General features: G+C 35.6%; 2 protein-coding genes across 5 annotated transcripts; both read right to left on the minus strand.

Annotated features, from left to right (window-relative positions):
* Positions 1-289: 289 nt before the first annotated feature.
* LOC109809279 (disease resistance protein RPM1) lies at positions 290-15,803 on the minus strand. 3 transcript variants are annotated; one of them, XM_029273120.2, is made up of 3 exons: positions 15,267-15,803; positions 11,493-13,937; positions 290-4,858 (listed from the first exon to the last, which is right to left on the minus strand). In XM_029273120.2, the coding sequence occupies exons 1-2, from the start codon at positions 15,671-15,673 to the stop codon at positions 11,495-11,497; spliced, it is 2,850 nt and encodes a 949-aa protein (XP_029128953.1). In that variant the 5' UTR covers positions 15,674-15,803; the 3' UTR covers positions 290-4,858; positions 11,493-11,494. The 3 variants fall into 3 exon arrangements, with proteins under 3 accessions (XP_029128953.1, XP_082921363.1, XP_020228124.1); XM_083065237.1 differs by having other exon boundaries at positions 290-4,886; XM_020372535.3 differs by lacking the exon at positions 290-4,858 and adding an exon at positions 10,173-10,439 and having other exon boundaries at positions 15,267-15,798.
* Positions 15,804-25,447: 9,644 nt separating this feature from the next.
* On the minus strand, positions 25,448-31,660 carry LOC109808035 (uncharacterized). 2 transcript variants are annotated; one of them, XM_083065240.1, is made up of 7 exons: positions 31,244-31,660; positions 29,957-30,156; positions 29,122-29,766; positions 28,360-28,510; positions 27,736-27,885; positions 26,800-26,972; positions 25,448-26,064 (listed from the first exon to the last, which is right to left on the minus strand). In XM_083065240.1, exons 1-7 carry the CDS (start codon positions 31,542-31,544, stop codon positions 26,059-26,061), a joined length of 1,626 nt encoding a protein of 541 aa, XP_082921366.1. In that variant the 5' UTR covers positions 31,545-31,660; the 3' UTR covers positions 25,448-26,058. The 2 variants fall into 2 exon arrangements, with proteins under 2 accessions (XP_082921366.1, XP_020226429.2); XM_020370840.3 differs by having other exon boundaries at positions 25,448-26,052; positions 31,244-31,654.
* Positions 31,661-72,089: the final 40,429 nt, after the last annotated feature.

The following is a 72,089-nucleotide window of genomic DNA, read 5'->3' on the forward strand; positions in this document are numbered from 1 at the left end:
TGCTTAGTCAACCCAATAGTTTACTCAAACCTAATCCCTTAGAGAAAGAGCCTAGGTGCGGATATTGAATATCAATCCCTTGAGTACCCAATACCTACACCCGCATTACGGGCTAGGGTTTAAGACTACTAATGGGTCAAGCTCTATCCCTAGATATAATCTCCACTAGGCATATGTTCCAGAACTAATTTCAAAGGTATTTCCCAATACTCAATGGAACCTTAAATCATGCAAAGGGTGATCAATCCAAAGCAAGCATTAAGTAAAGAAACAAACACAGCAATGAATGAAACAGCAAATATATATATCATTGAAAACGTAAGGATTACAATAGAGTATGTTGGCTACATCTAACCCCACAAAATGGGTGAAACCACTCAACAAAGAGGGCAAATACAAAATAGAGATGAAAGGAGGATGAAGAACCGAAGGAAAGATCCGCACACGGACGATCCCAAGCCCTGGGAATCCCTTCCGCAGCTCCTGGAGGCGCCCAATGTGAGAATGAGGGAGAAACCCTCGAAAATGGCTTCAAATACGAGCCTGGGAGGTCAGATTAGGGTTTCGCGCCCGACGCATAAGTCTTCGCGCCTGGCGCAGCGTCTTCTGAGCACTTTCTGCCTCATTATAAGCCCGGCGCAATTACTTTTTATGCCCGGCGCAGTGTCTTCCAGAGGCTTTCAAGCATTCTCTGCCTTAGATCAAGCCCGGCGCAATTCTCTATTAAGCCCGGCGCCATTCGTTCCAGAGAGTTTTGAGGTACTCTCTGCCTCGATCACGCCCGGCGTGGTGGAGTCTCGCGCCCGGCGCATGTATGACTTCCAGAAGTTCACTGCTCTGTTCTTCTCAAGCCCGGCGCGGCGTCATCTTGCGCCCTGCGCAGCCACTCTACTCTGCTCCTTATATTTCCAATCCCAAAGATCTTCAATCCTCAAATCTCTAGCTCAATACCAGCACAAAAATTGAGGTGTATTAAGGTATTGTTAGCTGAATTTGGGTTAGTTATATCTGCACGCAAAATGAACCAAAAAGAAAACAATTATATTGCAATGGTTCAAAGGATGAGTGGAATTTGTTCAATAAGTCTCATCCAAAAAGAGGTAAAATTGAGACTTAACAGATGCCTTAGCCTACTTTTATTGTTTTTGTTGCAGTTTAATTTTCTATCTTTCATTTGTAGTGTTTAACTATTTTTGTCCCAAAACTCTATTATTATTATATTTAGTTTCTTTTTGGTGATTACTCTGGTTGGTTCAATTTTTTGTGAATATTCTGCTTTAGCACGGTTTTGAATCTTATTGATACTTGCTTTGCTTATGGTCGATTCTGGATTGTGGTTTGCATGATGTTCACAAACACGCACCACAAACATCAAGCAAACCACAATCCAGAGAAGTTGAGCACTATCTGCCTCAGGATACGCCCGGCGCAATTTCCTTTTGCGCCCGGCGCAATGTCTTCGAGAGAGTTTGAGCTACTTTCTACCTCGATCACGCCCAACGGGTGTAGTCTCGCGCCTGGCGCAGGTGTCACTTGCAGGGGTAAGACACTCTGTTCTGCTCAAGCCCGGCGCGGGTCATCTTGCGCCCGGCGCAGCCACTCTGCTCTGCTCCTTAGCTCCTTAGATTTCCAATCCTAAGGTCTTCAATCCTCATTTCTCTAGCTCAATACCTGCACAAAAAATGAGGTGTATTAAGGTATTGTTAGCTAAATATGGGTTAGCTATATCTGCACAAAAAATGAATCAAAAAGGGAACAATTGTCTTGCAATGGTGCAAAGGATGAGTGGAATTGTTCAATAAGTCTCATCCAAAAAGAAGTATAATTGAGACTTAACAGTAGGCTAGCCCCAGGCACCAAATCAATTTGATGTTCTATTCCTCTTGAAGGAGGAAGGCCCATTGGACCCTCGGGAGGAAATAGATCATCAAACTCTTTTAAAAGAACTTTGACCCCCTTAGGTAAAGTCTCAAGTCCACTAGATGTGGCAGTGCAAGAAAGAGTTCCTTTACAGAGAAGGATATAAGAGGGTTGTTGAATCAAGAGGGTTTGTTTAGAAATGTTCTTCTCTTGAGTAACAACCTCTAGGGAGGGAACTCCTTTCTCCCTAGATTCCTCTTTATCCTTAGGTTTCACAGACTTTTTTTTCTTCTCTTTTTTCCTCTTTTTTTTGAAATCTTTTCTCACTTTCTCTTTTGAGTTTCATTTGTGCTTGATCCTCAGTCACCTGTTGAGGAGAAAGAGGATGAAGCACAAATTTATTTTCTTTATGAGTAAAGGTAATCTCGTTAGTAAGGCCATTATGCATGGTTTTCTTATCAAATTGTCATGACCTTCCTAATAAAATATGACAAGCTTCCATTGGTACTACATCACATAGCACCTCATCTTCATAATTCCCAATGGAAAGCTTGACCTTTACTTGTTGGTCAACTGCTAAGTCACCATCCTCATTAATCCAATGGAGTTGATAAGGTTTAGGATGGGGACTAGTAGTTAAGCCCAACTTCTCAACCAGCCTAGTGCTACAACAGTTGCACCATGAACCACTATCAACAATGAGAGAACATGCACTATTTAAAACTTTGCATCTAGTATGAAAAATGTTCTCTCTTTGTGATAGAGTATCACTAGGTTCGTTGTTGAGGAGTCTCCTAAGCATTAAGAGCTCCCCTTCATAAGGAAAAGTAGACTCTACACCTTCCTCTTGTTCACTTGCTTCTTCCTCACTATTACTAGAGGAAGTAGTAGCCTCATCTTGGCTACTATAAATGTCATGCCCTCTCATGATCATGACTTTCTTTGTGGGGCATTGGGAGGCAATGTGGCCTCTCCCTAAACATTTAAAGCATTTAATATCACTAGTCCTAGAACTAGTGTGTGCAGTGTCTTTCCCCTTTCCCTTATCTTTTTCTGTTGCTAGACTCTTGGAGGGTTCAAAAGTTCTCTTTTTCTCAAAAGTTTTTCCCTCCTTCTTGGAATCTTTCTTTAGAAACGAAGAGTGGGAGCTATCTTTTTTATAAAATTTTCTCATTCTTTGTTGTTCTACCCTTACACAAAGTTGGACCAAGTCATTTAGGTCCCTGTAGGGTAGTAGCTCCACTTGGTCTCTTATTTCTAAATTAAGACCACTTAAGAATCTAGCTACAATTGTAGCTTCCTCTTCCCTTATGCATGCCCTCATCATTAAAAGCTTCATTTGTTGCCTGTAGTTTTCTACAAACATATCCCTTTGTTGGAGCCTTTGGAGCTTATTCATAAGCTCCCTCCCATAGTAGGTGGGAATGTGCCTCCTTCTCATAGCACTTTTAAGATCATTCCAATATTGAATTGGAGGATCATTGTGGAGGCGTCTCTCTCTCTCTAGAGCTGTCCACCAATACATGGCATTCTCTTGGAAGCTAAGGGTAGCCAGAGGGACTTTTCTCTCTTCACTCACCCTGTGGCAAGCAAAGAGTTGCTCAACCTTCATTTCCCAATCTAAGTATAACTCCACATCATCTTTGCCAAAGAATTGTGGGAGGTCAACTTTGACTTCCCTTGGCCTTGTGGTCCTCCTAGGAGTATGTTGGTAGTGATCCCCTTGATTCATGCTTTCATTAGGAGATGTATATTGGGAATGTGAGCTCCTACTCTTTTTCCTATGTTTTCTCATATCTTCTTTCAATTTTTCTTCCTCTTGTCTTAAAATTCTCAATTCTTCCTCAAGGTAAGCAAGTTGTCCTTCTCTTTCAATTTTTTCTCTTTCTCTTTCTCTTTGAATGGACTCTTGCTTTTTCCATAGTTTAAGTGACTTGAGCTCTTTAGTAATATATGAAAGACTTTTTGGAGAGCCATCACTTTCACTATTGGAGGAATTTTGAGACATTTTAACACAAAAAGATTTTTTCACACAAAAATAGTTTTTATGAAAATAAGATTTTTGAAGTGCTTTAGACTTGGTACTTGGAGGTCTAAGAGTACAAATTGAACTTTGGAGGGAGGTGAGCTACTAAAGAGCCACTTAATAACCAAGCCTCTTCAAGTAAAAATCTCTAAACTCCCTTGTACGTTTGCCTTGCACAAATCAATTTTCACAAAGATCTTTTTCAAAAGAAAAATAACAAGCAAGTGCCTAAAGTGTACAATTATACTATGCTTGAAAACATAAATGACAAGAAAACATAAATTGCTTGAAAACTTAAATTGCTGAAAACATAAATTGCTTAAAGACAAGAAAACATAAACTAGGCGTTGAAAGCAATTAACCCTATGTGAGAGCTTGAAAGGCACCAAAGACCTTCAAGGACCCTCTCACAAGTACTAAACGAAATTACTATGAGAACACTTAAGGAGAGATGGAGATACACCAAAGGCACTCCAAGACACTCCTTAATAAAGGCCTTGTACAAAAAATTGAAAATTAAAAGATTACAAGAAAAAATGAAATGCAAATTTTCTTCAATTGAAATGCAAATTTACACTCCAAATAAAATTAAATTCACAATCAAATGAAATTAGTGGCTGCACTAAGAGTTTTAGAAACAAAATTCAGCCACTAATTTAGTGACAATTTTAGTGACGGATTTGGTATTGAAAATTTTTGAAGACAAATTTCCGTCACTAAATTTGTTACTAATTCCTTCACAAAATTTTCACAAACAATTTTGCTCCTTCTTGCTCCAATTCAGCCACCTAACTTGCAACCTCTCAATGTGTTTCACTCCTCTTTAGAAGCAACCTTGATGATGGTCACTTCTTAGGTGTTTTCAAGAGTCTTGCCACCAAGAGAAAACAAGCTCCCTAAGCAACCACCAAAGCCTTCAAGTTGACTTTCCTTGACTTGGCCTCCTACACCTTTTAAGAAGCACTCAACCACCTTCAAGACTGGAGTATTAGTGTAAAAACTGAAAAGGCACAATTTAGAATGGCTACACCAAATGGTAGAGTAAGATGAGACAAACTAGAAGGAATTCCACAAAAATGACAAGCAACAATTAAGGAAAATTTAGAAAGCTAGCACACAAAAGATAACCTATCAAAGGCACTAGAGTGGATTACAAAAACAAATCTAAGATTAGAAACAAAAATAAGACACAAATTATGTGGCTGGACTGAAAATTTGAGTACGAACACACACCAAAAACCGAGAGCTAGTAAACTAGTTTTTCGCTCCTTTTGGCTTTTTCTTTTGCTATTTTCTTTCTTTTTTTTTGCAATATATTTTTCACTTCTTTTTCTTTTAATGATCAGGATTTCAAATGCCTTTTTAACACATATAAGTCTCGGATTTAGGCTACTAAAAAATGCAGCAAAAATTTCACACAAAACAAGAGGTGTTCACATGCATTTTATAACTAGTGCTTGACAATTTTGTATTGTTTTTAGGTCAAATTTTTAAGCACTCATTCTTTTGTTTTTCTCATGCATTTAGAACACTTACACCTCTGTTTTGTCTCTGTTTTAATGTTTCAAAAATTGCAATAGGTTTCAGCCACACAAAAGACTCAAGGAAAACCTAATAGGAAATAATGTTTATGAATTTTTTTGACAAAACTTTTAACTAGACATAATAGAAACCTAACTCTAGGAAATTTGCTAGAACTAATAGCAAATTATGAACTCAAATATGTAAAACAAAAGCACATATAGGTAAGGTTCAGATTCAATAAGAAAATACATAAAAATTTCGGACACAATCAATCACAAAAAAATTTAGGTTAAATAAGCTAGTCTAGGAAGTTTCAACAAGCAAAAGGACTACACATGAATTCTATGACAAAACAAGTGATTCAAAAATAAAATCTATGCTCAATGAATGTTGTCCAATCACAGACACATGTTATAGAATGGAGAGACTCAAACAAAAAACAAAAACGCACAAGTGTAGGAACCTAAAGCACAACAAAACCGGTTTGATTCAAGAATTAGAAGAACAAGCAAATATGAATCAAACAATTATTATGTGACATTTTGGATCCATCAAAGTGTGTATAAAATCTAGATCCATTCAGCAAACATAAGAAGACATGTAATAGAAGGAAGATACAACACGAATTCACTAAAAAAAAGTTAGAACACAAAACCTCAAGAACACTAGGCTCTAGATACCAAAAATGATGGAACTACTTGGAGGAGAATGATGTTCTTCCAAGCTCTCCATGCTTAGGACCGTGAACTCTTGAGGTAGACCTTAGAGGAAGCTTGAAACTCCACGAAGAAGTCTTCAATGGAGAAGAAGCCTTGAGGTGATTCGGTTACTCCTAGCTTGTTGTAGAAGCTTAAGGAACCAAGGTAAAGGTTGAAGAACCTTTGGTAGGAACCTAGAGAGAAAATTCTCTACGATTTTGGAGAGACTCTTGAGAGAGAAATCTGAAGTTTATTTCTCAAATTTGTCAAAAGTGAGTACAAGTGAAGGATTTACAAATATATAGGGAGAGGTAGCTTCTAGGAGAAGCTAACCTTAACCATGGTTCACTAGGAACTATGGTAAGGTGTAGCTAACCATCCATGGTTTCTAAAACTTGTAGGAGAAGCTAACATTGACCATGGTTCACTTAAGAACCATGGTAAGGTCAGCCAACCCTACCAAGGTTTATAAACTTGGAGGAGAAGCTTCAAAACCCAAGAGTGTAGCATGGAAATTTCGGCCAAGGAGGAGTGAAGGAGCTAGGCGGCCATGGCTTCATTTTCTCCTTTGAATTGTTTCAAAAATTATTGATTTGGTTTAGTTAGGTTCATCAAATGATGATGAGACCTAGCTAAATCAAATCTATGAAAAATTAGGAGAAAAATGAGTCCAATATGCAAAATTTTGCCTAGGCCCAACTCAGACCCAATTTCTAAGCACACTCCCTAGCTTTGCTAAATGTCACCCCTTTTTCCCTACTGAAAAAATACAAAATGAATACATCAACTAGGGAGGTTAAATGGAGTTAAACTCTCCAAGTAGCCTACCTTAAAATCAATATATAAACACTAGAAAAGGCAAGTAAAGTGCCTTACAAATACAAAGGCAAAAATACACTAAAACAAGAGAACTATGTACAAACTTTATACAAATAGAACTAGGCCTTCTCTTAATGATAGACTTGTCCAAGTGAAGAATACCTTGGACTTAAGAAGCCCACTAGTCTTCAAGAGGTCCAACTCTTCTTGTATTCTTCTAGTCATAGCTCTGGTAACTAGGCCCTTGGCCCATGGTCTATCACCGATAGCTTATGGACCTCCCATTTTTTGCTTCTAGTAATAAAAGCCGCTATACACCTCCAATCAGATGCAATGTTAACACACAATGCAATAATTAATGTTGGTGACGATATCTCCACCATGTAATACAAACGTTTCTTTATATGGTGTGCATTTAAAACATGTTGGACTTCTTCCTTTGTGTTGAAAGTCATGCCTTGAAATAGGGTGTCAAGATTGTACTCGACATTAACATGGTCAAGTGCATGTCTATACTCTAGGTCGGTGAAATCTATTTGTAAATCAACATTATGCATGTGGGAAAAGTGCTTACGTGCTGAGATTGTTGTAGAAGAAGATCTCGTTCGTCTTGTTCATCGTCTTGTTGGAGTCTTGCATCGTCTTCGCCCTCACTGAAAGGACCAACTTCTTCTTCAGGAACTCCAACTTCAAGGACTCCTTCTTCTTCTTCTTCTTGTGGGATTCCAAATGTAAGGAGATTGGTAAAGGATCCATGTGGTAATGGATCGTTGTTTAGGTGGGTGAATGAACTTGTGTGTGGATGAAATTTGTCTAACGAAGGATGGTTTTGATAATAAAAGGGTTGGTTTTCATATGAATAAGGTTGATTTTCATAGGAAGAAAGGTTGGTTTTCATAGGAAGAATTTATTGGTATGAGATCCGCATATAGTTGAGCAGAAGTAAGAAGTTTAAGGCCACGAACCATTTGAATCATACCATGAATTTCTTCATCATCGGTAAGTTTGACATCTCAGAAATTAAGCATTCCTCCACCTACCATTGGTGGATATAGAAAGTAAGGTTGATCAACTGAATGTGGGAAGTTGAGTTTTCTTTGGATCTTAGCTTTCAACGCATCAAGTGTGATACGTGAACTAACTTATAAAAACATAGGGTTAGAGGATACAAAAGTATCCCCTTCTTTTGTTTGAGTGATTTCACCATTGAAGAAGACTAACACATGAAAAGAAGAGAAAGCCATTGTGATGGAAATCTAATCCCCAAGGACCCCTTTGGAAGAGGTAAGACCAAGAAAGGTGAAAAGTTGATCCAAGGAGACTCACACTTGAAGACCATTGGGCCTTTAACTAGGTCCATGGTTAGGAGGCTAGAGGAGGTTTCTACAGAGGAGGTGCTTCTTAGACCTTTGCTCTTCATGAGCATTGAGTATGATTCCTCTTATTAGTCTCTTGAGTTTCCATTGTACATACATTGTATAGTTTGATTTCTTGTACCGTGTATATAGTAGATACTTATATAGGTGTATTTTTCCTTTATATTTGTGAGGCACTTTATTTCCTTTTATTAGCTATTGTATATTGTTTCTAGGGTAGGTTACTTGGGCACTTTGACTCCATTTAACCTAATCTAGAAATACACTCTTTTCTTATTTTTCTAGTAGTAGGATTGGGAGTGGCATTAGCAAGCTAGAGAGTGTTACTAGCAATTGGGCCAGAGATGGATCTAGGAAAAATTTTACATATTAGACTCATTTTGCTCTTAATTTTTCATAGATTTGATTTAGCTAAGTTCCATTCACATTGGATGAACTTAACTAAACCAAATAAACTATTTTTCAAAACCGGTTGGAACAAAATTAAGTCCATGAACCGCCCACCTTGCCTAGGTGTCACTTGGCCGGATTGCTTGTTCTTTCTCAAGCTTAGAAGTTTTTGACCAAGACTTCTTAATTTAAAAGGGTATTTCCATGTTACTAATAAATATAATATTTTTGTAATTTTTTTTTTGTTGTAATATTTTTTTTATTTTGTTGCTATTATTTATTACGTTGTTAGAATAAACAGTTGCTTACAAACTGTTTGTCTATGACCTTTTTTTTCATTTTTATCATAAATTAAGTCAATTATATATATACATATATTTATTTTTTTATTTAAATTTACTTTATTTAATAACTTATATTCTATATAAAATTTTAATAAGTAAATTATTAAATTTAAAATTTTTAATACATAAATTAAGTTAATAAATTTTTAAGAAGTTTGAAAATTATTTAAATTTTATTAATTCAAATTAATATATAAAATAATTTTATGATTATCCATCCATTTAAATTAATGAAATAAAATATCAAATAATTTTTAATATTTTAAAATTTTGTAAACTTGATCTATATATTAAAATTTTTAAATTTATAAATAGATTATTAAAATTTAATATAAAATATAATCTAAAAATAAATAATTTTTCTTCATATTATATATATATATATATATATATATATATATATATATATATATATTAATGGAGATGAACTCTCGGTGTAAATAAATTTACATAGTCAAACTAATGTAATTTTGTATGATTTTTAAAATATTTTTTTTTAAAATAAATTTTTTTATTATTTATGGTAAAATGTAATTGAAATATCGTGTAAAAAATTTTACGCTAATCATTACCATTCATCCCATATATAAACTTATTTTATCCATCGAAATCAAACTCAATATTTAATTATATTAACGCATGTTATCGATTCAACTAACCGAGTTAAAGTTTTTTGATAAAATATATATAAACCTAAAAATATTTAAGTTTTGTCCATATCTAAATTATGATGGAGTTTAATTACTTTTTATCAATTTTACGTGCTCGTACACTAAAAAATGGAAACAACTTCAAATTAATTTTATTATTTTCACTGTTTATACAAAACTTTGTAACTAAAAATAAAATAAAAGAAACAATATTTTTATAATTATTTATGAAAAATGGAAATGAAAATAATAATAAAAAAAATCCTTCAATCAAGCCGATCTTTAGATTAATTATAAGTGTGTGGTTAAAATCTAAATCTTCAATTTTTTAATAAATGATTATCTATAGGGAAATTATTCTATCTAGTTGTCACTCTAGATATTAAAAGAACGATATTGATGCAGAATTCTCATAATTTATGGTTAACGCCAATTTGAGGAATGCAAAATTTTAGAATTCTGTTTTTCACAATAACAACAAAATTGCATCAAACTTCGAAAGAAGATCAAAACACCATTCGAATTAATGAAGTTGTCTCATTTAGAAAGGTTCCACTAAAAGCTCATACAATCAATTGAAAATATCATAAATGACCAAGAAATAGAAAATTAGAAATGTACTCATTCCTTAGATGAAGTAGGATAAGTTCAAAGAAATATGAATAATATATTTGGGATTCAAGCTTCATGACGGATTGATGGGAATAAACAGACAAATTGCATCATTTTGCGAGTATAGAAATTTTGAATTTCTGTCCACAAAGTCAAAAGAAATAGTCAAGATGAGGTTAAAAGTATCCAAGAAGATCGATTTTAATATAAGTTTTGAATGCTAAATAAAAGTTCTTCTAAGTTGTTAAAGAGTTAATTCAATTATTAGAAAGCAAACTTTAATACAAATAGATAACGAATTATTCAATGGAGGAAGCGGGTGAAATACTCAAATTAGTAAATTGGTGAAATATATATATATATATATATATATATATATATATATTCATTACATTTTTTTATTTATTAGAATATATTTTCTTCTTACTAGAATGTTTATTAATATATTTAATTAAAAATTCAAAATGACTTGTTAATATACAAAATAAATCTAAAAAGATTAAAAAATCCATAAAATGAGCTACTTTTGATTTTAGCTCTTATAAAAAAATTTCTTTATTTTTCATTCCTCTAACATTGAAACTATTGTTTTTAGTTCTTAGTATTATGTAATTATTGCTAATTAATTTGATTTTTATAATAGGATCATGTGACCATTCTATGTAACACCGACAACTATATTTAATACTGTGTTAATATGTTGTATCTCTAAAATAAATTCTAAATCCTCAAAAAATGTTATTTACTTTAAAATAAACATTAAAGACTAAAAATAATAATTTTAATTTAGAGAAATAAAAATTAAAGAAAAATATCTTATTGGAATCAAAACTAAAATTTACTAATTTTTTTAAAATGAAAAACAACAATTTAAAATTTTAAATAAATAAAAAATAATTTATAGTGATTAAAATCAAGATAAACTTATTTTACGGAAACTAAAAACATATTTAAATCATTTAAAAATATTTGTTTTCAACAAATTACAATGGTACTATTAATTTCTTAAAGTAGCTAATTGTGTATGCATGCATAACGTACGCATTCTGCTTGAACCATATGAGAGAATCCACGTTGAGGGAAGATTAATATGCACCAAATGAAAAAAAAAATCCAAAATAGAGAAGAAGAAAAACAAAACATTATTGTTGAGGAGGTAGCATTATATTATAACTTAAAGCATTTAAAGTTACCTTTAGACTCTTGGCGATGTAGTGGGAATAGGGCGCAAGTCATAGTCACGAAATCCTGGACCCACATTCTGGCGAATAAGCACAACGGGAACATGCTTGATAATTGAATAATGTTGCCCACCTTTTTCTGGATCAATGCTTTCTACTAATTCACTTGGCATATCAGCAAAACCCAGAAAGTTAAGGTTTTCCAAGTGTTTGAGATCACATGGTACCACCTTCATTTCAGGGTTATCTTTAAATCTAAAGTGTTCAAGACCAAGCAAAGCCCCTTGCTCAATGGACACAGAATTTAATCTGCTTAATCGAGTAAGATCCAGCTCCTTCAACTTTGGAAATCCTCCTATTTGAAAATGCAATCTTTCACCAACATAAGCATTGTCCCACATGTTCAGCCGCAACAGATTTGGCAAGTCTTTTAGTGAGTCTAGTGGATCTTGTTCCAAGTTTGATAAACCAAGCCTCAACTTCACAAGATACTCAAGTTTTGGAATCCACTCAGGCAACTTTGTGACTCTAGATTTTAAGTTCAACACACGAAGATGGGGTGGTGGCGATGCAAAATCCAAGTCAATGATTTCATCCTCAGCTATAGCACCAACATTGAGAGATTCAAGATGGTTCATCTCTCCTATTGCAGTTGATATGGCAGTTGCATATTCTGCTTTTACACGTCTTATGCCTAACTTCCTTAACTGTTTCAACATTTTGAGCTCTTGTATGAGGTCCAATCCACCATGATCAGCCTCCAAAAAGTAAAGCTTTTGTAAGGATTTCAAGCATCCAATACCCCTTTGCATTTTCACCCCAATTGTGAAATTCAACATAAAGTATTGCTCTTCATATTTTCTGTAGTAGACTGGAAGAAGTCTTAACTTTGTGAGGTTGTTTATCTCTCTCGGTAGCACATGCACATGGGTTTGTCTTAGATCCAAGGTTTCTAAGTTCAACAAGTTACCAATGGATCTAGGAAGAACCTCTACTTTTGTATGACTCAAGTTTAAGTACCTTAGGTGAAAAAGATTCCCCAAGTTGTTGGGAACATGATTCAACAAAGTACTTTCAAAATCAAGTACTTTCAAAAGCTTGAACTTGGCAGATAATTCACCCACAAAACTCTTGGGAAATATTTCACTTTTGTTAAAAACAAAAACAGCCCGAATGCCTGAGTTACTAGTCCTTCTTAATACATTGTTGGAACAAGTAGCTATAGAAAAGCGTCTAGTTATTCCAACAGTGTCTAGCTCATCATCTTCATGCATTAAGTGGCAAAAACTTAAATCCTTCATTTTTCTTATGATGACTTCACGTAATAAATCATGGACTTGACAACTTTTAACTTTACCATCAAAGCCAACTCTAGTGACTTGAACCAAGCTTCTGTGTATTAACTGTGTTAAGTACTCTTCAGCAACCTCCTCCATAGGCCTTCTCTCTTCATTTTTTATGAACCCTTCAGCCATCCATTGCCTTGTCAATCTCTTACGTTTGATGGTGTAGTCCTCCGGATACAAACCAAAATACAACATGCATGACTTCAAATTGTGAGGAAGATCATCATAACTAAGAGACAGAATCCTTGTTAAACTAGTCAAGTGTGCATTCCTCTCTAACTCCATTCTCAGATTCTGACACACCTTTCTCCACTCAAACATGGTTTTTACTTTTGTTGACAAAAGACCACCAATGGCAACAATTGCTAGTGGTAGCCCTCCACATTTTTTGACAATTTCCCTTGACATATTCTCAAGCTCACTTGGACATCGCTCACTAGTCTCAAATCTGAATGCCTTCTTGCAGAAAAGTTCCCATGCTTTTTCTTGAGGTAAATGTTTTAGTTGATGAACATGAACAAGAACTGATTTCTTAAAATACTCAGCAACGTGCAACATTCTAGTGGTGATTATGATTCTACCACCTTTGTCGTTATTAGGCAAGGCATGCTCAATCTCATCCCAAAAGTTTTCTTTCCACACATCATCAAACAATACCAAATACCTCTTTGACAGAAGGTATCGCCTCACTTCTGCAACTAAAGTGTTGTCATCCATCTTGTGTAGCCCTTTTGGAAGTGGCTCGTTGGCATCCTTGCATAATTTTTTTATCATATCTATTAGTAACTCCCTCACAGTGTATGATTGAGAAACTGTGACGAAAGAACGACAATGGAAGTGTCCTTTCACTTGTTGATTGTCAAAGACATGTTTGGCAAGAGTGGTTTTTCCGAGTCCTCCCATGCCTACCACGGAAATCAATGAGCGTTGGTTGGTTCCTTTTATTAAGCAATCAATCAATTCATCACATGGGGATTCGAATCCCACAACTTCAGTTTCTTCAATGAAATGGGAAGCCATTCGTGGGTCACCCCATTTGATCATATATTTTGCCCCTCTAGAGTTGCTTGAGGATGATGACCCGTCTTCAAGTGAAGATTGAAACTTGTACCTTGATACAAACACTTCTTGTAATTAGAAAATAAAATCTTAAAAGTTACAAAGATGATCAAGGATTGTGAAGTATCATACATTAAGGAGTACTATTATTCTTGTTTAAAGGATAATTTCTTCTTATGTATCCACTTTAGTGTGTTTATATATATTATTTTAATAATTGGGTATTTGTAATGGTCAGGGATTACTATATTACATTATAAACAGGGGATCAACACATTATTATTAAGAAAGCATTATTATTTAATAAGAAAGTGCACATATTCATGAACAAAGCATATATATAAATACAAAGTATTATTGGAGAATGTGTTGTTAAAAAAGAGGTAGAACTTTTTATGTGAACACACTAAATATCAAGTTATAAATATTTTTTTACCAAAATCTTGAAATTTCAAAATTTTAAAATCAAATTGTGTTCGTAAAATGATAACAAGACTTAGTGCACTTTTTTTATATATAAAAAAATTTAATTAAGAAAGATGTTAGAAATAATACCGATATTAAGAAGAGCAAGGAATAAATGTATCAGAACTTAAATTTAATTTTTATTATCGTCAATTTAATTTTTTCTATTTTTTTTTGTATAAATAAAAATCAAACTTGATATTAAGAAGTTATTACAATTCTTATATATATACTCTCCTCAACCAATTGAACTAAATCTTTTTGATAAGCTTTCCTACTCAAAAAAAAAAAAAAAACACATAATACCGGTAACTAAAAATAAAATCTTAGAGTTACAAAGATGAAAAATGATAAATTACTATATACTCATTCAGGAGTATGATGCTTACTTAAAGAATATTAATTATTTCTTTTTATGAAACCAATAAATATTAGCCTTTCGAATTATGTTTATTTAATGTTTTAATTGAGCATTTATATAATAGTTATAAGTTAAAATAGACAACTAGCTCATAACATTAAGAATTGAATATATTTATTTTCTTAAATTTAAGGTAAATTTATTTTTGTTCTTTCAAATTTAAAATCAATTTTTTAATTATAAAATTTTAAAAATTCTTATTTTAATTTTTTGGGTCACCATAATATAATTGAAAGTGACAAATTATCATAATAGTTATGTAACATTAATATTAACTAAGTTTAACTAGATAATTTCTATTACACAAGAAATCTAGAAGATAAATTTTATGTGACATAACTAATAATCAAAAAAATTTATTGACAAATTTACTAACGATATTGAATATAAGAATTAAAATAAAAAAATTTAAAATTTAAATAAAAAAAATTGATTTTAAATTTAAAAGATTAAAACTAAATATTAATGTTAGAGTAATATGGTTCTTTAACATACCTTTCACTCCTTTCCTTGATTCCTCGAACTGATGACTTGATATCTTGAATCTCAGATGCAATCCGATGACGTGACTTGAAGGTTTTGATTGGGTGAGCAATCTTTAGGAGTGAGGCTTTGAATGGTGGATGAGGGTGTACATGTGCCACATCCATGATATATTTATCAATTACATCTTCGATACAAAAGGATACTTCTCTCAACTTCTTCACCCATGTTTTTACTCCTTCATTGGTGTCTCCTTCATCTCCAGCTCTTCTATCTGCATCCTTTAGGAAGGCTTTGATGCTCTCTAATTCATCTTTGATGTCTGCAAAATCATTTCTCAGCCCTTTCAACAATCTTCCTTCTTCTTTTACATGTTCGTACAGCTGTTGCAAAACAAATGAAACTGCACTTTCTGCCATTTCATTTCATTGTGTTGCCTTGCAATTTCTACAAATGTTTTGGTGTGTTTTGGGTACTATAGCTTTGTTCCATTTTTTTTTGGGGTATCATGTGCTGCTCTACTAATTTCAACTACTTAGAGTCTATGCTAAATTATTATTTTAATATGTATGAAGATCAAGTTGGAGTAAAAGAATATTAATTCATTGCTTGTTTATTTCAGAGTGCTTAGGTTTTCGTATTGTTTCACCAACCCACTTCATATAATGACATGATTCATTCATTAATTTAGACAGCCGCGACAACAAAGTCGTTATAACTATTAAACTTTAATGTTTTTGCATTTAAAATGCCAAATCCACGCCACCTAACACCTTGACTTCATTTATATGTTGTGACTTGTGAATGTAATTTGGGTAGTAAAAGATTAGGAACAGTGACAAAGGAAGGGGTGTGACCAGATTTTGAAGTTTAGTTAAATTATTATAAATGTTATACAGGAAGGCATTCGGAATGGCCGAAGACCTCCAAAGCACGTACGTGAAGGCCTTCGACTCTCGGCGCTAAGGCCATAACTTAGTGTTAATCTTTGACTCTCGGTATCTGAAAGTACAACCTAGTGTTAACCTTCAAGCTTCAATGCCTAGAGGTTCAAGCTAACTTGGCCTCTGACGGCTTTTTGACCCCACTAAATAAAAAAAATTAAAAATACACGAAATAAAAAAAAATTATTTATTAAAGTAGGTAATTTTTGCCACGTAAGAAGGCACGTGGCACACAAAGCGTATGGGGGTGGGCGTTTTTTAGAAAAAGCCTCCCCAGGCGCCTTATGTGGGTGATGTGGCAACTGAGTCACGTGGAAAAAAGAAAGAGCAGGAGGGGCAGGCGTTTTTCGGAAAGAGCCTCCCACCCGCCATCTTTTGTAAATGTTCTTATGTTGCAGGACCACGTTTGTAAAGAAAGAGCATGGGAGGAGGCTTCTTCTGTTACAACCAAGTTTGTGAAGAGAGAGCATGGGGGGAGGCTTCTTCTTTTGCAGCCAAGTTTATAACTTATGCATTTAGTATTTAAAATAAAAGGGATGATTATGTAATATACATATATAATAAAGTAAAAACAATAACAATAAATAAATATGATAATAATAAAATAATTTATATTTAAAGAAAAGTTATTTATGAATATTATATTATTTATTTTTTAGATAATGTATCTATAATAAATAAACGTACTAAAAATATTTATTATGTTCAAATTAAATTATGGACCTAATTAAGTGAGTATTATGAAAATATATGGTTAAGGGACATGTTACCTAATGGATAATCTAGCATGAAGCCCATGAGATTGGAGACCCATAATGGTTAGTATAAATAATGATGCATATCGAGGTAAAACTATTGTTCATAATATATTTGCATTTATTATACCAAGTGAGTCACTAGAGCATTAGAGTGTCTTTTGTAGATATTCTCCTCGATATTATAAGGCGAGACCGGCTCTAGGAGGTGGATATCAAAGGTACTTAGAGAAGACGACAAAGGTATCTAAGACACATATATTTTGGCACCCACTGTGGGATCGATATTTAAGTCTTGAAGACCCCATCTTTGTGTTCCCAATGCCAAGTTCGAAGACAACATGGTTTCAACAAGAAAGAACGTCATCTTAACCCAACAACTTGTCGTGGACTATTAAGAGAAGAAATGGTTGCAATGCACCAAATATATGAGAGAGACACATAGGAATTCTCAGTCCTTAGACGAGGGAATGTGACATTAAAAAGCCAAGACCCAACTTGGCATCCCTCAAGGTAGACTCACCTTGAGGCCTCCTCTCATTATACCCAAGCACCCTCCAAAACACCCTAGCCGAGTTCCTTACCTTTTGTGGCACCAAACTGACCCAACCCTATTGATTATACTATGTTGTTAGGCCACTTCACTAAAAGCTACAATTGAATCCTATCGGCATTTGTTCACACAAAGAATCATGGACACTCCCCTATTAGAAAATTGGAAAAGCCTCCCCTTGAAAAAGTATGATGGAACCATAAATCTGGAAGAGCACTTCGACATATATCTTACCCAAGTAACACTATCCACCCAAGAAAACACGGTGCTTTACTATATTTTCCCTACTTTTCTCAAAGGTAGAGCACTCAATTGGTTTACACTGCTAGTCGTTAGGTTGGTTGACTCATTATTTAACGACATGGCCTCCATTTTCACTATTTAGCTTGCCACGACCAAACCTTATCAAATAACTTCTATTGCTCTCACTAGCATCCAATAGGGAAAAAGAATCACTTCGATCCTTGATGGGCCGATTCAACAAAATTGCTATGGAGATCAAGAATCGAAACCCAGTATTTGCAATGGATCAATTGGTCACGATGTTGAGGGAATGACCATTTGTTGACAACTTATGCAAGAGGCCCCCTCATGATATAAACAAGCTAAGAACAAGAGAAGAAAAATATATGCAAATGGAAGAGCTAGTTGAAAACCATAGTAGAGTGAAGACTGAGGTGTACCAACAACCAAAGGAGTTGCCTGGCAAGGAAAAAGTCGTTAAACCTCCAAGTGTACCCCTTCGCAATCGTCACCTTCGCAACCTTAAGTATACAAATTATACCCCCTAAACATCAATAAAGCAAGAGCATTGGAGCAAGCCCTAACTTTGGAAGTACTAACAATGTTGAAATGAGCCAACACCCCACCTCAAGCAAAATCCTCAAAGTCATGCTAGTATCATAGAGACTAAGGGCATATGACAAAAGAATGGACAACACTCTGGGATAATATTGAAGACCTCATTAAGCAAGGTCACTTGAGAAATTGGGTTGGTCATTACCTTCCTGGCCATGCCCTAAAGTGATGCCAAGAAACTCGAGACTTTACTCGTTTGACCGAAGGCAGAGTCTAGTAAAGCTAAGGTGAGATGGTCGCATGACAGAAGTAGATCTCAGGAACATTGAGAACAATCTTAGGAATCTGCCCGAAATCACCCAAGAAGATTCATAAACATGACCTCCAGGGGAGAGGAGTATCCACGACCTCAGCTCATAAAAGATACCTTTATGCCATTAGATCAGTCAAAGTTGTAGAAGCGAGACAACTCCTTCAAATGCTTGCCATCACCTTTACTGATAGAAGCTTTAAGGGAATAGACCTAGTGCAAGATAATCTGATGATAATTAGTATGGAGATCAACAATATCTTCATCAAAAGAACCCTTATTGACTAGGGAAGCTTAGCTAATATTTTGTACCAAAAGACCTTCAAACAAATGGAAATCCTAAAACAAGAACTCATGTCGTATGATGAGCCCCTCGTCAATTTCTCTAGGGAGAGGGTAACTAGTCAAAGATGTATCGACCTATACACTCATTTCAACTATGATTAGGATGAGCGTAAAACGATCAAGGTCAGGTACACAGTGATCCATGCCAACACATCCTATAATATACATCTCGGACGGTCGTCCATCAATGCTCTAAGAGCAATTGTTTCAACACCTCACTCTGCAATGAAGTTCCCTTTAGGAATCAGAAACATCATAACGATCCATGCCGAACAAAAAACAACGAGGGAACATTACTTATCGGTTTGAAATTGAAACCCCTTGAAGAAAAGGAAGTGCCTATAGATGTTAATATGATCATACCCCTTTTGGATTCCTTTACTGGTTTACCTGACTTAAACCCAAGCTTGGAAAAAAAAAAAAAAAAAGAAAGGATGGAGTCAAACAAGAAGACCTTTCTGCTTCAGCTCAAAGACACAACATCACAAATAACCTTTCTTGGATCTTAGTTGAATCCTTCTAAACAAACTCTTGTAAGAAGTGTTGTCTAAAAAAATTGTGATTTGTTTGAATGGTCTGCAATTGACATGCTAGGTATTGTTCCCAGGTTCCATTGCCATCGGGTTGTCATATATTGAGTAGCAAAATTGATAGGAAAAAAAAGGGGAAAATGGGAGACGTAAGAAGGAAAATGATTGAGGCAAGGGTCAACAAGTTACTAAATGCCCACTTCACTCGTGAAATAATGTATACAACATGGCTAGTCAATGTGGTCATGGTGAAAAGGCCGAGTGGGAAGTGGAAAATGTGTATAAACTACATGGATTTAAACAAAGCATGTTTGAAGGATGTTGATGCTTATGCTCTCCCAAGGATTGATTGACTCATGGATGGGGCGACTGAACACCAATTGTTCAAATTTTTGGATGCCAATTCCAAGTTCAATCAAATAAAAATATATGCAAAAGATGAAAAGAAGACTACCTTCATAAATAATTCAACCAACTTTTTGTTACCAAGTCAAGCCATTCAGATTAAAGAAAAACAGGTGCCATATATTAATGCCTTATGGACAAGGTGTTCAAGAAACAAATTGGCTAAAGTATAGAGGTTTACATTGATGATATGGCCATTAAGTCGAGTAACATGGCCAAACATGTTGAAGACTTGGCCAAGAATTTTGTAGAGTTATGCAAGCACAATGTGTTTGAACCCAAAAAGTGCATCTTCGGTATTCGAGATTCATGCTCACCTTGAGGGGCATTCAAGCTAATCTAGACAAGTGTCAAGAAGTGACCAAGATGCATAGCCTAAGAATAGTCAAGGAGGTCTAGCATCTAGCGAGGCGGCTAGCCTTTTTAGCTTGTTTCCTCCATCAACTAATCGAGCGAATCAAGCAAACGATGGGCCTACTCAAAAAGGAAAAATATATTTTTAAAAGATATTAAATTATCATATTATCCTTAATTTAAATTTAATAAAAAAAAAGTGTTAAGCCAAAAGACAATCTTAAATCCATCAAACTTTCACATTTTAATGATAACAAACAGAAAGTTTTTCTAAGAGAAAATGTTTTCGTTAAATGTTCATCAAACAAAACATAAGATGGAATTCATTAGCAAAATGATGTTTCATTAGGCAAAACATACAATCTATCTTTATAAAGTCTTATATGCCTATCATTTATGATGACTAACGACAATTTTTTGTATGTTTGAATGATTCCTTAACAAATCAAACTAAGAAAGCTCTTTGGAACTCCGAATCTTCTAAAGATAATGGAGACATGCTTTGCACCAGAACCAAGGACAAACGAATCCCTAAAATCATGGAGAAAGTCAGCAAAAGTTGATGCAGAACCTAATTCTCGTAGACACACGCTATAGATAGTTTGTTTGGTATCCTAAAGATGATAAGTAACATTTTTGATCAGATAAGAAGTGACAATTTGATAAAATGCATTTAATGAAAATATTCAATGCATCAATGCATACTTCTTACCTCAAAGAACTTGTAACGAAGACAGACAAAGAAAGTTTGTGAGGAACACTCAAGATTTTGTAATGGTCATCTTCATTCGGGTTACTATATAAGAAGTTTCACGATCAAAAAGAAACAAGAACCTTTTTGTAAGAGATTGCACAAAACATATTAAAATTCTTTCATTCTTTTTATAAAGCTCCTTGTGCTTAAATTCATTGTATCACGTCTTGCTTGCAAGATAAAACAACTTTTATAACCTTATCATTATATAGTGTTGTTATAGGGTCGAGCTTGAAGAGGCATATCTGAAAAAGAATACTTGTTGTTTGAGTCTGCAAAGACTCGTTCGTAAAAGAGTATTCAATGTTGAAGCCTAGAGAGACTTTGTGTGAAAAGAATATTTGAGTAGTTTCTTGAAGAAGCAAGTCAAAAAACACTTAGGTTTAAACCAAAAATGACTTGTTGAAAGAATACTTGTATCTTGATTAAGATAGTAGAACTCAATTGGATTGGATTGAGAATTGGATGTTTCGATGGTTGAGACGAACCAATATAACAATATCGTGTGTTACATCTATCTTCTCTTCAACACTCTTTATTGTTAGCATACTCCAACTAAAAAATTAGTGAGTATGTTAGCAGAAGGGATCAAATGACATCAGTATAATTTTCATCAATTATTACATCATTCAATAACTTTTAATTAAATAATTATTTTACAAAACTTACCTTAAGATTGAAAGTTCCTTACTCCTAGATTAAATATACAAAAATTTATAATTCAAGATGATTTGATATCTCATTTATATAGATCAAAGTTGTTGTAATATATATATTTCAAAATATACTAAAATATGAACACTTCGATTATCTTAAAAAAAATTAATAAAATTTCGCGTAAACATACAAGATAAATTTGAAATTATCATTTAATAATTAAATCAATAAAATTTACATATAATTAATCTAAATCATTAAACGGTATAATAATCGACAAAATTTACATTTAATTCGCCCTTATGTAATGATATTTTGGAATTTGTTTTTTCCGTTCAGGTCCTAGTTATGATGTTGTCGAGGAAAACTAAGCTTCAAAAGTAAAAGAACAGGAACGTGCCCACATCAGTGGTTCATATGACTTCTATTTTTCTTGGTCATTTTTTAAAATTATTTCTTTAATCAAGCCCGTGATTTTAGAGTGCTTCTAACATGAAGTAGTTGAGCACATGCCTCATATATGAGGCAGTAAAATGACCAACAATAGCAAGTTTTTGAACTTGTTTATATTTGCAAAATAATCCTTATATTATATGCGGAGACACAGTGGATGCGCGGTGGTGGCGGAGGCACGGTGGCAGCGGAGGTGCCGTCTCCTTCCATGGGGGTGGTAGTAGAGGTGTGACCTCCTTCGCGCGGTGGCAGCCGAGGCGCAGCCTCCTTCGGGCGATGGCAGCAAAAGCGCGACTTCGTTCGTGTAGTGGCAGCGGAGGTGCCGTCTCCTTCCACGGTGGTGGCAGTGAAGGCGTGACCTTCTTCGCGCCTGGCTCGCCCTTGATGGCCTTGCCGTCTCACTCGCCGTCGTCGTTTTCCTTGTCTTCACCACTAACGCCGTCTTCACTCCTCTCTACAACATCGCCATCGGCTTCCTCTTCGGCCTCCCCATGCCCGTCCAGCCCATGAAGTCCATCGCCGCTGTTGCCATCTCCGCCTCTCACCATCCCCCAAATCTCCACCACAGGCCTCTTCGTCGCCGCCGTCCTCCTCCTCCTCGGCACCACCCGCCTCATCGCTACCTCCCCTTCCCCGTTGTCCGCGGCGTTCAACTCTCCCAAGGCTTCTCCTTCGCCTTCTCCGTCGTCAACTACATCCGCTACGACCAAAACGTCGCCACCTCCAAATCTGGCCCTCCTCGTCCCTAGCTCACCCACGACAGCCTCGATGTCGCGCTCGCTGCCGTCGTCTTCCACGTCCTCACCACCAGTGCTGATGACCACCCCCCACCCTCACCACCACAAGAAAACCAAAACAGGGACTAATATGCAAAATACAAAAGTTTTCTTTTCTAAATTACAAGTAACAAATTTGAACCGTCGATTATTATATTATTAAATTTAATAGTTAAAAATAGTGCTTCATCCATGTACCACATTTTTATACTGCTTCCTGTTAGAATTTTCAATGATTTTAGGTAGATTTTACGCATTTGACAAGTAAACAAATCATTGTAATTAGTAAATTGTATAAAGTTTGAATTCACATAAGTTTATGCAACAATTGTTTAATTTAATTTTAATATTAAAAATTAATTTAAAGAATAGTTACTTTTTGTGTGTAGATTCACTCAAAACGACCAATTAATTGCTTTAAGTGACTTTTAAAGAAAAGATTAGCACAAAGTATTCAGTTGACTGACTTTGAGCAATGGTGAGTTGATTTTTGAGACTTTTATAGCTTTAAGTTTTCTTATCCATATGTCGCATCTTAAAAGAAATTATTAAAACTGTCTAGTATTATACAATTTCATTTTATAAGATAAAATAAACTTTAACTACTTATTTATAATAAAACATAATGAAGATAAGATATATTTAATAATTTTCTAATTAAATTAAAAAATATTTATATATTTAACAATATTAGTAAACATTATTTTTTTTTATTAAAGATGTTTCTTATTCTATAAGTCAAGAACTTTACATGATTCGAGTCAAAAAGTTATTTTGTAATGTGAATTTGATTTTGTATATATTGTTGCTGCAGTTTTTTGTTTTTTGTTTTTTTGCTGAATGTATATTGTTTCTGCTAACTCGTTGAAATATGACAGACATGAATAATAAAGAAAATAAAAAACACCAAGGCAATTAATATTTATAGTTTTGTATAGAACATTATATTTGTTATAAAGTATTTGTTTATAACAAGAGTTAATCTACTGGATACGGTCCCAGTAGTTAAAGAATTTGCTCATAATTTTTTAATCATTTAGAAATATTAATACAAAAACTAAAATCTTACGAAACTATGTTTTTTTTCTTTTAAGGAATGATAAAAAAAGGAGTCAAAGTTTGTATGCAAAATCCTTTATCATGTTAACATAATTTAATTGTCAAAGTTTTATTTCAATAATATATCAATTAATATTTTATTTAGAATATAAAAGATTAATTTCTTATAATATAATTAGTAATATTTGTTTACCATTAAAATAAGGACATTTTTTTAAAAAAAACATAATGAAGTATTGGAACAAGTAAAAATATATTAAAGTATTTTTAGTTTATACTGTGTACTTTTATAAATTCCTTATATAGGAATATGTAAAATACTACGCGAAAAACATTTATAATAATACATAGTGTGGTACACAATACAATTTGCCTGTTACATTTTTTTAATTTTATAATATCAATTATTAATTTTATTATGTATCATAATTTTTATTACATAATTAGTACAATTATAATATGCTTTTTACATATAGTATGACACTCAAATATAACACACACACACATTTATTATATATATATATATTATCATAATAATTTCTATTTAAAATATATATCATGATAGTAGAAAATGTTATATATAATATATTCTTTTTTACTGTTAAAAGGTAATTACACCGCAGAGATAAAAATAACCCTTAAAATGCTAAGACTAATATCTCTAATATGGGCTATACTTGTCTTATAATCGGCTACTGAATTTGCCGCACGAATAACCTGAGTAATATTAACGATCCAAGGTTTTTGCAAAAACATTTTACCATAACCGATCAAAGCAGAATAAGGTTGATCCATAGGAGTTCCTTTATTTAACAATGAAATTACTTTTAACGAAGCAGATTCAATCCAAATAAGTCCAACATCCAAACTCCAAGCTTGCTCCAAAGTTCTGATAATACCCCAAATCTCTATGACCATAATGTGCAAGCACCCAGCTTCTTGTAGAAACCAGAAATCCATATGCCACTATCATCTCTAAGAACACTTCAACAACTTGCTTGCATGCCCCCAACTCACACCAAACAATCAACATTAAATTTAGTCCAACTCGAAAGAGGAAAATGCCAAAATAACCCTCAAATCTCCACCGTCCGGGTTCTATGACAATCAATTCCCATTGCAGATCCAACCTCTAAATAGGTGAACTTAGCTTTATCCACCACATGGTCATGATGCCTAATCCATAAAAAATTATCTCATTTCTAACATTCCAAATGGCCCAAAGCATGATCCCAAACAGGGAACTCCAGGATGAGGATTTATAACTAATGTTTCTAATGCTCTACATAGAATATCTTCTATCATCTTTGTATGATAATATCAGTAACAATATTATTTAACAGTTCCCCAAAAGTAATTTGCAATTTGCTTTATTTTAGGTTCTTAAAATTCCATAGAACAATAGCATAACAATAAATTTCAGTATGTTACTCTAATATGTTAAAAAAAAAAAAATTATGCAAGGCATTGCACGTACACAAAAAAGCACAAACCCCACGATACCTAAATACATAATATAAAATTTATCCTCCAATGTCAGTATATAAAGCATATATAACAGATGATCCACATAAGTTTCGATAGTTAAGAGATACTAAATATCCAAGTATATTTTATTCTAACAACATCATGGTGGTACAAGAACAAACTTCCTTCAGAAGTGAAAAAGTTGGTAGCATCAGAAAAGAAAGCTTCACATCCAAAGAAGGGGAAGGAAAACCCAAGGCTCCAAAAGCAACAATTGACCCAAAGTGCTTAAAACACCAACAAAAAGATGTGTCAGGGCCTGAAGCCAACACTAGGGCAAATGTTGAAAAACTGGGAGAAAAAAAACTTGAGCTAAGGAACTCAGGTTACATCCTCCCAGATGATCATAATGAGCCAAGGGAGAGCTTCCCCAGTCATTTTGGAAAAAGTGAAAAGGTCCACATTTATCGGTGTCACCGACTTAGATTACAACACCAACTTTATCTACATAGTATGCTTGTGTTTCTCCTTCACTGATCCCTTCTCACAAATAATATATGTGAATTGAGATGATGCCGAAGAAGATTATTCTTCAAGGTTGTGTTTGAGTCATTATCTGATTCTGTGTTAAGCCGTATCTGTATTCAAAACTAAACATCAGTTGTCACACGACAAGTATGCATTGTATATATCAAGTACACCATGCACTATATTCTGATCGCAAAAAACTAATGGTGTAACATCCATGGGATCAAAACTTGAAGAAAATACTTGTAATATAGACCAGTCATCATTCTTTTAGTTCAGCCTATTAAACTCCATTCACTTTGCTGCATGGTCCCTACTCCCTAGACCCTACCAATGCTTGCCATTTACCTAGGAACACCATCATTGTTTGATTGTGCTTTTGTCCTTTTAGTTTTTAAAACTATTTTGTAGAAAAAATTTCAAAAACTAATTTTTAGATAATATGAGTAGAGGAAAAAGTTGAAACAGTGCAATGAAAAACATAAGCAACAGAAAACTGAAAATAGAAAACCAAAACAATTTAAAAACTGAAAAAGACTACTTTTGAAAAGTTTTCAAAAACTATTCTTATCAAACGAGTTTTTTTTTTTCTTCTTATTTTTAAAAACAGAACAATTTTCAGGAATAGGAAACGCAAAGGACATTAGAAGTTCCAAGCCACTCTTTGCCAATAGTTACTAGACATTTATTTTTGCTAACTACATGATGTACACTCATTATTTTCTTTTATTTTTCTTCTTGGAATTGACAAGTGTTTAATATTTGATGTTATACAAATTTTATGATTTGGATTGTGTTCATGTCTTTTTCTCATAAAATAGGTAGCAAAAGCAAAAATACAGTTTCACAGGACAAACCTTATATTTTTTTAGTAATGATGCCAACAATGAGGCAACAAGTTGGATGATATATTTCTGTCCAATGCAAGCACGTGTACCAGATCCAAAAGGAAGAAATGCAGCATTTTCATTTGGATCATTCAGTACAAAACCTGCACTGGAGAAGTCTTCAAGTTCTTCTTCAGCAGAACCTGTGAGAGTTCAATATCAAGATCAGTAATAGATGAGCAACAGAATCTTCTCCCCTACCACCTACAGAAAACATAACAGAATATCTCTGATGATGAAGACATACTAGCCCCACTAGTCAATTGTCATCCACATTAGACAAATCTTTTTGTTCTTCTCAACATGACCTACAGAAAATATATCAGGGGCCTCCACCCATATGATCCAGGGGTGAATGCTTTCAAAATAACACTGATTTTGTCCAAGATCCTCAACTAAAAATGATCTATTTCAGGTGCATTACAATTGATACCTTAACAAGGCCTGAAGTCTGGTACAGTACCAACAACGTGGTTTGGTTTTGTTCCAATCCCTTGAGGAGCATTGGAAAGTGGTCAAAAAAATACTAAAGTATCTCAAAGGGACAACTTATCATCGTCTATTGCTCCAGCCTACAGCCAACTTTTCAAAACTTTCTTTACGGGTCTTTGTGATGCAGGTTGAGCCACAGACCCTAAAGATATTGATAGACAACGACAATCAACCCCTAGATCCAGTATCTATTATGGACCTAATCTCATCATAGCTTCTAACAACTATATGTACCAGATCCTAAGAAGGTTTAGTCAATTTTCATTGTTTTTTTTGTTACAGCATATTTAGGAAAATCCAATTTTCTCATTCTCTCTGTATTTTTGTTTCTCTTTTCATTTTTTTCCTTTGTTTTATCCCTGATTCTTGACTATTCATATACAAAACCAATTTTTGAAGTATCAAGACTCATACCTGATCCCTTTGTACCAGTGGAGAGAAATCGGTAAGGATTAAAATCACTTGCATCACTCCCCCAACTGGAGTCATCCTTCTGTATCAATTCGACGGGTGCAACGAGTACAGCTCCAGCAGGTATGGTTACACCAGTTGCAAAGCTCAAGTCTGACGTAAGGATGAATATTAATGAATACAAATAATAGCAGGAGTATAGATAGAAATTTTTGAAGGCAATCCTAAATTAGATTTTAAGCCATTAAGAATAACTATAAAAAATAATTATTCCAAATCATGATGTACATCACACTGGTATTGCGTTAAATTACTACAACCCTCGTCTTATACTAGCCCTATTAGATGAATTGTAAGAACTAGAATATTCAAATTTAATATTCGTATTTTAAAATCATGCATAAAACTACCAAGTATAAAACCTATTATGCTATTGTAGAGATGGGATACTAGCTCCTAACTGTTACCACAATGTTAATGCTTAACCGATCAATGAAAAAAAAAATCATGTGTATATAATGCACACGACACAACTAAACAGAACTTGCAAAGGTTCCAAATCAGTTAGCTTTTTTCTACACAAGAAACCCTTCCTTAAGTCGCTATGCTTGCTTAAGAATATCTCACCATGTTTCAAAGAACACCTCTGCAGCATGGGACCAGTGGGAAGAAGGCGTGCTGACTCGTAAATTGTAGCCAATAACAAAGGCATCCTATAAACATCTTCATGCTCATATTTTGACGGGTTTCTTCCTACCATGCTAATCTCCGAATAAACCTGCAAAAGCATACAAAATAAGCAACCAGCTGCCTTGTAAACATCAAGCAGTCAGTCTATTAGAAAAAATAATAAACTATTTGGTATTGAAAATCATAGAGTGTAAACCCATGATTGAGCATACAAATGAAATCCTATACTAACAAATATGGTTTTTCTTCGAAAGATACTAGAATAACAGTTTGTTATTGTGTTGACAATAAATTTCAACTCATAAACGGAAGTGAGAAAATGTAACTTATGCCATGGCAAAAGCAGACACATATAGCAGGCAGAGCTACTGACAAATATTGAATAAGAGGTAAAGTACAACACACATTCCCTAACAAAGAATGTCCATGTCCATTCTAAAGGGTCGGAAAATTTCAAATTATTTAAACAAAATCACCTTAACTAGTACTTCTCTCATCAGGCAGATTGTAAAACCAAGGTGTACTCCTGGTTTTAACTTTGTACAAAACCAGATTCATCAAATATAGGGAATCATTTAAGAAGATTTGTTATAGGAATTACACTCTTGGTTTTGACTTTTGAGCATTGGAAAACAAACTAAAATAAAAGGATGCAAATAAAATGCAATTACAAATTGGACACAATAAATAGATTTAAACCTTATCCTGTATTTCCAGATGAATGACAAGCCTAGTCAATACATTGGTGATTAAAGCAGATGTAGTTTGACATCCATGAAACACCATACGCAAGACGTTTCCACTAGGTTCTTCTTTACCATTTTGATGATCCTTAAGGTCACGAAAGAAATAGTAATCTTGAAACCCATCATCAGAACAACATTGTGCACCATGTGCTGACTTCATTTCTTTGTTGGAACTTTCATTATGTACATCTTGGTCAGTATGGCCAAATAATTTGCAACCTTTTCTGCAATGTTGAAGGATATCTTCAGTTAAGCATTTTAATTTTCTGCATAAGCTTTGATACCTCCAAAATCCAAGTCTCCAAAAAGGAGTAACATTAAAGGAGGCCCAAAAGCAAGCATCTTTAGCAATCATCATAAACAGTTCCTCATATATTGCAGCCTTTGGTGAGGCTAAGAAACCATCTCCAAAGAACGTAGCTCCCATTATTGTGAAAGCCAAATGCTGAGAAACCAATCTAGAATCAATACCTCCTTTGGTTCTGATGTTTTCTATTTTATCTGTGATGAAGTCTGCAACTTTCATAGGAATCAGATCATCATTCTTCAACAATCTTTCATTTAATTCATTTGCCAATAACTCCCTTCTCTTTTGCACCTAAAGACAATTTAAATTAAATTCCAAGCTGCTGTAGTCAGAATGAGAACATGATACATAAAAACAACAGGACCTGTAATTTCTGCAGACAGTACTTGAGATGCGTAATAAAAATACATAAACAAAAGAGTAGTTTGATCAGTACTAAGAATGTCTCAAAAGTCAAAAAGAAAGAACCTAAGCATGTCACCTTTTCAAAGGACGGGGCAAAGAGACTTGATTGCCCAAAGGCAAGATGAAACACTTTTCCAGTAAAAGGCAACTTATCCTCAGCCTTTATAAGCATCTGTTGAATTAGTGCTGGATCCCTAACTGAGACCAAAAGCTTAGTAGGACCTAACCAAAGCTTAACAATAGGTCCATACTTTTGATGAGATTCTGACAACACATCTGGAAATCAAAAGGCCAAGTATATAATTAGTTTAAAATTTTACAACCAGCCAGCCATAATATTATTCATTACTCAGAACCAAAAAAAAAAAAAAAAAACACTACGACACATGCAAAACAGTGAAAGAACCTAGCTTTGACATTACTGCAAAATTCCTTTAATAGCCATTCTAGAATAATACCCCACCTTGTGCAAAAAGAAAGAAACCAATATTAACACCATTCTTTGTACCCTCATCTCACATTTTTACTTCATCAATGGCCTCCTATTAACAAATGGTGATCTGATATCGAAGGAACATAAAGCAAGTTTTCTCTTTCCGTGTACAACTCCAAAACAGCCCATCCACTCAACCAATCAGAAACCAAAAAGGCACGAATTTCACCAAACCCTTTTAATCCACAACAAATTCCCAATAGAAGATAACAGCAAACTGACATCCACACTCAAACAAATCATAAACCACTATGACACATGACCTCAAATCACGATAATAAGACCCAATAACACACAAACTCCATATTAACACACTAAACCCAAAATTCACATCACTAGAACTCAAAAAACTTATTCTTTCCGATAACAACTGAAAAACAGATCACAGACCAGCATAACACAAGACCCCATCACCCAATAACTTGCAAAATCCAGATTAATACGCTAAACCCCAAATCCACTTCACTAGAATCAAAAAAGAAAAAAAAAAAACTGATTATTTCTGATAATAACTAGAAATACAAGTATCCACGAGGCAATAGGGACGAAAACGAAAAACACAAGGAAATCATCATGAAGTCCCCATGTCACGAGACAGAACACAGACCAGCACATCACAAGACCCCATATCACCACAACACCCAATAACTTGCAAAATCCAAAAAACAGTTTTTTTTCCTCATAAAAACTACAAATTCAACTAATCCACGGGACAAAAAGGGATAAATTAAAAAAAAAAAAAAACAACAACAACAACAACAATCCTCCACCGTTTGTCCTAGGTCCTCAGCCGACAAGGTAATAAACTGAACATGGATCAGTGACTCGCGAAAGAAAGATAGAAATGATGAGGATTGACGAAAAACTGACCAGTAAAGGTGGAATTTTGGCGGGAAAAGAGGTTGCGGTGGCCGAAGAAAGAGGGAGAGGGAGGCCCGGGAATGGTTTTGGCCCTGTGCCACAAGCCAAAGATGGTGAAGAATCTCTTGAGCAAAAGGGTGGTGGCAGCAACGAGAGAGAGCCAGAGAAAAGCATTGAGCTCTCGCGTGGCGAAGTCCCTGAGAAGCTGAGAGGGAGAGTGGACGCAAGAAGAGGAGGAGGACCTGCCTCTGGCGTGAAGAAAGTGAAGAAGAGACAAGGGTGTGGGGAGAGAAGAGATTGTGTCGTTCATTTTGTGGAACCAATGGGAGAGAGAGAGAGAGAGAAAGAGTGGGGATTGGGGGGTTACGAATAAGAACAATGTTGGTGATGGTGTTCGTTCTGACTTTCTATTCGGACCACGTTGTCGTTGTTGGACTTGGGCTTGTCGGTTTGTGGGGGGTGAAGCTGAACTCCAGAGACGTCGTCTCGGTTATCGGTTGATGTGATTGTGATGGATACGCAATTCGGATAAGAATTTCAAATATCAAATAATTAAACTATTACATTACAAAAAAAAATTATATACATTTTTTATTTTTATAATTTTATGAATTTTGTCTTTTTAATATTTATAACTAAATTTTATTTCAAATAAATATACGTATTTTTAATTATTATAATTTTGTAAAATTTTACCTCTTAATTTCTTATACAATAGAAAAGAAAACTGAATTATGAAATAAGATGAAGATTAAAAAGAAAGAAAAATTATGCATAAGAGCTAAAATTAAACGTTTTTAATTATAAAGAATAAAGACTAATTTCATTAAACTAAAAAGATTAAAAGAATATTTCAACTAAAAAATTATAATTGTAAGTATAGTTTCTTTTAGTTCAGTTGATTCATTTAAAAGTAAAGTAATATCTTTAGTTACAATTTTATGATTAATTGGTAGATTAAATTTAGTGTTTGGTTAAGGAACACAAATCACATGTATAAATAATTTTTTATTTATTACATCAAATTAAGATAATGTTATTCTAGTATAGCTGATAATTTTAAGTATTAAATATATAATTATAAGCTTATATATGTTTTTAGTCTCTATAAAATGAATAAGTTTCAATTTTAGTTATTGTAAACAAAAATTCTTTATAAAATGAATACTATTATAAGATTATTCTAACTATTTGTTTGTTTATTAAAAAATTAAGTGAATATCTTAGGTATTACTCACAATTGTAAGTAATATGTCACTCTAAATTTTTTTATAGGTTCTTAAAATAAATATTATGTATCTATCTCAAAATGATTATCGGACCAAAAATAATGAATTTAGATTTTAAAAGGATGAAAGTCAAAAGAAAAAAAATAATTTTTAGGGAGCAAAATCAAAATTTACTAATTTTAAAAGGACCAAAAACAATATTTACAAATTTTAGAAGAATGAAAAATAAATTAATAAATTTTAGAGACCAAACTAAAAAATTGTTCATGTTATAAGCACTAAAACACATTTAAGCCACAATTATATCATCGTCATCATCATCATCATCATCATTTTTGGAATATAATCAAATTTCCATATTGTTAGAACATAAGGATAGACATAGGTTTATATATACATACAAAGTCTCCATTAATAAGAAACCTTCTGGATGATGACCAAAATCAAAATTATGAGGATTTAAGCCCAATGACTATGATGGAGCTGACACATAAATTCAAGCATTGGACTTCTTGATGGAAATCTAATCCCCAAGGATCCCTTTGAAAGAGGTAAGACCAAGAAGGATGAAAGTTGATCCATAGGAAGGCTCACACTTGAAGACCATTGAGCCTTTAACTAGGTTCATGGTTAGGAGGCTAGAGGAGGCTTCTACAGAGGAGGTACTTCTTAGACTTATGCTCAATATGAGTATTGAGTATGATTCCTCTTTTTAGTCTCATAGTCTCTATTGTACATACATTGTATAGTTTGAGTTCTTGTACCTTGTATATAGTAGATCTTGTATAGGTGTATTTTGCCTTTGTATTTGTAAGACACCTTTTCCTTTTCTTATAAGTCATCCCTTTAGGATTTTAGGGTATATTACTTGGAGACTTTTGCTCTATTTGACCTTGTATTAAGGGTTATTGATTTTTATATTTTTAGTAGTAGAAGTGGGGTGACAAATAGTAAGGTGTGTAGGTGTAACTAGTAATTGGGCCAGAGGTGAGCCTAGGCTAAATTTTACATATTAGTCTTGTTTTCCTCCATTTTTTTTCCAAGAAATTGATTTAGCTAGGTCTCACCATATTTTGGTGAACCTAGCTAAAGCAATTCCAAGATTTTTGGATTGGACTAAGTGAAGGAAATCACCCTTGGCCGCCTAGCTCATCTCCTTGGCCGAAATTGCTTGGCTTCTCTACACACTTGGATAGCTTGTGCTACAAGCTTCTAACTTAGCTTGCTCCCCAAGCTTCTAAGTTGGAAGCTTGTTCCACAAGCCTCCTAGATAACTAGATCGGTTAGCTTGATTGCAAAATGACTAACCATGTTTTTATTTGAACCATAGTTAGTCTAGCTTGCACCACAAGCTACTCCCTCACTATGTAAGCCTTTTCCCTCACTTTGTAAACAATTTTGATGCATATCTTAAGAGAATTCCGAAAATTGTTTAGATTTTCTCTCTTCCAAAAGTCTCAACCTCTTTGATTTTAATCCATTTCTCTTATCCTCTTCATACAAGAGTGTGGTGAAATTTAAAATGGCTAATCTTCCTCCAAGGAGTGGCACCACTTGAGAGTGTTCTTCACCATTAATTGGTGAAATCCGAAGCTTCATCCACCATTGGAGGCTTTGGAGAAGCTTAAGGAGAACCAAGAAGCCAAAGGTCTAGGGAGAAGCTTGAAGAGGAATCAACATCAATCCGGTTCCAAAGCAAGTTTCCATCATTTGGTATCAAAAGCTAGGTCTCCTTAGTAAATTCCTTCTTAAGCTTTTATTTCAATTTTGTTCGGACAAAACATGTAATATTGTGTCTAAAATTGTTTCCACTTGTTTGTTCCTTTATTGTCTTGTGTATTGTGTGCCTTGAATTGTTCTTGTGTCACAACTATAAATCTATAGAACAATTCACTATGTCTTGATTGTTTTGATTCATACACCACTTCTTGTGAATCAATCTTTGTGTGTGCCTTTAGGTATTCTCTATATGTGATTTTTAATGTTTTAGGTTTGATTTAATCTTTTCTTGGACTCCTAATAATTCGGTCAAAAGAAAGAAACTCCTTAAAGAAACTAGACTAGAAAACATTTTTCATTTCTTAATCTCCTAGTTTTGTCTTAGAGTCATGTGTAGTTGCTTTACTTGTCATTAAATCACTTTTGTGCCTTTTTTATTTTTGAATCTAAATAGATTTTTCTATATTTTATTGTGATATCATTGTTGGCTGGACACGTATTAATTCTAGATGTGCTTAATTATTGAATGATTCCTATGCATGTTATTAGACCTGACATGTTTTAGAGTCAATTTTTGTGAACTTCAATTGCTAATTGTTTCTTAGCAATCTAAGACCAGCAATTCCTTGTGTCTTTGTGTGCTTATTTTGAAAAACAAAACAGAGTAAGAAGTGTATCAAAAATGAAAATTAAAGGTGTACAAAAAGAAGAACAAACTAGTACCAAAACTAGTAACTATTGTGATTGAATTTTGACTTGTACACTTACACTTCTTACTCTTTTTTTCTCCACCACTTGGAAACCTCTTTTATAATTGTTTGACCTATGTTTAAGTGCTCATATTCAGTATAAAAAAAAAAGCCAAGAAGGCAATAAAAGAAAAAGAAACAAAAGAACAAAAGCTAGAAAAACAAAGTGAGGAAAACAAACAAGTTTAGAGCACTCGACCTTTGAATTTTTTGTGTAATTTTATTTGAGGTTTACTTGTTTTCTAGTGGTTGGAAAAACATTTCTAAATACTCAAAATAATAGCACAAATTTTGTTTTGATTTTGAAATCAACTCTAGAGCCATTCCTATGATTATTCCTTTGGTGCTAGTGTTGAATTAACTTTTAATTGTTGCTTTGTGTCTTTCTTGGCTCTCTTTGAGTTTGTCATAATAATTCCTATTAGATTTTAGCCTCTTCTAATTATGAATTTTTAGTTTTTATTTTATTGGACTCCACATTCTCTTGATGGTTGTTAAGTCTTGGTGAAACTAGTCCACTTTCAAGCCATTACACTTGGAAATGAGTGGATAATTGAGACATAATGGATTCATCTCAAAGAGGCCACAACTTGAGGGAGATTGAGGTAATAAAATCCTTGAGTGAAACATATTGGAAAGGCTCACTTGTTTTCTCATTTTGCAGCTACGAAAATTTTTGTTTTAGGTTGCATATTTAGAGATAGACTTAGAGACAAATTTCAGCAAAACTGATTCTGGTACCAGTTGAGACAGAATTAGCGACCAACTTAGCGACGGATTTCTGAGAGCACTATTCTAGTAAGGGAAAACAGCACCTTAGAGGCAGAATTTAGAGACGGATTTGCGATGAATAGTACCAGGGCCTCCAAATCATCACAATGCTGTCTCAAAATTTGGTCACTAATTTTTTGTGAAAATTTTCAATTCCTTTGTATTGGATTTCATTCTTTTTCTTGTAAATCATTAACCCTGTCCTTGGGTTAATTTCTTTATTTTCTTTGTTAAATCAAACTCACATTTATGAATGGTTGTGTGGGAAATTCTTTTGCTTAAATCCACCACTTCCTAAATATTTTTAAATAAAGACTATTAAATTGGTTAGTACTTGTGGAAGTGTCCCCAAAAGGATTCAAGTGTCATTTGGGCTTCCACTAGGATTCGACTAGTTTATTTGCTTTCATAGAACGTTTAATACTTGTGGAAGTGGTCTAAAGGGTTTTAAGTGTCACTTGGACTTCCACCCTAGGAAAATCGACTAGTATATGCTTTACTTGCTTTCTTAATTGCTTTCATTCGTTAGTTTACTTTCTAATTGTAATTAGGGACGTTTCCAAAGTTCGTTTAGAAGGCTTCCTTACTTACTAGGGGTTTCGTGCACACACACGCTATTACTTAATTTGCCTTATGTGAAAAATTTATTTGTGAGACAAGTATAAGGGGTTTTAGTAATTTCCACTTGAAAAGGCTTGGTTATTAAGTGGCTCTTTTGTAGCTCACCTCCCTTGATAGTGCAACTTGTATACTTAGACCTCAAAGTACTTAGTCTTGCACTAAAAAGAGAAAACTTTTTTGTGAAAACTTTTATCACTCAATTTCGCAATTAATTAGAAAATTTTTGAAAACCTTTCTCCGCAAAAATAAGTGATCATTCTCATGAAAATAGTGTGCATAGTCATCATACTCCTAGAAGTCATAGGAGTACTAAAATTGAATTTAGGGAACTTAAAAATTACATTAGGAAAAAAGAAATAGAAAAAATAAATAAATAAGACAATTAGAGAGTTGTTATGCAAACTTATGGTGGATGGTGAATCTAGTAAACCCAAAGTCCATGAAGGCAATGAGCCTTGTAGGCCCAAGAGACAAGATGGTGAAGGGCCTTCTAAGCCTTACAAAGGCAACCATGTTGAGGAGCATTCACAGCCCAAGAGCCATCATTCACACACTCACTCATCTCTAAGTGAGGGGTTCTATAGTAGTCACCATGATAATGGCTACTATCAAAGACAACCTAGGAAACATAGGCCTAGGCATGACTCACACTCTCTAAGAGAACCTAAAGTTGATCTTCCTCCCTTTCATGGCAAAGACAATGTTGATGACTATTTGAATTGGGAGATGAAGGTGGAACAACTCTTCACTTGCCACAATGTGAGTGAAGAGAAAAGAGTTCATATGGCCACCCTTAGCTTTCAAGGGAGTGCCATGCATTGGTGGACTTCCCTAGTGAGAGAAAAATAAATTATGAGAGAGTCCTCCATTAAATATTGGAATGAACATAGGAGTGCCTTAAGGAGAAGGCACATTCCTCTCTATTATGAGAGAGAGTTAATGGAAAAGCTCTAAAGACTCCAAAAAAGAAATCAAAGTGTGGAGGAATATAGGCAACAAATAGAGTTGCTTATGCTAAGGGTTGAGATTAAGGAAGAATAAAGAACCACCATTACAAGATTTCAAAGTGGTTTAAACCTAGAAATTAAGGACAAGGTTGAACTACTACCATATAGAGACCCAAATGAACTAGTTCAACTTTGTGTGAGGGTAGAACAACAACTTAGGAGAAAGCCTAGCTAGCCTTAAGAAGGAATCTACCTTTTACCCTAGAAAAGACTTCAAGAAGGAGGGTCACTCCTCCTATTCAAAGGATAGACCACTAGAAAAATAAAAAGAAAAACCTTCTAATGAACCTATAACTAGTTCCATCGAGTGCTTTAAGTACTTAGGAAAGAGACACATTGTTGAGATTTTCGTTAAAACACTTTTGTTTTAATTTATAAATCAGTTAAATTCTATCAACGGTCTCAAACATGGCAAGTATACCGGCCGTTCAAGTAGTAAAAATATCGTATCCACAGGGATTAGAAGGTAAAATAAGCATTTATTGACTATTCGTGACTAAAGAATAATTCCAATTTGTAGTTTGTCATGTGAATGTGAATTAAAGATCATGACTACTGGAATGAAAGCTATAAAAATATTTGTTTGAGAGTGGAAAAAGTTAGAAATGATATTGTGGTATTGTGAGGTTGTGGGGGTCAGATTTCACCAAACGTAACACTAATGTATCCTTAATCTCTTGTTACATACATTGCTTAGTCAACCCATAAGTTTACTCAAACCTAATCCCTTAGAGAAAGAGTCTAGGTGCAGACATTGAATATCAATCCCTTGAGTACCCAATATCTACACTCGCATTACGGGCTAGGGTTTAAGACTACTAATGGGTCAAGCTCTATCCCTAGATACAATCTCCACTAGGCATATGTTCCAGAACTAGTTTCAAGGGTATTTCCCAATACTCAATGGAACCTTAAATCATGCAAAGGGTGATCAATCCAAAGCAAACATTAAGCGTAGAAACGTACACAACAAAGAATGAAACAATACATATATATATCATTAAAAACGTAAGGATTACAATAGAGTACGTTGGTTACATCTAACCCCACAAAAATGGGTGAAAACACTCAAGACAATGAGGGCAAAACAAAAATAGAGATGGAAGAGGAAATGAAGAACCGAAGGAAAGATCTGCACACGAACGATCCCAGGCCCTGGGAATCCCTTCCGCAGCTCCTGGAAGCGCCCAATGTGAGAATGGGGGTTTCTCCCCCGAAAATGGCTTCAAATACGGGCCAAGGAGATCAGATTAGGTTTTCGCGCCCGGTGTGTAAATCTTCGCGCCCGGCGCGTACTCTTCTGTGCACTTTCTGCCTCATTGTAAGCCCGGCGCAATTTCCTTTTACGCCCGGCGCGATGTCTTCTAGAGAGTTTCAAGCACTCTCTGTCTCGACCACGCCCGGCGCGTGTATTCTCTCGCCCGGCGCCATGGCTTCCAGGCTCTGTTCTTACCAAGCCCGGCGCGAGTCATCTTGCGCCTGGCGCAATTTCTTCTCTGCTCCTTAGCCTCTTTAGTTTCCAATCCTATGGATCTTCAATCCTCAAGTCCCTAGCTCAATACCTGCACAAAAAATGAGGTGTATTAAGGTATTGTTAGCTAAATTTGGGTTAGTTATATCTGCACACAAAATGAACCAAAAAGAGAACAATTATATTGCAATGGTTCAGAGGATGAGTGGAATTCGTTCAATAAGTCTCATCCAAAAAGAGGTAAAATTGAGACTTAACACACATAACTTCCCAATGTCCCAAAAAGAAAACCATGATCATTAGGGGCAATGAAATCCTAACTGAGGAAAACACTTCATCTTCTTCATCATCCTCAAGTGAAGAAGATGCTAGCCTTAGTTTTAGTGAGGAAGCACCATGTGGTGGTGACCTATTGGTTGTCCAAAGGTTACTTACCAACCAACCTAATGAACAAGACCAATCACAAAGAGAGAACATTTTCCATGCTAGATGCAAAATTTTTAAGAAAACTTGTTCTCTCATTGTTGATAATGGATCTTGTAGTAACTTTGTAAGCCAAAGGTTGGTTGATAAGCTTAACCTAACTACTATAGCCCATCCTAAATCTTATAAACTTCAATGACTTAATAAGGATGGACCTATAGAAGTTAAGGACCAAGTACATGTTCCTTTCTCCAATGGAAAATATAAAGATGAAATTTTATGTGATGTAATTCCAATGGATGCAAGCCACATTTTACTTGGAAGGCCTTGGTAACATGATAGGAAGGCCATCCATGATGGTGTCACCAATGAAATTCTCCTAGACCACCTAGGCAAGAAACATACCTTGACTCCCCTTTCACATTCACAAGTGTTTGAGGATCAAGTATTTATGAAATGAAAAAAAAAAAAAAAAGAGGAGAGGAGAAAGAGAAGGTTATAGAATTGGAGGGAAGTGTCTTCTCCAAGGAAGTTGTTCCTAGAAGTCAATTTTTAATAAAATATTCTATTAAAGAATGTCTTCTAGTTGAACAACTTCCTTACCTTTTAAATACTAAAAAGACACCACTCTTAGAAAAGAGTAAAGAGGATAGTGTCTCCTCCAAAACTCTTGTGATAAAGGACTATAGAAGGAATTCCTCATAGGGTGCACTTTCCACATGTATTGTATGAATATATCATTCCTAATGCTTTGTTTCTTTTTTTTGCAGGTGATGCCACTATAAGAAACATGCAAATTTTTTAGGACATAATCCGTCGGAAAGAAAGGAAAATTCTCTATTTTCGACGGATGCAAATCCGTCGAAAAAATGGGCGTTGAAAAAAAAAATCCGTCAAAAATTTCCGACAGATACAGCCATCGATATAATTATTCATCGAAAATATATCCGTCAAAAAATTTATTGTTTAATTTTAATAAATTTATTAATATAACAACTCTCATATTTGACTTCTCAAGGAATGTATTTCACGACACTTTACTTTTCAGCGTGTTGCGCCCTTATTGCACAGTTTTTGGGAAATATCCCAGAAGGTCACCCATCCTTATATTACTCTAAGTCAAGTACGCTTAATTGTGGAGTTTTGATAAGATAAGCTACAGAAAGGCAGATGCATGTTGTCAGTATATGTAGTACAAATTAATTCATTTAAGTCATCTTCAACTATACAATCTCATATATATATATATATATATATATATATATACTATCTTTGGATCCCTCTCATTTTGGTGTACTGGACCGTTATAAAAATATAATAATATATATAATAATTATATTACCAATAATAATAATTATATTATATTTAATTAATCTTTATTTATATATATACACTTACTTTTATAATAAACAATCTACTTATTTTTATTTAAAATTAATATTATGATACAATTTAAATTATTTATTATAAAATTTAAAAGTTTAAATAATAATTTATATATTTTAAAATGAGAAGGGTTATAATAATACCGGTGTAACTTTTATTAAGTATTACACCGCTCAATAACTTTATATTAAATGTGAAGTTTGTAAATCCAACCATTAGATTGAAAATTCATATCACTTTATATGTTTATATCAAATTTTGTTAAAATTGAACAACAACTTGAAGGTAATCAAAGTGTTCATATTTTAGTATATTTTGAAATGTATATATTACGTCAATTTTGTTTTACAAGAATGAAGTATCAAATCATCTTGAATTAATATAAAAATTTTGTATATATGATCTAAGAGTAAAAAACTTCCAATCTAACGGTTGAATTTATAAAATTCACATTTAACATAAAGTTATTGAGCAGTGTAATACTTAGTAAAAGTTATATCGGTGTTATTATAACCCTTCTCTTTTAAAATATTATTTTTATAAATTAAATTTTAACATTTTAAATAAATTATTAATTAACTTAATATATTTATTCATATTAAATCAAAGATATAAAATTCAAAAAATATATTTATCCTTGTTTTATTTTCTAATTATCAACCATTAATAAAATACTAATTTAAAATCTTATCTAATTATATCATAATATTTTCATATCAAATTTAAAACTAGATATAAGTTATACAAAAATATCAAGATCATATAGTAAATTGTCAATAAGATTCTAGTTAAATAATTTAAAATAATTAATTTTTCAGCTATATTGTTTGCAAATAACTTATTCCAAAGCTAATCAATTTTTTCTATATTAATTATTAGTAAAATTTAATAACTTTTAATTTAATAATTGGATCGATAAAATTCAACATACACTATAAGTTATTGAGTGGAGTAACTTTACTAAGGGTTATTTTGTGAGTCATTTGATTCCTCCTCCTCCTCTTCTCTCTCTCTCTCTCTCTCTATATATATATATATATATATATTTATATATATATATATATATATAATTTTATTGATGATCTTTCTTAATATACGATATCAATTTTCCTAAAAAATTCTTACATTTTTGACAAATATAAATTTGTCGAAAATATTCCATTAGTAATATAACTTTTCCATAAGAAATATAAATTTTTCGATAGATTTATATTTGTCAAAAATTACTGACGGATAAATCCGTCGAAAATATAAATATAAATTTTCTGACGGATTTATATCCGTCAAAAATTACCGACGGATATATCCATCGAAAATATAAATTTTTCGACAGATTTGTATTCGTTCAAAATTATCCATCAGAAATATAAATTTTTCGACGGATTTGTATCCGTCGGTAATTTGCATTTTTCTTGTAGTGTGCTATCTTTGTGGAAGGACCACTAAATTTGAGGACAAATCCTTTTGAAGGGAGAGGGTATGATTGAAATCTAATCCCCAAGGATCCCTTTGGAAGGGGTAAAACCAAGAAGGGTGAAGGTTGATCCATAGGAGAGCTCACACTTGAAGACCATTCATCCTTTAACTAGGTCCATGGTTAGGAGGCTAGAGGAGACTTCTATAAAGGAGGTGCTTCTTAGACCTATGCTCAAGATGAGCACCAAGTATGATTCCTCTTTTTAGTCTCATAGTCTCTATTTTACATACATTGTATAGTTTGAGTTCTTGTACCTTATATATAATAGATACTTCTATAGGTGTATTTTGCCTTTGTATTTGTAAGGCACCTTTTCCTTTACTTATAGGTCATCCTTTTAGGATTTTAGGGTATGTTACTTGGAGACTTTTGCTCCATTTGACCTTGTAACACCCAGTTTTTTTAACAAAAAATGGCATTTTCGTAATTATTGATGGCATTTTCGTAATTTTAATAAAGGAATAAGGGTATTTCTGGGTGTCGGAACGGGCCGTTCCAAATGCAGAACGGGCGTTCCAAATGCAGAACGGGCCGTTCCAAAAGAAGGAATATGCTTGTTTTTAAAGACCCAGAACGGGCCTGGAACGGGCCGTTCTGGTATGGAGAACGGGCCGTTCCGGAGGGAGAACGGGTCGTTCTGCTGAGATTGAGAACGGGCCGTTCTGGTTTCAGAACGGGCCGTTCTGCTTTTTTGGGAACGGCCGTTTCGATTTTGGAACGGGCCGTTCCAGTTGAGAAATTTGCCCATGTTTGAAGGATCCGGAACGGGCCGTTCCGGGTGCGTCAGATTGCCTATAAATAGGGCCAAGGGGGGGTGAAAATTTTATACTGAGTGAGAAGTGAAATCTTAGAGAGAAAGAGGAAGAGAGAGAGAGAGAGAGAAAGAGAAAGAAAGAGAGAGAGAAAGGAGGAGGGAATCCAGAGGAGGAGGCCCTGCCCAAATTCCAGCTCCTGCTTATCCAGGTAAGGGGGGGGAGTGAGAACCTCGCTCTGATTTTCTATTTACTCTACCTTTTTCTTTGTTGAAGTAATAAGTGAATATGAAATTAATGTTAATAATAAATGAGTTTTAATATGAATAAGAATGCTCTCTAGATCTCTGTGAATACCTATGCGGACCTTATGAGGAGTATTTATGACATGACCATGAAAATATGGACAAATGACATGAGATCTAAGAATGGACTATGAGACCTAAAAATGGACTATTGAGACAAGTTGTTATATTAAGAATATGAAAAATAATGACATGATATACTTGATGAAACCTTGTACTAAGTTAAATGTTGAGTTCATGAAATAATGAATATATGTCATGCATCATATGCATATATTACTCTAGGTGTGCCGCTGAGGCCGCATACCAACGATGCTAACGAGGTGTACCTTAGGGTCACCGGTGATGTAACTTGCTAACGAGGTGTACCTTAGGGTCACCGACAGTTGATGATATGCTAACCAGGTGTACCTTAGGGTCACCGACAGTTGATGATATGCTAACAAGGTGTACCTTAAGGTCACCGACAGTTGATGATATGCTAACAAGGTGTACCTTAGGGTCACCGACAGTTGATGATATGCTAACAAGGTGTACCTTAGGGTCACCGACAGTTGATGCTAACAAGGTGTACCTTAGGGTCACTAGGGATGTAACCAGGTGTACCTTTGGGTCACCAGTGATGATATGTGAAACTTCCTTATGGCGCCACATGCATGCATTTATGAGTCGAGTTCATGACATCATTGCATGATAAATGAGTATATATGTGATATTGATGATGTATGTGTATTGTTTATATGTGACTTATATTTATTGTGTGTGTGTGTGGGTGCTATCTAACCTTTATTTCTGCACCTGAAACTGAGTGAGATGTTTCTCACTCCCTTGTTATTTTTGTATATGTTTCAATTATGTTGCAGGTAATCAGCATCATGAGGATGTTGGTAATGAGGCTTAAGGCTTCAGTTGGGCGTGCTCTGATAGGATGTGACATCGGGCATAGCTAGGCTTGTTTTTTTTTTTGGGATGTTATTATTTTAAAAGTTTTAATTTTCTCTTCCTTTGTAGTTTTGAAAGTTCTTGAGAAAAGACCAAAATGTATATCTTTGTCATACTATTTTATTACATGATTTGAAAGTGATATATTAATTCCTAACTAGGAGGCACTGCCACCTTTACTGGAATTAATATATATTCTCCTTTATATGATTTCTTGAGTTTAATACTTATCTTTGACTTTTTTTATGATTGATGAGTTACGAATGTGAATCTTCTACCTTATGAGATTTGAAGCAGTTATTTTATACATGAAAGATGTTATTAAACTATGAAAGATTTTATTTACTCAAAAAGAAAAAGAAATTATTGTTTACATTTATTGTGTATTAACGTTGGGGTAGAGGGTGTCACAGACCTTGTATTAAGGGTCATTGATTTTCATATTTTTAGTAGTAGAAGTGGGGTGACAAATAGTAAGGTGTGTAGATGTAACTAGTATTTGGGCCAGAGGTGGGCCTAGGCTAAATTTTATATATTAGACTTATTTTCCTCCAATTTTTTTTCCAAAGAATTGATTTAGCTAGGTCTCACTATCATTTGGTGAACCTAACTAAACTAATTCTAAGATTTTTGGATTTGACTAAGTTAAGGAAATCACCCTTGGCCGCTTAGCTCATCTCCTTGGCCGAAATTGCTTGGCTTATTATAACTTAGAAGCTTATTCCATAAGCCTTCTAGATAACTGGACTAATTAGTTTGAGTGCAAGAAGACTAATCATGGTTCTACTTGAACCATAGTTTGTCTAGCTTGCACCACAAACCACTCCCTCATTATATAAGTCTTTTCTTTCACTTTGTAAACACTTTTGATGCATATATTGAGAGAATTCAAATTACAACAAGAATTATACAAGAAGAAAATATGATACATGTTAATAATTAAAATGACAACAAAAATTATACATATAACAAGTAATAATACAAAATATTATACCTATTCAGAAAGATAATTTTTTATACTTGAATAATACATAAAAGTAAAGTCTCATACATTCAATTTGACAAAATTTTGGTAGCATTTCGCATTGATATTTAAGTATACAAAAAAATGAAAGTGGTGACATCAAATTCACCATAGCCAAGTATGCACCCACAGAGCAATAAGAAATATAATCAACAAAAATTTTATCAAATTTAATATGTGACTTAACCTCTCTATCTCTGTCTCTCTATCTCTCTCTCTCTCTCTCTCTATATATATATATATATATATTAGTCAACTATAAAAAAAATATATATTTTCCAAATTGTCCAAACGAACAATTCAAAATTCAATACAATAATTATACATTAATTGTATAACCATTGTATTCAACCTCAAATGGTAAATTAAGGTTCACTCACAATCAATCAATATTCCTAATAACTATAATAAAACATTTTGAGATAACTAAGCATAAAATTATACTTAGTTAAACCCATACATAAAATAAATAATAAAGTATACACATGTAATTAACCATATCATCATAACAAAAATTAAATTATTAATAATTAATATATTCATTTAATTATTACTAACTTAATTGAATTTAAATTTTTAACATTGTCTATGTAGACCCCTAAAATTGTCCGGGTCGGAAATAAGACTCGAAGACTCTCAAAGATCAAAGGAAAGTCAGCCAAAGGGACTCTTAGAAGACCGTGGGATGACAATCTGTAGGTTTAGAGGTCTTAGAGTAGCAAAAAAATAAGAAAGTGGAAGGAGTGGAGCTCAATACGGCCTCTTTGGAGCTCAGTACGGCCCGTATTGCATTTTTGAACTGCAATACGGCCGTACTGAAACCAATACGGCCGTATTGAAGCTTTTGAACCTCAATACGGCCGTATTGAATTCAATACGGCCGTATTGAAGTTCAAAACTTCAATACGGGCCGTATTGACCCCAGGGACCGTACCGCGCCTCACCCCTATAAATAAGACGTCATTTGGACGTCATTTGACACTTTGACACACAGTTTTGACTCTCTCCTTGAGTATTCTGGGGTTTTTGAGCAGTGTTCTGCCCTAGAAATCGCTCTGAGAGTCAATCCGACGAAGTTCTTGAGTCACGAGCCATTTGCTTGAGTCTCGAACTTAGTCGAAGGGAAATCTTTTGGATTTCCATAGTCAAAAATTATTTTTTAGGAAGGAGCGAGCGAGCTTGTAGAGGGAGGGAGCGCCAAAAAGCCTCCTAAACTTCATTGATATATAAAAAGCACGCTTCAAGAGGTTTCTTCTCTAAAAATCCCTTCTTTTACCGCTTTCTGATTGTTGCATATTTAAATTCGTCATCATGTAGATATTTAATATATAATCGCTTATAATAAATAGGGGTAATTTAGTAATTTTACGCTATTATTTAATAAATAATCCGTCATAGGGAACCCTAATGGGGCGTTGTGGGGGTGCTAACACCTTCCCCGCACGTAACCGACTCCCTTACCCAACTCTGGTTGTAACGGCCAAAGTTGATTTATAAAATCAATTGCCTTAAATCTTTTTCCAATGTTTTGAGTAAAATATTGGTGGCGACTCCAAGAACCCTACCTTTTGCGAAAACCACTAATCCATAGAGGGTCCCGCTTGGGATTAATATGGATTGGTGAATCATTTAATAAAATTGGTAGCTCGACAAGGTCTCAGTTTGAGAATAAGTCGTTCTATCAATCCATCATTTTTCAAAACTTAAAAAGAGTCCGACCATCGTTGCGAATGCCAAGGTCCGTTTTGGCGGGTGGCGAAAGATGGCAACTCCGCTGGGGAAGCCTCGAGAGTCAGTCCCATTTAGTGATGGATTCTTTTCAAAATAATAGTTTAAAATTACTTCATTACCCCTTACTTGTATGATAATACGTTTTATCTATTTGGCTTTAATAACTGTTGTATGTTTAAATTTTCACAATTGTTTGAAATAAAAACTGCACACAAACCTTTGCACACAACAGTTCCCTCTATACCCGGGGGCATGAGTGGAAAGCCATAGGGAGTGGATGTTAGTACGGCCGGTTGTCGAATGGGTCTATAGGTGCCCGTAGACCGTTGTCGGAAAACATCACTCAAGGTGATAACCATGAACTCAAGTCCGACAGTGCGTTGGAACTTTCCATCGACTTACGACGAGAGGGATTGGGTCCCTATAATGGGGGCACCTTGGGGGCCTCAGACCAGTGAGAACAGTTAGAACCTCCTTGAATATGCACTTTTCTGCAGGATACCCCTACCTCGTGATTCGCTCGTGACTGTTCGTGGATGAGTGAATTGTTTGTGTATAGGTTTATGTGATATTGTTTGTGCATTAATAAAACCTCGTGATAAGGTCTAAGAATAATCCCCATGCATGAAAATACCATGACATGAGAGGAAAAACCATGTGTGAAAATATAATAAAAGTAAGGAGCATGTGCATCATTACCAATAAGATATCATGCATCCTCATAAACCATGCATTTTAGGTTCACCAATACCTCTTGACATGAGTAAAAGAGACCCATAATTATCGAGATTCTCCGTTGGGGAGGGATCATAAGCCAAGGAGGGTGGTAACACTCTGTTTTAAAAAGGCAGCGCCTTAAAAATGGAGGGTTATCAAGCCCATGTCAAGAGCGTATTCATCCCATAAATAAACTAATTAAACATTCATTTTAGAAAGTGCCTGGTCATCTCTCTGTCCTCACACGCGCGCAGAAAATCAAGAAGATGGAAGCGCTGGAGGACCAAAATAAGAAGCTTACAGCTGAGCTCTCACAGCTCAAAGAACAAATGGCGCAAATGATGGAACTCATGCGTCACCATAATGTACATGGGTCTCACCACAGTGACCATGAGTCCCATCATCATGAGGAAGAGGAGCACGAGGAAGAACCTCCACGAGCTGTACCCCTTGGGGCGGGGATCATGATTAAAGAGCCCGAGGTTTCAAAGGAACAATTCCATGCTCTTGAGGATCGGCTAAGAGCTATGGAGGGGCATGATTTTGACATCAAAGATGCCGCCGACATGTGCTTGGTGAGGGACATCCAATTCCCTCCCAAATTTAAAGTGCCAGATTTCCCAAAATATGTGGGATCGACTTGCCCCAAAAGTCATCTCACCATGTATTGCCAAAAAATGGCTGCATATGCTACCAATGAAAAGCTCTTAATTCATTGCTTTCAAGAGAGCTTGGCTGAAACCGCACTCAATTGGTATATGCAGCTGGATGGAAATCAAGTGTGCACATGGAGACAGTTGGCCGACGCCTTTCTCAAGCGCTATAAATATAACATCGACCTAACACCCGATAGGTCTGATCTTCAAGCCTTGAGTAAAACAAATGATGAATCTTTCAAGGCGTACGCCCAACGGTGGAGGGAGTTGGCGGCACAGATAGAGCCTCCACTGTCGGATAAGGAGACGGTGTCCTTGTTCATAAACTCGTTGACCGGTCCCTATTATGACAAAATGATAGGGAACACGACAACACTCTTCTCGGACATCATCACCATTGGAGAAAGGATGGAACAAGGGCTGAAAAGTGGGAAGCTAGCTAAGCCCTCCCAATCATTCGAAGCTAAGAAGACCTTCGGGAAGAAGAAGGAGGGAGGAGTCAACGCCATAACCATTTCTTCATCTTCTTCCACTTCGAAGTCAAGAAAGTCGCAGTATAACCCTGTGAGGAAGCTTGATAAACTTCCGACCACATATAGCGACCTCCTGCCGAAGCTAGTGGAAGCTCATCTTCTAGCTTACGTTCCACCAAGGAAGATGGATCCACCTTATCCCGAGTGGTACAAACCACAAGATAAATGCCTATACCACTCGGGAGCACCAGGACATTCAACGGAGAACTGTAAGGCTCTCAAATACAAGGTCCAAGACCTTATTGATGCCGGGTGGGTCACCTTCGATTCGACAGCGCCCGACGTGAGCAAGAATCCTCTGCCGAAGCAGGAGTAAAGAGAAGATCAAGCCACGATAGGGCCCCTCCATATTCTTCTTTTAGGGACTCATGATCAGTACCCGAGATCATGAGAACCTTTTCATGTAAATAAGGGTCTTCGTACAAATTTTAATACATATCAATAAAGAGGCATTTTTCACATATCATTCTCTCTTTTGTTCTTTTCTCTCTTTCTCTTATTAATATTAATAATTCTAAACCAAAACAGAACCAATAAAATAATTATGTCTGTAATTGTTCGCTCTAACCGGGATCCAGAAGTTGAGGATGAATGGGTTGAGCTGGACAGTGATGAGGAGGCCATCTCTCCGGATCTGCAAAGACTGCTAGATCAAAAAGCTCGTATACTCCAACCGTGTCAAGAGAAATTGGAGACTGTGAATTTGGGGGCAGGGCCGAGAGATAAAAAAAAAAAGAGTCAACATTGGGACCCATATCAGTGATGAAATAAGGACACATGTTTCCGCTATGATTATAATAAAATTATTCATTGCTTCTTTTCTTGCTTATAATAAAATTCTAAACCACATTATTTTTAACCCTGTTTGAATAAACATGAATGAGGTTAAAATCATCTTAATAATAATAAACCCGCATCATTTTTATGTGGAAGTGTGTGTGACAACTTGGAGCACCTTCCCTTGGCCTCGACAAGTGCCATCATGGGTAAAAAGAAATCTTTTAAAATAAAAGAAGCTCGGCAGGAAACCCAAAAAGGGGGGCTGCGCAAAAATAAGAGCAAAAGACCCGCTAGGAATCCCACAAAAGGGTGACCTAGGCAAAAGTTAGGGTTGCAAAAATGAATAAAAACAAAAGTCCGCTAAAACGCCACAAAAGGGTGTTTTAGGCAAAAATAAGGACAATCAAAAAACAAAAGAAATCCATGATGGTACCATGAACCGAATTCAAAAAGAAAGGTTCAAGAGAAGCTATCCAAGTTGTCAAAATCACAACGTCAATAAACAAGATTTTATTAACTTCATAAGTGTTTAATCAAACAAGCCTAAACACATAAGCCTACCTTGGCCAACCATTCTTACAAAAACCATTTTTGAAAAATAAATCCCCTCTAAAACACAAACTTCAGAACAAAAATATCTTTCCTTTCTTTTCTCTCTTGTCCCAAACAATTTTAGAATAATCTAGTGGAAGCATGGAGAAATAAATCATCACTGAAAATGGATCTAATCTGAATAATAAAATGGTGGAAGAACTGTGCCAAGAATTCAAGATCCAACACCACAACTCTTCCCCATATCGGCCGAAGATGAATGGGGCAGTCGAGGCAACCAATAAGAACATCAAGAAAATAGTGCAAAAGATGGTTGTATCATTTAAAGACTGGCACGAGATGCTACCCTTCGCTCTCCATGGTTATAGGACTTCTGTACGCACATCTACAGGAGCTACTCCATTCTCCCTCGTCTATGGGATGGAGGCAGTTCTACCCGTCGAAGTCGAAATACCTTCCCTAAGGGTAATCATGGAAGCAAAACTTTCCGAAGCAGAATGGGTTCAAAGCCGGTATGACCAGTTGAACCTCATTGAAGAAAAACGGCTGAACGCCATATGCCATGGTCAAGCCTATCAGAGGAAGATCAAAAAGGTTTTTGACAAGAAAGTCCACCCTCGAGTCTACCATGAGGGAGAGTTGGTAATGAAGAAATTGCTACCAACTCAAAAGGACAAAATCGGAAAGTGGGCCCTAAATCACGAAGGACCATACGTGGTAAAGCGAGCTTTCTCAGGAGGAGCATTGATCCTCACAAACATGGATGGAGAAGAACTTCGATACCTAGTCAACGCTGACGTAGTAAAGAAGTACTATGCTTGAAGACGTTGCTTGCATAGGCCCGCTAGGATGAAAAACCCGAAAAGGGCGTCCTAGGCAAAAGTTAGGGCAACATAAAAAGCCCGCCAGTACAAGGGTACTAGGCAAAACAAAGGCGAATTTATCCCCGCTAGGATACGTCCTAGGCAAAAATCAGGGGCAAAAGAATAAGACACAAAAACAAAGCAAGCAACGATCACTTGAACCGAAAACCGAAAGGCAGTTCAAGTGATTATCTTCTAGAAGCAAGCGTCTTGGAACATCTACACTCCTGGCTCAGGCATCTCACCCGAAGCGACTAGGGGAACGTAAAGAGCAACAATTACAGATATAATTGTTAAGCCCAATGTATATAGCTTACCCTGGCCAGCCATTCTTCAGAAATTCCTTCTGTATATCTTTCCGTAAAAACACTTGTGAATATCAATAAAATATCTATTCATTTCTCTTCTCTCTTGACCATGTGATTATTCCTCTAAATTGGTATTTCATAAAAATTGTACGAAATTCCTTTAATAATCGGTCAATAAAGAAAAATTGGAGGGGTTCCTATAAAATCCGTAATCTCCTGCATAAAAGGCTCACAAAAATGTTCCCTCACGTCGACGACAGAAATTCCTCCAAGAAAAGGAAGATAGGGAGAGCCATTCATTTTTCTAAAAAACATTAATAAAAATAATCAAACTTGCATTTTTGCATCACACACACATTAGTTGCACATTCAAAGACCTTATCATGAGGCAATTGCATAAAATAGAAAAATAGAAAAATTGCTTGTGTATGACAACAGTCAACAGAAAAGGCCAAAAAACGACAAAAAGGCAAAAATACAGAAAAAGCCAAAAAATGACAAAAAAGGCAAAAATACAGAAAAAGCCAAAAATGACAAAAAAGGCAAAAGATTTAGAAAATCAATCGCATCGTACAGAATAACTGAGCCTGGAGAGGCTTGCCGAAATAATACTCGTACAGAATAATTGAGCCTGGAGAGGCTTGCCGAAATAATACTCGTACAGAATAACTGAGCCTGGAGAGGCTTGCCAAAATAATACTCCCACAGAATAATTGAGCCTGGAGAGGCTTGCCGAAATAATACTCCCACAGAATAATTGAGCTTGGAGAGGCTTGCCGAAATAATACTCTCTCAAAATAACTGAGCCTGGAGAGGCTTGCCGAAATAATACTCCCTCATCAGAATAATTGAGCTTGGAGAGGCTCGCCGAAATAATACTCCCCAGAGATATCTCAGCTTCCACTCACGGGCCAAATTCCCCAGTGAAAGCTATCAAACCAAGATTAGCAAGATTCCCCAAGGAGGGCTTGATAGTCTAAACAGAATATCCGAGTCGAAAGGACTATGACCTCCTCAGTGGAGGATAGCTTTCCAACTCAAGCGATGAGTGAAGCTAAGCCTGAAGAGGCTTTCTAAATAATACTCTGGGATATATAAACTTTAAATCCCCACTCGTCTACTCAAAGGCACCCCTTCAAGAAAAATCACAAAAGACAAATAATCATTCCCCAAGTGGAATCCGGCTCTCAGCCAAACATCAAGCGTCGAGATGATCTGCCTAACAGAAGAGGCTAATCACAACAAAACGACAAAATCCCCCAGCGGATGATAGCCTACACAGAGGCAACAAGATTAGAAAACCAAAAAGAGTCACCCGAATAAGGATAACCGGGATACTCCACCATCGTCGAAAGGACGTCAGCCAATCATAAGGCATCGCTCACATCAGAAAGAGCATCTTCGTGTCTACACCCCAAGGAAACAGAAATTCCTCAATGGGCACCAACTACGCAAAGGAAAGTTGGGACACAAGAACCTATGAATAACTGCACATCCCCTAGACGGATCCCTGTGTTATCCAGCCCTCAGCGGCATCAATATCAAAAACAAACTGTCAAAGCAGCATCGTGGACTATGGAGACAAAACCATCACAGATCCCTGGAGAGGGCAAACTCACATTGCTAGTGTCGTCAAGAACACGCTGGTATAGCCTGGAGAGGCGGTACTCAGCTACCCCGAGGTTGTCAGGAACACGGAGGTATGCAACTACCCCGAGGTTGTCAAGAACACGGAGGTATAGCCTGGAGAGGCGGTACTCAACTACCCCGAGGTTGTCAAGAACACGGAGGTATAGCCTGGAGAGGCGGTACTCAGCTACCCCGAGGTTGTCAGGAACACGGAGGTATGCAACTACCCCGAGGTTGTCAAGAACACGGAGGTATAGCCTGGAGAGGCGGTACTCAACTACCCCGAGGTTGTCAAGAACACGGAGGTATAGCCTGGAGAGGCGGTACTCAGCTACCCCGAGGTTGTCAGGAACACGGAGGTATCCAACTACCCCGAGGTTGTCAAGAACACGGAGGTAAAGCCTGGAGAGGCGGTACTCACAACTTCCAGCTCGGGCGTCGAGTGAAGTTGAGCCTGGAGAGGCGGTACTCACAGCTTCCAGCTTGGGCGGCAAGCGAAGCTAACCCTGGAGAGGGCAAACTCAACTGCCTAGGATGTCAGAAGCACCGAAGCAGAGCCTGGAGAGGCGGGTACTCACAGCTTCCAGCTTGGGCGGCAAGCGAAGCTAACCCTGGAGAGGGCAAACTCAACTGCCTAGGATGTCAGAAGCACTGAAGCAGAGCCTGGAGAGGCGGGTACTCACAGCTTCCAGCTTGGGCGGCAAGCGAAGCTAAGCCTGGAGAGGCAGTACTCACAACTTCCAGCTCGGGCGTCGAGTGAAGTTGAGCCTGGAGAGGCGGGTACTCACGCTACCAGAGTATTCAGAAGCATGGAGGTATGCAGCTTCCGGCTCGGGCGACGAGCGAAGCAAAACCTGGAGAGGCTACTCAGCAATTTTCCACCGGAAGACACTACAAGTCGGAAGGATGGCCTTATTCCCCGGACAATTGGGTCAACTCCTTTACTTATCAACCGGTACACTAAAAGGCCGTTTGACTAAGTAAAGGGGGGGCAGCTGTAGACCCCTAAAATTGTCCGGGTCGGAAATAAGACTCGAAGACTCTCAAAGATCAAAGGAAAGTCAGCCAAAGGGACTCTTAGAAGACCGTGGGATGACAATCTGTAGGTTTAGAGGTCTTAGAGTAGCAAAAAAATAAGAAAGTGGAAGGAGTGGAGCTCAATACGGCCTCTTTGGAGCTCAGTACGGCCCGTATTGCATTTTTGAACTGCAATACGGCCGTACTGAAACCAATACGGCCGTATTGAAGCTTTTGAACCTCAATACGGCCGTATTGAATTCAATACGGCCGTATTGAAGTTCAAAACTTCAATACGGGCCGTATTGACCCCAGGGACCGTACCGCGCCTCACCCCTATAAATAAGACGTCATTTGGACGTCATTTGACACTTTGACACACAGTTTTGACTCTCTCCTTGAGTATTCTGGGGTTTTTGAGCAGTGTTCTGCCCTAGAAATCGCTCTGAGAGTCAATCCGACGAAGTTCTTGAGTCACGAGCCATTTGCTTGAGTCTCGAACTTAGTCGAAGGGAAATCTTTTGGATTTCCATAGTCAAAAAATTATTTTTTAGGAAGGAGCGAGCGAGCTTGTAGAGGGAGGGAGCGCCAAAAAGCCTCCTAAACTTCATTGATATATAAAAAGCACGCTTCAAGAGGTTTCTTCTCTAAAAATCCCTTCTTTTACCGCTTTCTGATTGTTGCATATTTAAATTCGTCATCATGTAGATATTTAATATATAATCGCTTATAATAAATAGGGGTAATTTAGTAATTTTACGCTATTATTTAATAAATAATCCGTCATAGGGAACCCTAATGGGGCGTTGTGGGGGTGCTAACACCTTCCCCGCACGTAACCGACTCCCTTACCCAACTCTGGTTGTAACGGCCAAAGTTGATTTATAAAATCAATTGCCTTAAATCTTTTTCCAATGTTTTGAGTAAAATATTGGTGGCGACTCCAAGAACCCTACCTTTTGCGAAAACCACTAATCCATAAAGGGTCCCGCTTGGGATTAATATGGATTGGTGAATCATTTAATAAAATTGGTAGCTCGACAAGGTCTCAGTTTGAGAATAAGTCGTTCTATCAATCCACCACTTTTCAAAACATTAAAAAGAGTCCAACCATCGTCGCGATTGCCAAGGTCCGTTTCGGCGGGTGGCGACAGTCTACAATTTAATTAATTTAATATTGCCTCAAAAACTTATATATTTTAATTATTTTAATACACTTAGCATTGCTTAATTAACATTTTTTATTTTTCCAATTTATTGAAAATAAAATTACTAAGTATAATAGAGCCTACATATGAGCTTGTTTTCAAGCACTCAAATCAACTAAACTAAATAAGCTCCAAACCTCAAACCCACACCAACTAGCACTACAAGAAAATAATAAAATTGCAATGTAGAGATTGTGATGGTTATACTATAATTGTCTCCTATTCAACATTGCAACAATTTACATGGCGGTTCCCATTAACTACCATTAAACTATTAAATATTGAGGCAGTTTAGTAGAATCATCACAATGTATAAAGATGTGGCAAGAAAAGAAAACCTCCAATTTTGTTAGCCTCCCCTTCACTCAAAGCACAAATTCGTGCTCCCTTTTCACTAAAACTCTCCTCCTTTGTTGAGACCTCAACCGACCCACCACATCGCACACGTTGCTCATGCTCCTTTGCACCACAAACATCACTACTTTCCTCCTTTAGAACACAAGAATTGTCGTTGCCACTCCCTTCCTAGTACATATCTTCTTTTTTTTTCTCTTTATAACCCCCAAATTGCTAACATATTTGTCTTGACTTGAGAACCCCCAAACATGAGACTAATTCATAATCAACCAAAACAAAAGTCAATCTATTTGTGTCACAATGTGAGAGAGAGAAAAAAAGACACCTTACATTTCATGATTAAGGTTGCCTCATTTTTTGATATCAAGGTTTGGGGTCTCGATAAAAAAAAGACACCTTAGTGTTCTGATTTTGAATCTATAATTTATAGAAGGTTGGGATGCGGCAGATTTGTGTACTTTTGATGTGTGTTTCCTTTGTGATGGTTAGTGAATAACGATCTACATTTTTTACATGAATGATTGAATAATTCAAAAAATAGAATTGCATGGGGTGTTGGGTTTACTTGTTTTCCCATGTGAATTGGTCTGCCTATTTCATGATTTTAGTTTTACAAAGGAGCATCTTAATTTTCTTGGTACAAAACTCGTTGATGATTAAAATCTTGCTTTTTATTTATTCAATGATCTTAGGTCCTAGTTGTTCAAGAGAATAGTGGACAATTTCAAGGAACTGGAGTTTGGAAATTCCTTACTAGAGTTGTTGAGCAAGTAGATGTATTGAATATCTTTGTCATAAAGAAATAAGGATCTATACTATGGGCATATAATCTACTTGTTCAATTTATACAGGGAGAGGATATTTGTGTAACAGTAGTAAAAGGGGTCAAAGAAGAAACAAGGGTAAGTAATCTCATTGCTGTACCAATTAAATGTGGGCTATTCCTGAAATCAATTATATGATCACGTGTTAGTAAAGTCTACTATTGTTATAAGCCTAATTATTTCGAGTTCTGTCAATTTTCAGGTTGATTTAGAATTTCTAAAGGTATTAGCATTTAGGTAGCATGTTTATATGAATATATTTTGATTCATGTACTAAATGCGAAGTTCCACCCACATTACTAGAAAAGTTTCATTTTTTTTGCGAATTTTCCTGCAAAAAAATATTCATAGAATTTTTTGCAAATTTTCCTGTAAAAAAATATTCGTAGAAATTTTTTGCGAATGTATTTGCAAAAAATAATTTATAGATATTTCTTACAAATTTTGTTACAATTTTAATAATCATAGAAATTTTTTTCCATGGTAAAAATTTGCAAAAAATATTGTAAGAATTTTATTTTGTTTCTTGCATATTTTATTGCAAAAATAAATTCGCAAGTAATGTTTATTAAATGGTAGAAAAATTTTGCAGGTAACTTTTCTTGAGGATTTTCCTGCAAATTTTAATTCGCAAGAAAAATAAAAAATATTTAAATTTATAAATTTAATATTTTAAAAAACTTCAAGTCCCACATCAATTGAAAATAAAAAAATTAAAGAGTATATAAGTTATGGCAACACTTACCTTACAAGTTGATTTGTATGATTGAGTGTTAGACTTATAATCTACAATCTTAGAATTTAAAAGATTATGTATCACATGTTGGAGACATGAAAACAAATGCTTCAGGTGAATTCATTGTCAACATTTGAAAGTTGAAGAATTATTGATAAAATTTATAGTAATTTCTTTAATTTTTTTCATAAAAATATTCCTGCAGAATTTCTTGCGAAAAAATTCGCAGGAAAGTTTTTTGCAGGAAACATTCCTGCAAATTTTTTTCGCAAGAAATTTCACAGGAAAATTTCTTGTGAATTTTAAAATTTACAAAAATATATTATCAACGAAAGTATTACCTGCAGATAAAATTTCACAGAAAAATTTGTAGGAGCAATATTTCTTGCAAATTTTTCATAAAAATTTGTAGGAAAAGCCATATGTAATAAGAGAAATTATAATAGTATGATTAATTATGGAGACTTTAAATAGGAGATAAAATGTTAAAATCTCATTGATAATGAATGTAGGGAATATGAGATAATGGAAGGAGGGGCAACAAGATCTAATATAGTTGGTAGGTTGCTAGTTCTCTTAAACATGTTAAGGGTTTGATTTTTGACCATGTGTATGGAGAAAACATTGTTGAGGAAGACAAAACTCATTTCAACAATCTCTACGTCTTGAAAGGAATGAATTTTTTTATTATCGATTGAAGAATATTTTGGTGCAAATAAAAAAGAAATTATACGTTTTGTGGTGTCAAGCAAAAGTATAAAAGCTTAGCTTGCTTATGTAAACATATCCATTTTTAATAATATTATTGTCTATGAGAGAATAAGTGCTTGAAATATTTATTTATTGCAAAAAAAAAATTACTTGTCAATAAATTAGGAACTTCTTTCAATTGAAATTTCTTGGATTTTTGAGTCTACAATTTAGATGACTAAGAATTCTTTTTTTCTTTCATCTGAATACCTGATCAACAGACAAAGTCATAATTCATTCTGAGAAATTAGACTTATTCTTCGTGTGTATGTTGCAGCCTCTTTCTTATGACATCCAAACACAGACATCAGAGATACTAAATGCACAGGTATGTAAGTTATAATTGAAGCCAAATAGTAATTATGGTTTGTTTTCCACATGTTTATTAAAATGTTCGGTGCTTATCGATAGTAAAAAACTAAAAATATCATAATTTTTTTGGTTAATCCTTCCACAATGAAGCTATCATTTAAAAGCTTTCTCGGCCCATTAAAGCTTTCTCAGACAAAAATATGTACCATCAATTTGAATTTTTTTCTTTTATAATCCATGTTAGATTAAAAATCATTCATCATTCATGTATGCTTTCAGCAGGATTTGATTATATAGTTTATTACATTAGAGTGCATTAATAACTTTTTCATTTTTTATTTTAATTCATTAATTAATTATTTATGTGTATTAATTAGTTTGCATAAAAATTACGAGTATATTTTTTTATTGATTAATTATTATGGGTATATAGACATACTTACATATGTTATGTTCATAATGAGATAATTTTTTGTTTTTTTTAAGGTCAAGTTATCTTAGTTAGGTGAAAGGTGATTTGCGTTATACTTCATGATTAATCTCTCATACTACATAAATTACATGATATATATATATGTCACTAAAAATTACTATACAGTGACACACACTCCTATAGTAACATTATATATGTCACTAAAAATTATTTTTACCTACACAATAACTATAATATATGTTGGTATATTATTAAAAAGTGTGGGTATAGACTATTGTGACACACAAAATATGTTATTAAATCTTATTTAAAATCAACACTAAAATTGTGTGTAACTATATATCAAATAGACATATACCTATATATATTGTACTTATAGTGACACTTTTTGTATGTCACTACATGTAATATTTCTTGTAATATATATATATATATATATATATATATATAGCAATTAAACTAGGGCCTTGAAACAAGGGGCTTTATTACTAATATAGAAATGGAAATCAGAGGAAGATGCCTAGTTTGCGCTGTTAGAATCCATTGGAGAAAAGCTTGCTCACTTCTTCATCTGTGAGATGATATTGTATTATAAGTTAGAATAATGGGATTGGACCTTGCTTCGACCCCCTCTTTAAGAGACTCTAGAAAGTCGTTGACCCATAGATGTAATAGCCAAAATGTTTTCCTTTACGCCATTTCAATTATATGATTTCCTAATAGATTAATTATCTCCATGTAGCTATTAATTTAAATTTGAGACTTTCTACTTGTGGAATTAATCTTTAACTTTTTAATTTGTTTTATATTAGTCATGTCTTGCTTTTATTTTCTTTATCTAGATGTAAATATATTTATGATGTAGTGAAAGAGTTTTGGGATCATCTTACCTTTTCTTATTTAAGAATTAATTCTTGTCTATTTTGTAAATCACATTTTTTAAGAATAATCTCTTTAGAGAAGAAACAATAGAATTAATTGTCTAGATATTTTGTTTGTCAATACTTGTACGTAGTACTCTTTACCTAGATTAGTACCCTACAAGAATTAGTTAGTTTATCATCAATATATCATATTTATAATGGAACTATATATAGAGAAAAATACTAGTTTAGCTTATTTGTTTGAATACTTTTATTTTTTTTCTATCATATTCAGTGAAAATGATTATTCTTGGTCAACACGTAGATATTTTTAGATGTCATAATATCACATTATTGTTCATCTCTGACTTGACTTTTCTAATTTTTGTTGTTAGGATCTTTATCTTCCGTGCCTTGTTGGATCTTTTAAAGGAACTTACAAGTACTTGCTCATCTGATACGATATGTAAACAACCATCTCTTTAAATTAGTGATGTGTGAAGGATAGATAAATTCATCATTGTCTTCTATTTTATCTAATGAGAATTTGTCCTAGTTAAATATCCCTTCATCATTGAGCAATGACTAATTAGAGTTGAATGATATTTAAGGTTGAAAGTGGATTTAGATCCTCTACTTCAAATTTCTTTTCCAGATTCTCTCCATCACTTTTGTCATATATTTAAAATATAAAATCCTTTTATTCCGAGTAGAAAACTAAATTGAGTAAAATGAGCAGAAATTATTATTGTTGAAGTATCTTTTTTAAAATTAAGAATAATTAAATCTTATTTAAAATTAATTATATTATAAAATGGATTATATATATATATATATATAAAATAGTTATATTTTTTTATCAAAAGATTAAAAAATATATTAAATTATTAGATTATAAAAATTTGATATAAAACTTTTTATTTAAAGATAATTAAATGCTAAAGTGTGGTATTTAATTTTAATCCATATTTAATATTTAAAGTAATGGATAAGTCATGGATTATATGAAGCCACAAAACTCTGTTGAATATGAGCAAGGGGTTAGAAGATTTATTAATTTTTCCCTTGAACATAATTCAATTAATGGCAAACTAATATGCCCTTGTAAACGATGTGATTTCAAAAAGTGGCAGTGTAGGGATGTGGTGTATGATCACTTGATCTGCACACCATTTCCAAAAGGATACACTTTTTGGGTCCATCATGGGGAGTTAAGAACAATAGAAACTAGTAATAGCTCTCATAGTAGAATGCCAAATGAAGTTGAAGACAATATAAATGTTGTCGAAGATCCTATTCAAAACATGATCAATGATGCTTTTGGAGTTGATATGCACCATGCACGTGAAGCACCTGTTGCATCAAATTTAGATGTTCACTTGGATGAAGATGTGATGCCAAATGCAACTCAAGAAGAGCATAAAGCTGGAGAGTATTATGAATTAGCTAGAGATGGAGAACAACCTTTTTATGAAGGGTGTACAAAATATTCAAGGTTGTTTTTGTTGGTGAATTTATATCACATCAAATGCTTGTGTGGGATTAGTAACAAGGCCATGACCATGATTTTAGAACTATTGAACGCATTTGAAAATGTAAAGATACCAAGTTCATTTTATAAGGCCAAGAAAACAATCACCAAGCTTGGTTTGAATTATGAAAAGATACATGCTTGTCCAAATAATTGTATGTTATACAGGGGTAATAGGGAAGTCATGTGAAGTGATGTATTTTTTATCCAAAGACATATATAATTGAAGACAAATATTAATTAGGGTACTTGTAATATTTACTTGACTTATCAATTATTCACATGTTAGTATATTCTATTATTGTCCCTGGCTAGATCAGTTTTGTCACTGGCTGATTTAGTTGCTACATTGGTTTTTTTATTGATTTTATTGATTTGTTGGGAAAGTTTTGGTTGATAGTTTTGGCTTCATTTTGGTTTTGTACTTTCTTATCTATTGAATGCTTGTAGGTTGACTTTCCTGGCTACTGATTGGATTCTATTTGGTTGTGTGTTATACCTTTGGCTATTTGTATTTGGCTCGTTACATTGCTACAATATTTCTAGGATTGGTTGCTCATTGATTTTAGGTGTTGTTTTAACATTGTAGCTAGGCTAAATTTTTGTTCATTTATTTTTACATTACTTTACATTTGTATTATTCTTAAATTGTTCCTGTTTAGTCCCTCCACAATATTTTTTTAATTTGATTGATGCTATTGTTTTTAGGATTACATATATTGGTTTAAATTGCTACTTATTTATTTTTATTATAGGCACCTGACTTGGAATCACCTGTAAATGGGAGACGTTCCTCTTAGTCTAGTCATTTGCCTGATTTCGATGGCTCAGTTTCACCTGCTACTATTTAGATTGTTCTTATTTTTAATTTATGAACTCTAAGGAATTTAAATACATACTTGTGTATTCTTTTAGATTTGTACAATGTTGATGACAAACATGCTTATATCCTATGCTTATGAATGGATTTTATTCCATGCTTATACTTTATACTTATAGATAAATGTTTGATGAATGAATTTTATGTTATTTAATTTTATCTTATTTTATTAAAGTTTAAAACAAAAACAACTTAATAAGCAGGTATTACAACAAAAAAGTATTATAATATATTCTAAATTGTAATGCATAAGTTTTATATATATATATATATATATATATATATATATATATATATAATGATTGTTATATTTTTGACCTAAAACAAAATTTAAATTAATTTTTAAAGAGTTAAAAATATTGCGATGATTAGCAACTGCCACAAAGATATTAAAAATAAAATAAAATATTGCGTCATTTATGTAACTGTCGCAATCTAATGAATAATTTGTGCGACGAGTAAATATAGATGCAGTTCATGTGACGGGTAAAATAACTATCGCAATATATAGAGGTGGTTCATGTGACAAGTAACATAACTGTTGAAATATATAGAGGCAATTCGTGCAATGGGTCTGTCAACTGTCGCAAAATGTGCTCATAACGAATGATTCTGTGACAGTTGAGAAACCGTCACAATTATATTTTTGCAACGGTTGTAATGGTCACAATGTGGGGATTCCTAAGAGCACCTCCAATGGGAGGTGCTTAAATGTATCTTAAAAATAAGCAACGATGCTTACAAGAATTTTTCATTGGAGTAATTTGACGTGGCAACAAAAGTTCAATTTTTTTTAGCTCCATTGCTTTAGTAAGGAATGGTGCTTAGCACTATGAAATTCCAAATGGAGAGGTGTAATTGGCTCATTCGGTTCCAAGCTGGAATGTGCATGATGGTTCCAAGCTCATCCACACTAGCACCGTCGCACCAGCACCACCAGCCATCCTCTCACTATTGTCCATACACCAACGCCGTCGCACCAACGTCGTCATCCCCGCACTTGCGCTAGCTGTCGCACCAAGACCAACCCTCCTCTCGCTGTCGTCTCGCACCAACACCGTCGTCCTTGTGGCCACCATCGCCGGACTAGCACCGTCGTCCTCGTACCAGCATCGTTGCACCAGCACCAACCCTCCTCTCGCCACTCGATGCACTCCACGGTGACGTTGGATCCTCACCTACTGCAACGTTGTCGTCCTCCTTAGCAAGTCCGATGTCGCTCGACGCACTCCACGACAACGTTAGGATCACCATCCACCAGCCACAGCCAACACCCACCACCCACCACCCACGAGAGAGAATGATAGACGAGAGAGAATGAGAGAAAGAAAAGAGAGACCTTGAGGAGAAAGAGGTAACGAGAGAATGAGAGAAATAATTTTATATTTAATTTTGTTGTAATTTTTGGTAATTCTTTTTATTATGTAATTTCTTTTTATGATTGTATTTTTTTTATTATGTAATTTATTTTATTTGTTATTCATATTTATATATTATCCATAATAATTAATTTTTTAAAAATTTATCATAAAGTGTAATGTGAGTTGTCAAAAAGTGTAGTATGAGTTGTAAAAAAGTGGAGGTGCTTATAAGTAATTCCCATTGGAGTAAAAATTGTAAAAATATAGTATGAATTTCTTATAAGTGATGTGGCATATTGGGACCCATTTAAAGTGGATGGCTCCCATTGTAGATGCTCTAAACATTGTAAAATAATGATTTTCTTGTAGTGTAGCAAACTAAACCAACACCCAAGTATCAAAATATGCACCTAAACCACAACACTCCAAACCAACCCCAAAACAAGAAAATAAACCACCATCAATCAAGCAAAGAATGAAATAGGGAAAAACTCAAAAAATAAGGCAACAACACCAACAATACCAACAACATGAACTACACCAACCAAACAACACCAATGCACAAAAAGGAGAAGAGAACGAAAAACGTTGAATTTAGGAGCATGCGTGAATGAGAACTGAAGAAGTTCCTCGCCAAACTGCAAGGGAACTAAATGAGAACCAAACAAGGGAAACAAAGGAGCAAAATATAATCAGCGAACCCACCTTATCCATTACAAACCTTGAAAACCATGGAAGAAGGGTAAAAAAACCTTTAAACCTGCAAGGGCGCATGAACAAGAACGAAAGAAGGTCACTAAAGTGAAGGGGAATTGAAGATGAAGTGGTTGCTGGAATGTTCTTGTCATGTTGGTCGTAGAAAAAGTGTGTAGTGTGCATAGAGGAGTCATAAAAAATCGCCTCAATTGTAGCTTTGTCGCCAAAGAGAAAGAAGAAGAATAGTAGACAATGTAAATAGGTTCACGTCCTCTTAATGACCTAATAACAAGACATTCTATGGTGGGTGACGATTTATCTGTCATAGAATGTTTTTGTCTATGATGGGTAAGTCAACACCTGTCATAAAATGGTTAGAGTGAAAGGCTAACCAACATATTCTAAGATGGACATTGACTTATCCGTCATAAAAAGAATATTTTATGACGGATAAGTCAACATCTGTCATAAAATATATTTGGCATATTTACAAGTGTATCATCGCCCCACTTTCTTTATCATGTAGATGACACCCAATATAGAAAGTGCGCAAGAAAATATATATATTTTACACTAATGAGATAACAATAATCTATACAACTAATGAGTAAAATTGATATAATATATTTATGAATGTCAAAATACATGTATTTGTCCCTGTTCGCTATATTTTATCGAATATAAAGTAAAAATCAAAATACTTATCATTCTAAGCCATATATTAAATGCTTTAGGACTTACATGTGTTTCTTGTTGTTTTCTCAAATTATATATATGTTAAATATCTAATACTTAATGTTTGTAATATATATATATATATATATATATATATATATATATTTTTTTTTTTTTTTTTGAAAAAAGGGGTAGATGTGGTATAACATCACTATGAAGAAGGGGATCCTAACTAGGTTAGCACCCCGCTCCCCATCAATCATATGTTTCACATCAAAAGTGCTAAAATTATAAGAAAAAGTTAAAGTACAAGGTAGGGGGACCAAACCAAAATCCACCAAAGAAAGAAAAAACAAAAGTTACAAAGCAATGCCAATAAAGTGGCATATTCTAAGACTGTATCAATCACCCTATATACAATCAACTCTAACCCCCCAAATCTCCAAGTGCATTTTAAGAAAGTTTAGAGGATTTGGCAGCCTTCTTGGCAGCTCTTTCTTTGGACCTCAGTTGATATTCATTATATTCCTTTCTTGATGCTTGAAATTCAGAGTAACATTTCTAGTGCCTGTCCGAGGGTGGACTATCAGCCTCTGACTTAGATTCCACACCACATCCTTGGTTTTCCTCCATGGACAAGTCTTCAAGGGTTGGCATGCCTTCGAGAGACTGGACTGTTGCATTACAGCCCACAACTACTGAATTCACTGCTGCATTAGCAGTCCCTATAGTAGTTGCAACAACTGCTGCATTCCTTGTTGCAATTTTGGAACTGGAAGCTGTTGCACCCACTTTACTTCCCACATCTAAATTAGCTGGTGCATCCATTGCTAAGTGAGTTGCTGCACCAACCTTGACGGATGCAATCTTTGAGGCAGGAGCAACCCAGCACCAGCTTTTTGAGTCACCAAAGTATCCTTTGCCTTGATCACTTGTAAATCACTTCCGGCTGCTGCTGAATTTGCCTCAGCACTACCAATAGCAGTTGCAGCAACTACTGCATTCCTTGGTGCAGTTATGCGTCCCTTTTTGGAACCAGAACCTACTACTGCACGAATTGTAGTTCCCCTACCTGATTCAGCTAAGAGAACTATTGCACCAACATTTTTAGCAGCTGGATCACCTACTACATGCTTAGGAACAACAACCTTTTCCACATGAATTATGGCCTCACTGAGTGGACCAGCACCAAGCTACTCAATATTTATTGCTTTAGACACACTTGTGGTTGCCTTTGCCAGCTTCAACTGCACATTTGTTCCATTACCAACAGCATAAGGCTACTCCAACATTCCAGCACCAGCTTCACATGGCTGACTCAAGTCAGTAGCTGAAATAGTGGCATCCTCCAAGCCATCAACCAGCTGATTATTCTTTGAGATTGATTCATCAACTGAATCACCTACGTGCAGGCTAACATTGTTAGCATCATGTGCACTAGCATTTGCTGCACCAACTGACTTGCGTGGCCCATCATTTGGTTTCTGCGTGTCTTGTGGACGTACTCCAGTCCCTGCATGCCTGCATGCAACATCATCATGCCCTATACAATTACATTTAAAGCAAAACAAAGGGAGCCTATCAAATTCAAAGGATACATAGAACGCATAACCTTCCCTTTCAACCATCAGTTGTGTAGGAATTTGGTTCGAGAGGTTTACTTCAATCAAGACTCTAGCAAAGTGTCCATAGGTCCGGTTCAAAGTAGCCTTGTCCAAAGAGATTGGAGTCCCCACGGTTGAGGCAAAAGCAAGAAGGATTCTTGGACTCCAATATTCTTGAGGTAGCTCTAATATGCGCAGCCACACTTGAGCAAACTTGTTCTTATGGTTTCTTGATTGAAATCCGGCTTCCAAAGGGACAGCCTAAGCAGACCCGAGTCCAAGCTCCATGGTCCAGTCGCAAGAACCACTCCAAGATCATGAGAATTCTGCAATTCTAGCTCAAAGAATCCCTTCCCAAGAGAGATGATAGTCCAGCCAGCAATGTGACTCCATAGCTTGGATAATTTGGCTATCAACTCCACGGTTTTGATTGGTTTTTGGCCTTTAGCCAAGAGGACTCGCCCATGCAAATGCTTGGAGCACCTTGCAAGCCCTTCTTGATATGCATCTTCAGGAATCTTGATGGAAAGTGACTCCCCTTTCCAACACGGCTTAGGAAGAGTGGTGAGGCTTGGAGTTACCGAAGAGGTTACAATCTTTGCAAAGGAAAGCTTTGAATGATAATTCTGACTTGGTGGCGTGCCAATGCAGGGCCACGGACAAGAAAACTTGTCCCCCATGCCTAAGCATGGATGAGAAGGAAAACTCCTACGTTCTTGGAGAGTTCTTGGAGAATTCTTGTGTACAAGTAGAGTACTCATCAGAAAAGTTGTTAAGATCTAATGGGTTCTTTTTTGGTCTCATGATACCGACAGAGAAAGACAAAAAATAAAATGAAGGTATGGTAGTGAAGTGGGGGCAAAAACTATTTCAGATTCGAAGCGCACGTCTTGCAAAGTGTTTCATATATATATATAACGGTGTTTTGTCCATAATGGAGTCACAATTAAACTACTACAGCTGCAATTCTACAACATGAGAAGTAGGTGGATGAAAAATAGTAAAAAAAAAAAAAAAGTAGTATCATTTCTCCCCTGCATCGTTGTCTCGTTGTGTGACTATTTACTTTCTCCATCTTATTCTTGATTTTGTGTTGCAATGAAGAGATAGGGAAAAAGAAAGGGGTTGGGGCTGTGTGGGTTTCTCCTTACCTGACTTTGTGAGAAAATAAGAATCGGTTTACGTTTTTTTATAAAAAAATTGACACTTGAATTGACTTGCGCACATCTTGCAAGGTGTTTGATATTGCTAATGTGCAAATCCACTACCCAATGTAGAGCTCACAAAGTAGGTTTGAACTCATGGGCAAACTCGTCCCGCCTTAAAAATGGGTCAAACCAGATAAAAAAAAATATAAAAAAAAATTAATTGGTCTAAAAGCTCAACTAAACCCATTTTCGATCTGACCCACCAGGATTGAACTTGTGGTAGATAGGGTTGTCTACCCAATCCACTTACACCTCCTATCAACTCAACACACTAATGATTCACTTAACCATTTATTGTTATATATGTATTGTTTTAACAAGGTAACATTTTTTTTTTTATAAAAAAAGATAAATTTAATGTGAAACAACATGAAATTGTTATATATTTATTTAGTTAAGCTATCAATGAAGTTTAATATTGATGGATAACTACTTCAATGACAAGATTTTTTTTTGTTTTGATAATTTAAAGTTGTACACTTTTTTAATGAAGTTTAATATAATATGTTAGTTTGACAATTCTTCACTCAAAATTTTAGATTGGAGTTTATTTTAAATTGAAATTTATTTTAAATTAAAATTAAAAAAGGTGGATTGGTGGGTCAGCCTGTTTAGCCCACCAACCCATGGTGGACTAGATTGAGTTAGAAAATTTTAAACATTAAAATTGATGAGTTAAGTCGAGTCAAGTCACTTAAAAAATGAGTTGAAGTGGGATAGATTAAACGAGCAAACCAACCCATTTTAACATCCCTAACCTAAGGTGCACTTTCTTCATGATGTTAGCAACATATTTAATTAATATATACTTCATGGTGTTTCAATTGTTTGATAGTTTAGACTAAACTAACATAGTTAATTAATATATAAGTGATTTAAATATTTTTATAATATATTTTAATTTTATGTTTCTCTTTCTTTAAAAAAAATTATTTAGACTGCATCTTTATTTTTATTATAATTTTGTTCTAAATAATTCATTAATATAATGATACAAAATTTTAAAAATGAATGAAAATGTATATAACTTTATAAAAAGAGATATATTAATAATTATAATATATATATATATATATAAAGGGTTTATATATAATTAATCCACATTGCAGTAACCGCAGTGACTGCAATCACAATTTAAAATCATGCGAATACCATTTTGATAATACAAATTTTCATCAACAACTTGGCACTTGATGCGTTTTTCCTACCAACACTTATCGTGTGACATAATAAACATAACTAACTTTTCTGTCAACAGTTCAATATACATTTACAAAGTATACGATTACTCCTCATTGTTATAAACACTTAAGACAAGTATATTCTTCACTCAAAATTGCAATAGTAGTCTTATAAATAAATAAAAAATCATGATCGTGTCATTATATCATTCCATTCTTGTTCATTTTCTTCTTTGAAGACAAGAATTATTAATAATTTTTTTTTAAAAAAATAAATTTTATTTAAATCAAGAACATTTACGGTATAATATAATTCTACTTCTACCGGATCCTTCCGGGCAGAAATGTTTTTTCAATACATTATGTTTTTTCTTTTAAAGAATCTATATTATTCTTGTTTGAAGTGCAAAAGAGAATTGTAACATATATGCCTGTATAATAGGAATCGAATTTTAACGTCTTATGTACCGGAAGGGTCTTATCGGCCACGTGGATCGGCCACGTGGATCGGCACGTCATATCCTATCATATATTGATACAACTCAGATCACTTCGGCTCAGCAATAGGTCACAAGGATCGGCCACGTGGACCAGCACGTCATATCCTATCATATATCGACACAGCTTAGATATCACTTCGACTCGGCAAGGGACTGAGAACCGCATCCATCCCCTATCGGCTCGGCCAGAGATGACGTCTCGGCCGTCCATATCGGCTCGGCCGAAGGTCAACAGAAAGAATAATTAGAATGACGATCATGATTAACAAGGGACAAAGCACAATTAAGACATAACTCGCCGATTAACATCGTATTACCTAATTTGGTAAGTGTCAGAGAAGGCCCACCATGTTCAGGCCCATGTCAGGTATTATAAATAGGCCACACGTAACGAGGTATGTCACTGTTCAATTATTACTCTTGAGAATCGTGTTTGTCCTGACTTGAGCATCGGAGTGCCTTTTGCAGGTACCTCCCCCCTCTGAAGATCCATCCGGAGCTCTCGTTCGGCCCTTTACCCACCTGAAGATTACGAGTGTGCCCTCAGACAGGTACATTTTGGCACCCACCATGGGGCTGAACCGATAGCTTTTGAAGAAGACAGACTAAGCATTATTTCGAAGACATCATGGCAAAGACAAGGAGAACACACACTGAAGACCACCAATCCGAAGACGAGCACCAATCCGAAGCTGACAATGTCGAGACGGTCGACGAGACCAACATGGTCGAGATGGTACGACAATTGAAGGAGGAAATGACCTCCATGAAGCAGCAGCGAGAGAAGGACGCTCGCGAGATGGCCGCCTTGAGGGAAGAGAACGTCGCCCTGAAAAACCAAAACAAAGATCCCACGTGCAAACCCTCCGAGCTGACTCACACCCAAGGGTCGTTTCACTCGCTCGCACATCATACTTCTCTCCTGCACACTTCCACTGTCGCTTCGGGGAACCACGCCTCGGCTGCTCGAGTAACTAGCTGACCCGCATACGCCCCGCTGACCGGAGCTCACCGGCACCCCTTCACCCCGAACATCATGCAATCCTCCCTCCTCGACCATTGGAAGTCCCTTCCGTTAGATAAGTATGACGGAACCACCGACCCCGACGAGCATGTCGACATTTTCTTGACCCAGGTCACCCTCAGCACTACTGATGACACCGCCCTTTGCTGAATCTTCCCAACTTCATTGAAGGGTCGGGCACTGAGCTGGTTCACACGGCTCCCAGCCAACTCAATTGACTCCTTCAATACCTTGGCATCCCAGTTCACCATCCAGTTTGCTACCAGCCGACCTCATCAGATGACCTCTCTCTCGTTGGTAAGCATAAGACAAGAAAAGAATGAATCCCTTCGGACCTTCATGAGCCGATTCAACAAAGTGGCATTAGAGATCTGAGACCTAAATCCAGCCGTTTCTCTTCACCATCTGACCACTGCTTTGAAACTAGGACCGTTTGCTAACAGTATCTGTAAGAAACCCCGTCTGACATGGATGACTTGCGTCGGCGCGCCGACAAATACATGCAGATGGAGGAACTAGTTGAGTTTCGCAACCAAGCGAGAGCGGAGATAACTGTCAAGACCGAGAAGCCTGCCGAGAGCAGCTATCGGAGTCGCCCGAAAGAGCTCGTCCCCCGAGACAAACCTGTCCGCGGGCCGAGATACTCTCATTACACCCGTTGAACACTAGTCGATCGACTGTCTTGGACCAGGCACTCGCGTCAGAAGTTCTGGCTGTGCCGAAGCGAGCCTCGACCCCTCCGCGCGCCGACACAACCAAGTCTTGCAAGTACCATCGAAACCAAGTCCACTCAACCGAGGAATGTGCGGCCTTGAAAGATAAAATCGAGGACTTAATCAAGCATGGGCAGCTTCAACGTTTTGTCCATCGGCCTCGCTCTCCCCGATACGACGATCGCCGACATCGTGGGGAATAGCGTGACCGAGACCGATCCCACAGATGTCCTTACAGGGAACGAAGCAGGTCGAGGGGCCGAAAGGAAGACGAGCCGACAACTCAGCCCCGAAGAGTCATCAATACCATTATCAGCGGATTCGCAGGCGGAGGCGCCACTTCCTCGGCACAAAAAAGGCACTTGCGAGCCGTCTGAGCTGTGCACGCGGTGGAACATACTCAACGCAGGTTGCCGGCCATCACGTTCACTGAAGCAGATTTTAAAGGCATTGACCCTGACCAAGACGATCCAATGGTCATTAGTGTCGAAATCCACAACTGCATCGTCTGAAAAACTTTGGTCGATCAAGGCAGCTCGGCCGATATACTATACTGGAACACATTCAAACAGCTCGGCATCCCGGAGGCCGAATTAATCCCGTACAATGAACCCTTGGTCGGATTTTCTGGTGAGCGTGTACAAACAAAAGGGTACATCAAGTTATCCACTCGCTTCTGCTTTGATGGAGCCGAAGCCCGAGACATCCCAGTCAAATACGTGGTTGTGCACGCCAACACGTCATATAACATCCTTCTCAGAAGGCCTTCCCTCAACAAGTTAGGTGCGATCGTGTTAACTCCACACTTAGCCATGAAATTCCCTTCCGAGTCAAGCCAGATTATTACGGTCCATGCCGATCAGAAAGCGGCTAGGGAGTGCTATTTCGCTAGTCTTCGGCTGCCTCGTCTTGAAACGGCCGAACCGCGTGGAGTGAAACGTGTTCACACGGTAGCACAAAACCTTGAAACGATAGTGGACTTCGACCCTCGAATGGAGCAGGACGAGAGGGTCGAACCGATTGAGGACCGACATCCGATTGTCATCGGGCCAACCGACCTACACGTGACCTACCTAGGCTCTAACCTGTCCGAGATTGAAAAACTTGAAATCGGACAAGTTGTTAGGAAAAACAAAGACCTATTCGCGTGGCGGCCAGTCGATATGCCAGGGATCAACCCAAACTTCTTGTGCCACAAGCTCTCAGTGTGCCGGGAGGCGAAGCCGGTGGCTCAACGAAAAAGAAAAATGGGGAAAGAAAGGAAAAAGGCAGTCGAAGCAGAAGCATCCAAGCTCTTGGAGGTGGGCTTCATTTGAGAAATCCACTACACAACCTGG

The sequence above is a fragment of the Cajanus cajan genome, chromosome 10 (genome assembly GCF_000230855.2).
Source record: "Cajanus cajan strain Asha chromosome 10, NIPB_CcT2T_4, whole genome shotgun sequence".
Classification (NCBI taxonomy): Eukaryota; Viridiplantae; Streptophyta; class Magnoliopsida; order Fabales; family Fabaceae; genus Cajanus; species Cajanus cajan.

Bases quoted from the DNA above. Each gene is read 5' to 3' on its own strand.
- LOC109809279 (XM_029273120.2), bottom strand. From the start codon at position 15,673: ATGGCAGAAAGTGCAGTTTCATTTGTTTTGCAACAGCTGTACGAACAT. The intron at 13,938-15,266 runs GTATGTTAAAGA...GTTTGTATCAAG, and splicing joins ATCAAGGAAAGGAGTGAAAG to GTACAAGTTTCAATCTTCAC.
- LOC109808035 (XM_020370840.3), bottom strand. From the start codon at position 31,544: ATGAACGACACAATCTCTTCTCTCCCCACACCCTTGTCTCTTCTTCAC. The intron at 29,767-29,956 runs GTGACATGCTTA...AATTGTCTTTAG, and splicing joins TTGCCCCGTCCTTTGAAAAG to GTGCAAAAGAGAAGGGAGTT. The intron at 28,511-29,121 runs GTTTAAATCTAT...ATGCTTTTGCAG, and splicing joins ATCTGGAAATACAGGATAAG to GTTTATTCGGAGATTAGCAT.